Source organism: Accipiter gentilis, chromosome 20 (genome assembly GCF_929443795.1).
Source record: "Accipiter gentilis chromosome 20, bAccGen1.1, whole genome shotgun sequence".
NCBI lineage: Eukaryota > Metazoa > Chordata > Aves > Accipitriformes > Accipitridae > Astur > Astur gentilis.
The window spans coordinates 16,739,279-16,811,367 of record NC_064899.1 but is presented as its reverse complement, the minus strand read 5'-3'; the positions used below and the strand labels follow the sequence as shown (position 1 = coordinate 16,811,367).

General features: G+C 38.6%; 1 protein-coding gene across 2 annotated transcripts; it reads left to right on the top strand.

Moving 5' to 3' along the window:
• The first annotated feature begins 26,711 nt into the window (after positions 1-26,711).
• Positions 26,712-63,449, top strand: SLC35B3 (solute carrier family 35 member B3). 2 transcript variants are annotated; one of them, XR_007508975.1, is made up of 12 exons: positions 26,712-26,940; positions 31,503-31,781; positions 33,127-33,248; positions 35,171-35,325; positions 37,314-37,421; positions 42,137-42,234; positions 45,046-45,138; positions 45,546-45,657; positions 49,973-50,042; positions 53,004-53,129; positions 58,478-58,649; positions 61,528-63,449. XR_007508975.1 is itself a non-coding variant. In XM_049824097.1 (10 exons), the coding sequence occupies exons 2-10, from the start codon at positions 31,581-31,583 to the stop codon at positions 51,309-51,311; spliced, it is 1,110 nt and encodes a 369-aa protein (XP_049680054.1). In that variant the 5' UTR covers positions 26,716-26,940; positions 31,503-31,580; the 3' UTR covers positions 51,312-53,112. The 2 variants fall into 2 exon arrangements, 1 of the variants encoding a protein (XP_049680054.1); XM_049824097.1 differs by lacking the exons at positions 58,478-58,649; positions 61,528-63,449 and having other exon boundaries at positions 26,716-26,940; positions 51,161-53,112.
• The last annotated feature ends 8,640 nt before the right edge of the window (positions 63,450-72,089 follow it).

Here is a 72,089-nt window from a genome sequence, read left to right as displayed (position 1 = left end):
AAAACAGTAACAAAACCAAGAGTTAAATGCAAATAGAGCATACCATTTTGGCTCCTCAGGAGCCTGCAGAGAACTTGGAAGCAAGAACATGGATGGAGAAAAGGAAGATTTTGAATAAGGTGCAATCTTGTGTGCACGCAGCAGGAAAACATTAAGTTGCCAGTGAAATAATTCCATTAAAAACTGTAGTAAAAAAGAACAAGTCTTGCTTAGAATGAAGAGCTACATCTACAGTAGTAAATAGGTCATGGCCAAAGCACAGGATCGAGTACTATCCTAGAGTCATCTATAATATCTAGCTGCTGCATATTGTCCACTATGGCATCATGCCATGCCAAGTAGCACTCTCCCAAACAACACCCAGACTTGCTCTGAGGGCCAACACAGGACAGGGGTTCCTCTCAATACACAGTGTGGATAAGGGCAGCCTGTTCTGGGGGAAGGCAGGCAAGGAAGGGATAAGAATGAGTTTAGCTTTAAGAACACAAACGATTAATTTGCCTTTGTAACTCTGCCTTCTCTGCATTACTTTGCTCAGGCACATTTTACGTGCAACTGAAGTATAAAACACTTTTTTTATTGGCCAACACACAAAAAAGACAGCTAGGACAAATGAGCTATTACACTAAGCATTAATATGGTCACTGTCCTTAATAATGTACCTCAATAATGAGTATTTTCCAGCTAGGCAGGCATCAGCCAGATGGGGAAAGGTCAGTCTCTGTTGCTCCTTGGAATGGTTGCTCGTTGATGTTGTCAAGTTCCTATCTGCCAACTCCATTTTTTTCTATTTTTCCATGTTGGTGGTTTCCCTCTTGAATCCCTGACACCTTTTAACTAAATCCAGTTCAGCTATCTTGCTTCTCTCTGCAATTTTACCTTGCCTGTTTTGTGCAGCTCTAGTTTAGGCACTTTCTCACAACTCAATTTTTCTCTAGAGGCTGAGCCAAAGTTACACTGCCTTATCAATGCTGAACCTTGGAGGAAGGTAATCCCTAAGAAGAGGGTTACACTTTCAGGTCAAGAGAATGACCCTTCTTCCAATTTACTGACAAATGCAAACATAACCAATGAGCCCTGAGTACTGTTATTTGAAATATGGGACCACTCCACCTTGGTATAGAGTGGAGGCCACAGGCACCATCTCTTACAACATCATAGAGGGACAAGTCCAAATTAATCTGTATAAGAACAAACTTCCTTGCCTGGAATCTATTCCCTCCAGTCTGTCTACAAAATAAATAAAATAAAATTGGAAAAAAAAAAGTTTCCTACCACAGCAGGATATTGCTACTATCCGAGTATCTTGTTTTCAAAATAAGTTTTCAGGAAAAATAATTTCATGAAGCAGACTGATCTTAAAAGAGCTGAATTTTCTGACATAAAAGTGTTCAGTTGCAGTTTTTCTTAACCAGTTCTGCCACAAGCACTCACAGGGGTGCTGTGAATGCTAATTTATTAATGTTTATATCAGCAAATTATTTAAAAGATCCTTAGTTACAATTGTTTATGGAATATTAAATTACTGCCACTCTCAATAAGAACAGTAGCTTATATGTCACTATTTTTTTACCTTGGAAAAAAAATTAAGTCAAGAGAAAAAAGAAAAAAAAACACTCCACTTGGCTTTCCATAACAATTTTGTCCTGGAAGTTCAAGGCAATCAGTAATTTGATAAAAATAAAATCATTTTTCAATGAAAAAGTTATGAAATATTCAGAAACATTAGCAATAAAATATATTTTGCAGCTGAATGTTATGTTACAGGCCAAAATGGGACTTAAATGATACTTAGTTTTATGTTTCTCCTGCATTGAATTACAGTGAATTTTAATGTTAGAATGATCTAACGTTAAAAGGTTTTCCTTAAACACATGCTATTTATAGCGCATCAAGATTTTCTTATAATGGCAAGCTTTTCAAAATACACCTTTTTGGAATAAATCTGTAAATAAAATGCTACTTTTCTTTTTGCGTAAGCGTGACTTCAATACTTGTTATATAAAAGAATGACAGAGAAAGTTTTTTACAGAGCACAGAGAATCAGTGTTTTGAATACTAAAACAAGCTTCTGTAAATTTCCTTTCTCTTCGATTATTTGCTTACTGAATCTTCACTTCCCCCAACAATGCTCACATTAATAATGCTAACATTACTACATGGCATACAATCTTTCCCCACTCACAGAGTCCAGCTGAATAAAGAGGTATTAAGAGAATATTTCTGCCAACTTCAACAATGATAAGCAGTACGTGAAAGTAAGGCATTTACTTGATAAAAATAAAGGCAAGAAAGTGATAGTTAGCAAAAGCAAGTATGGGCAAACTGAACCTCAAATTTCTAAATTTCTAAATGTGTGAGGAACATTATATAAATTACTATCAGGTTGTTTATACCCTTCTGTACCTAGTTTCTAGGATTTTCTTGGCACAGGAAAAATAGTCAACCAGACTGCATTAATGTTGATAATGCCATTTCCCCAAATAAACACAGAATTTTATTACCATAACTGAAATAAGAACAGCAAATCCAAAAGATAAAATTTCACACTTGAACAACCTGAAATTTTCACATGCTACCCTCAAGCAATATTTCCAATATTTACTTTATTTTTTAAACTAGTAACAGTCAGGTTTTAGTGTGTGAGGATTTTAGCATTGTTTTAGGCAGGTCTTATGAGCAGAAGGCTCAAAACTTGAGTCACATGAGTAGAAATTTCTGGGAAAGATAAAAACACGGTATTTAGATCCACCTCCATAACCTAAAAAAGCAGCTTCTTAAGAAAAGATTTTATCAATCAATATTTACTCTGAAATATGTTACTAATAATTCTTTTAAACAGCCATGAGATTACTTGTCCCTTATATGTTACATACATCAGTTTCTCATAGTTTTCAGGAAAAAATTAAACCATACCTTCAAAAAAAAAAACCACCCCAAAAAAACAAAACCACCAAAACAGACCTATGGATAACATTCAGAGGTTTGCCCCTGACTTTTAAATGACAGAAGTTCACCTTTCTGTCATTTTCATGGATGTTATAGTTTGGTATAATTCAACTTCTAATTCCTGATGATATCAACGTAAACCTTAACTTGATTCCAGTGGTTTAATTTCTTTAGACACACATGTAAATTAAATATTACACATATTATCATGTTGCGTTTCAGTTTTGCTTTCTAAACTTAATGTAATACAAAGTATCTTAACTAGTAGCAGCCATGGAAAATATAACAAAAAGAAATAACTCGGAGTTGGGTAAGATACAGATGTCAACTACCACACAGCCTAGGTTTTTTTTCTTTTTCCAAAGGCAGTCTAATGTAACTCTACATAGCACCAACTTACAAGGTTGTATCTTGAACAAAGACCAGAAAAAGCGGTTCAGATGCATACACCAAAATTTACAAAAATTAAAAGAGATAAACCTCAGCAAGGTGAAGATCTGTTGAGATACCATCTATAGGCTCATAGATGATTCATTACAATTTGCCCAACTTTAATTCTACACCTTTAGAAGGTGGCTTAATAAAAGCCAACAGCAAATGACAGACTCACCTTAAGTGTCATTCAGTTTTGCGGTCAACCGGCATTCATGCCAGATGCACCATTACATGGAAGGAAGGTCCAATGTTTAAGCTCTGACAGTGTTGCATGGTGTTCCCTTAAACACAATACTCTGCGGTGACTGACAGACATATTTCTACAGACAGCTTCTCAGTCAGGCCTGCATTTACAAGGGATGATGCCAAGCACTTTTCTTTTGTATTTCTGAGGGTCTTTATGCTGAGAGGCGACTCTTGACATTTTGGCATATTGATGTGAAGAGCACAGCTATATTTTCCTGCAGTTTTGCATTAGGCATATGGGAACCATAACACACCTGTCACAAGTTGCCAACTGTAATATGTAGCTTGTAAGAAAACATAACCTCTGGGAATATCCAAATGATATTAATATAGTATGGCTAAACAGACAGAGCCCTTAGTCAGGCCTGGCATACAAGGGCACAACTACCATTGACATCGGATGGTGTAACACTTCCTTACACCATAATTGTACATGGTCCCAAATGACTATCAATTCAAAAAAACTTCATGTTTGAGTTAATCACAAGCATAACAGTAAAGATCTATATATAAATATATACACAGTAAAGATATATATATATAAAAATACACACACACACACACACACAATCTTCATTTCCTTCAGGGTTATTGTGAAAGCATATGAAGTAGAGTGAAACAGAAATCACCTTTAAGCCATTGAATGGCTTTTTCCTGAATATTTTCACTCAGAACTTATATGTTATTTCAGTGCCTAAATGATGGGTTCAATCGCCCACAACAGTTCTTACTACACTGTAATTTCTCTAAAAGTAAATAAAAATCAAAATGTCATATAGAGAGACATATCTGGAAATAGTAAATATTCTGCAGAAAAGTTGGTTAGAAAATGATTCTTCAGCCACAAGTTGAATAATAGACAGCAACTGCTAAAAATACTAGAAGTTACACAAACTTCTGAAGTTACAATGGATAGTATTTTTAATCCGAGTAGGGATGAAAATGAAAAAAGTTCCACATAAAACTGGAGAAATATTTCCAGAAGAACAACAATCTATGAAATTTAAATACTTGGTCTCCTCCTAGAAATCATCATGAAACAATAGTATATCAATCAGTACTTCCTCATGTTTTCCCCACAGGTATGTTGTTACACTTGCATTCTTACTCAACTTATGAGCATCTGCAACATACAGAGTTCAACTAAATTACTTTTCTAACATACCTGATAAAAGAGGCTTAAGTTTCCTTCAGACCATTAGTTTGTTCATAGCAACATTTTGCCTGCAATGTCCTAATAATGTTGAAAGAACTTACTTTTTAGTCATTCTAATAGCTATGATTCTGACCCAACAGCAAATCAAACACAAAGAGAGGGTAGAAGCATAAGTAACCCCTCCTTTACACTAACAACCTCAAAATCACCAAATCTAAAACCTGTATAAATTCCTTGACAATCCAAATAATCAATATGCTTATGGAAGACAATCTGCAGCTACACGATTCTCACACCTACCCCTACAACACTCCTGTGTTCTGATTCCTCTCCTTTAGTCAAATCCTAGCACATTTCTAACAGCCAACTTACATAACTTCTTGCACGGGCAATGCTTTGCTATAGTTTGTTTCCATTCACTTTGTTCATTGTATTGCGTTTGTGTGGCAAGGTTTTGGTAGCGGGGGGTTGCAGAAGTGGCTTCTGTGAGAAGCTTCTGGAAACTTCCCCTTTGTCCAACAGAGCCAATACCAGCCGGCTCTAAGATGGACCTGCTGTTGGCCAAGGCCAAGCCCATCAGCGATAGTGGTAGTGCCTCTGTGATAACATATTTAAGAAGGAAAAAAAGTTGCAGGGCATGCAGAAACAGCAGCCGGAGAGCGGAGTGAGAACATGTAAGAGAAACAACCCTGCAGACCCCCAGGTCAGTGCAGAAGGAGGAGGAGGAGGTGCTCCAGGCGCTGGAGCAGAGATTCCCCTGCAGCCTGTGGGGAAGACCATGGTGAGGCAGGCTGTCCCCCTGCAGCCCGGGGAGGACCTCACACTGGAGCAGGTGGGTGCCTGAAGGAGGCTGTGACCCTATGGGAAGCCCATGCTGGAGCAGGCTCTTGGCAGGACCTGCAGACCTGTGGAGAGAGAAGCCCATGGAGCAGGTTTTCTGGCAGGACTTGTGACCTCGTGGGGGACCCACGCTGGAACAGTACATAAAGAACTGCAGCCCGTGGGAAGGACCCACGTTGGAGAAGTTCATGGAGGACTGTCTCCTGTGGGAGGGACCCCATGCTGGAGCAGGGGAAGAGTGGGATGAGTCCTGCCCCTGAGGAGGATGAAGCAGCAGAAATAACATGTGATTAACTGACCATAAACCCCATTTCCCATCCCCCTGCGCCACTGGGGGGGGTAGATAGAGAATCCAGGAGTGAAGTTGTGCCCAGGAAAAAGGGAAGTGTGGAGGGAAGGCGTTTTGAGATTTGGTTTTATTTCTCATTACCCTGCTCTGGTTGATTGGCAATAAATTAAGTTAATTTTCCACAAGTTGAGTCTGTTTAGCCCGTGACAGTAATTGATTGAGTGATCTCTCCCTGTCCTTATCTCGATCCACAAGCCCTTTGTTATATTTTTTCTCCCCTGTCCAGCCAGGGGCGGGGGGGGAGTGATAGAGTGGCTTTGGTGGGCACCTGGCATCCAGCCAGGGTCAACCCACCACATTCATCATTTGCACTGAAACAGCAGTAAGGCAGTATGTTTTAATTCCTGTATAAACTTGCGGTAAAAACCAAGTTCATACCCAAAAAAAACCTTGCAAACCCCAGTCTCATAATTTAACATAATTACAAATATGTGATGTCAGACCTGATCTTGCATTCCAAAAATTGCTTCAATAAACTAAAATTCCCACTATATTTAGTGGAAGCAGCAACATGTCTCCCAGTCAGTACAGGCAAGTGATACACAACTTAATTTGTGACTGAAGAAGCAGTTACTGAGTAATGTGCATCTTGCAATGCTGCATGCTGCAATCATTTTTATATCAAACCCATGTAATCACTAGACAGCTCTGGGGAATGCTATTGACTAAAGAAACAACTGATAACTCAATATTCAAAATGAGAGGTCTCACTAGATAACCTAGGATCATGCTGGCATTTTTGTTATCACTAGAATCTCTGTCACTGAAATCCCTGTTTCTGAGAACAGTGATCTAATATAAAAAAAAAAAAAAAAAAGCATGGTATATTCATAACATTACACAATTGTGGGTTAATAGCCAGATCATAGAATCATTTAGGTTGGAAAAGACCTTCAAGATCATCAAGGCCAACCATCATCCATGCGCACTAAACCATGTCCCGAAGTGCCTTGTCCACGTGCTTTTTTTTTAATACCTCCAGGGATGGTGACTCAACCACTTCCCTGGGCAGCCTGTTCCAATTCCTGACAACCCTCTCAGTAAAGAAATTTTTCCTAATGTCCAATCTAAACCTCCCTTGCCACAACTTGAGGCCATTTCCTCTCATCCTATCACCAGCCACCTGACAGAAGAGACCAGCACCCACCTCACTACACCCTCATTTCAGGTAGTTGTAGGGAGCAGTAAGGTCTCTCCTTGGCCTCCTTTTCTCCAGGCTAAACAATCCCTGCTCCCTCAGCTGCTCCTCATAAAACTTGCTCTCTAGACCCTTCACCAGACTCGTTGCTTTTGTTTGGACACGCTCCAGCATCTCAACGTCTGTCTTGTAGTGAGGAGCCCAAAACTGAACACAGTACTCAAGGTGTGGCCTCACTAAGTGCCGAGTACAGGGGACAACCACCTCCCTGCTCCTGCTGGCCACACTATTTCTGATACATTCAGGATGCCATTGGCCTTCTTGACCACCTGGGCACACTGCTGGCTCATATTCAGCCGGCTGTCAACCAGTACCCCCAGGTCATTTTCTGCTGGGCAGCTTTCCAGCCGCTTTCCCCCAAGCCTGTAGCATTGCTTGGGGTTGTTGTGACCCAAGTGCAGGACCTGGCACTTGGCCTTGTTGAACCTCATACAATTGGCCTCAGCCCATCAATCCAGCCTGTGCAGATCCCTCTGTAGAGCCTTCCTGCCCTCCAGCAGATCAACCCTCCCTCCCAACTTGGCGTCATCCGCAAACTTGCTGAGGGTGCACTTGATCCCCTCATCCAGATCATTAATAAAGATATTAAACAGAACTGGCCCCAATATGGAGCCCTGGGGAACACCACTGGTGACCTGCCGCCAACTGGATTTAACTCCATTCACCACAACTCTCTGGGCTCATCCAGCCAGCCAGTTTTTTACCCAGAGAAGAGTACACTTGTCTAAGCCATGAGCCACCAGCTTCTCGAGGAGTATGCCATGAGAGACAGTGTCAAAGGCCTTACTGAAGTCCAGGCAGACAACATCCACAGCCTTCCCCTCATCCACTAGGTGGGTCACCTGGTCACAGAAGGAGATCAGGTTGGTCAAGCAGGACCTGCCTTTCATAAACCCATGCTGGCTGGGCCTGATCCCCTGGTTGTCCTGCACATGCCACACAAGTGCATTCAAGATGAACCATTCCATAATCTTCCCTGGTAATCATGCTACAAAGCAGCTTAATTCTGTGATCGTCCTATAACAGTTGACTTCAGATGACTCAAAACAATGTGGCATAAAAAAATAATCATATTGAGTAGTTTATATTTTCAACCCCTGTGTTTGATCTTAAGATACTTAATGTCATGAATTATGGAACAGTATATGCACTCCTGAAAACTGATATCTAATTCACAATAGGTGAAATTCGTTAAAGAAAAAAGTGCAACCAACAGGTTTAGAATTCCTTAGGATATTGTGCTATAGACAGAAATATAGAAAAGAATGGCACTGGTTTTGTTTAGTTTTAAAAGGTTGGCTTTCTGTAGGTTTTGAGTCTTTTTCAATTTCTGTACAAAGAAAACTAACAGAAAATTCATCATCCCCCTCCTTTTTTTTTTTTTTTTTTTTTTTGTGTGTGTGATCTATGGTACTGCCTAGATGATTATACTTCACCATCTGGTTAACCTTATCAGCAAGACACTAGAAAACAAATCCTGTGCAGTACAATTTTATCTATACTTCAGTTATTCTGATCACAAGCAGTTACCCAAAACTATGAAAAATTGTTATGAAGACTTGAAATGTGCTGCATAAACCACTTGTGACTGAATTCAACTAAGGGCTCCTGCACTTTTCAAGGAAAAAAATTATCCCCCAAAACTCCAGTCATTGTCATGGTTTTCATGAGTGAGAATATGCTACATTAGATACTAGACAGGTAGATAATACTGGTTGGTACCAAGGTGTTGGGAGAGCAGAGCTCAGAGCACCCAGAAGCAGGTTAAAGTTTTTCATAAGCAAAGAAACCCAAATATTCCAGTCTTGGTAACTTATTTGGGATCTAGGAAAAATAAGCAGCAATGAAATTTTGCATTTGAATCTTCAAGGCAAAATAGACATGGTTATCCTACAGAACAACAGTTACATTGAAAGACTCAAAGTGTTGTTATCCATATACATATGAGAGAGAAAAACCTTGTATTTACAGCATAAGGAATAAGCAACACTATCTCATACACACTACATGACAGAGTCATGATGATAATCGTAAGTAATCTCTTAATAAGAAACCAACTTTATTAGAGGGAGGTATTTCTGTGTAAATTCTATGAAAATGGATCCTTCTCAGTTTTTGAGACTCTAAAGTCTCCTAAACAGGCCACTGAAACTTTAAAACAAATATAGTCCATGCTAGAAAGTGAAGTGCAAGTCATCAGCCATACTGACTGGTTCTTCTAATTCCTTAGGGAAAAAGATTTGCCAGACCAGATTTTTTTTTCTTGTAGGCATTCTCAAAGAAAGGACAATGATCTGTTTTTCCTGGAAATTCTCTTATCTAATTACTGTTCCATTGTCTGCAAAGGCAGAAGCCTTTATGAAGTATGGGCAAAAATTCTAATTGGAGTTAGTAAAAGAATACCTCTCCAAGAGTGATCCAAAAAACTTGCTCAGCTTTTCTCTTGCATCTTTCTCTGGCAGAAATACCACAGTCTTACTGTCTATTGTAAGGCTGCTTCTAGCTCTTGTCATCAGAAAGAAATTAAGAAAATGAGAAGAGAAAGCATAAAGAGGTAAATTGTGACTACCTCACAAGGCTCATTCAATATTCAGCAGGTAATATTCCAAGTAGATTGTCCGTCCTTAACTTTTTGATGCAGTTTTTAAAAACAGAATTAAAACTGATCACAGCTCTAGTCCTATTTAGTCCCATGTACCATACAAGGTCATAAACAAAGAGATTTGCTCTGTAAATGAATGCAAACTGTTCTATTTGTACATGACTTTTCAATAGTCACGCAGAGCTGCTTTGGATTTCTGCCGTGGCATTTATCCACCACCAAAGTGATAAACAAGACAAATCAGTAAACCACAAGGAGGCAGGGAGAAATTACCACAGGAAGGCAGCATAGAGTCAACAAAAATTGCCTTATACTCCATGCCAGACCCTAGTACAGAGCATGGTTAGGTGGATCCCAGTGCTATAGAAAATACATGGTATACCGCATCCCACTGGCTAAAGGAAGGCTGCTATGAATTATAGCAGTCCCCAGAAATTCTCCGATTTATACCATAAACTGTTGTAATCCCTCTCTTGACAGAGCCTTTGGTATTTCACCTCTCAGGAGAGTTGCATCAAATAATCTGCCTCACTGGGTCATGTACATTATAGGAATACACATCTTTTACAGCAGGAGTTCAATATAGCAGGCAGCCCAACCTGTTATTTTTGGAAAGAACAAAGTCAGTATCTTCTGATAAACACTTCACTTGAAAATAATTGAAACATTTTTGTTTACAAAACAAAACAGTCTAATCCCATGTTGTTACCTAAATGAGAGGCCAATAACACAACATAGGCTTACCCTTAATATACAGATTTGAGAGAACACCGATAACCCTGTTACAGTTTATACTTCACCAATCTCAAAAATGACCTTAGAGGACCACCACGTCCTGCTAACACTGAACTTGGTGTTCTGCATTCCAAAGGAATTCCATCACTCTAAACCACCATTACAATCTCTCTCTTCCTCATACCTACAGAACGCCAAGAGCTTTGAAATGCATTACTATGCAAATATCTTGGGTGCCTTTACTACACATTTATATTGCAGAGTAATCAATAAATTATTATTTCAATATTTATTGGAATCTCAGAATAAGAAAGAAGACAGATTACACAAATCCATCTTAGTTGATTAATGGGTACTCCAGCAAAAGGCATACACTGATGGAGTGGGTCAGTATGCAGACTATATTACTGAATATTTCAGCTCGGTTGTAAATATAGTATCTGTTTCTCTTAGGGACTGTCACACTGAGTGCAGTATAAAAGGCAATAAATTTCAACAGATTAATTAACTCTTTGGTTACTGGGGCTGTGTGTCACCTATCCTGGCACCTAATAAAAAATCCTTTAATGCCAAGACATAAAGAAGGGCCTCTTTGGAAATGAGTTATTAACAGCATTTCGTGAATAGATGGAGAAATTGTAGCCCAGCCATTTAAGTGTCATAAAGTGCAGCAAAGGCTGCTGGAGGCCTCTGAGGGACGCCAGGCAATACCATAACAATCAAATCTGAGATGGAAGAGGGATTGAGCTGTCCACTCAGAATTTTTATATTGTCAAAGAGCAGCGAGGAAATAATGTGATCAAGAAGTGAATTAACCTTGTGTGTGAAAGAAAGGGGATGATCTGATGGAAAAGGCAGTAAAGTAAAAATCACTCTATAATGCCTACATTGCAGCCTGGTCATGAGGGGCCCCTAATGTCTGCAGGCTGTCAGGGAACAGATCCAGCCTTCTAAGTACCATAAACCCATTACCTGCATTAGTCTGTAATTGGAATACATTTATTCATACTTTTTAAGTTCTTAGGGTCCTGGTGCTGGCTAACTACACAGCATTAATTTCTATAAATGTTCTCTGTTTCCATCCTTGTGATAGAACATGGACAGTCTTCTGGGGCAATTAATACTCAAAAATGGATGGAAGACTTATATACCATGTTACATTTATACATATGTCTGTATCACACCATACTGTTTAATCTGGTTTCCTTGGTGTCAATTCCCTATGAAGCTATGCTGACATTTCTAGTAAATAACAAGCTGCAGAAATTTGCACTGTTGGAATTGACACAACCATATAGGAGGACTATACCAAGGAGGAAATAATCCATATCAAGTCTAACAAGGTTGCTTCGACCTAAATGTCTTTAGTTAACATGCTAGTCAAGCAAGAGGCAGTGAAAGTCATACAGTATACTTCTGTCACATAGGAGTATGCAATTTCTTTTTTTTTTCCCCCTCCTTACACAAGACGAAAATTTTCCTTGGACCACTCTTTATGGAAGTGATGGGTACAGCCTAGGAGCAGATGATGTCTACTGGGCACAGGCTTCTTACATATACATCACTCACAATCAGATGTGACACCATTGAGGCCTAGTATAAAAAAATCATACATGGACACACACACTTAAAGTGGCCCACAAAGACACAGTGTATTGAGTTTGCATGGCAAGGTTTGGGTACCAGGGAGCTACAGAGGTGGCTTCTGTGAGAAGCTGCTGGAAGCTTCCCCTATGTCCGACAGAACCAATTCCAGCCAGCTCCAAGATGGACCCGCTGCTGGCCAAGGCCAAGCCCATCAGTGATGGTGGTAGCATCTCCGGGAAAATGTATTTAAGAGGAAAAAGTTGCTGTGCCAGCGCAATGGCAGCCGAAGAACAGAGGAGTGAGAATATGTGAGAGAAACAATGCTGCAGGTCAGTGAAGAAGGAAGGGGAAGAGGTGCTCCAGGTGCTGGAGTAGAGATTCCCCTGCAGCCCGTGGGGAAGATCATGCTGAGGCAGGCTGTCCCCCTGCAGCCCAGGGAGGTTAACAGTGGTTTTATTTCTCATTATCCTACTCTGATTTGATTGGTAATAAATTAAACTAATTTCCCCAAGTTGAGTCTGTTTTGCCTGTGACTGTAATTGGTGAGTGATCTCTCCCTGACTTTATTTTGACTCACGAGCCTTTCGTTATATTTTCTCTCCTCTGTCCAGCTGAGGAGGGGAAGTGATAGAACGGCTTTGGTGCACGCCTGGCATCCAGCCAGGGTCAACCCACTACACGCAGATAAATTACATGCAGAGTGAGCTCACACTTCATGTTTTGTAAGTTTAAAAGTATTTTCTATTATTAAGGCTGCCTTCCTCAAAAATTTGTTCACTATTACCTCAAAGCAGAACATACAACAGTGCAATGAGAGCTGAAGACCATCTAAGCAATTGGTTGCAGCATCACTAAATGAACTGAGCACAAACAAAGCATCCTTTAAAGAAGGCCTAACAAATCCTAATCCTGACTGTTAGAAATAACTAGAATTACAAAACCTGTGTGCAGGTTTAACAAAGATTTTAAAGTGTACTATGGCTGTCCAAGAATTCTTACTTTAGTGAGGAAAATTTATTTATCATTCATTCCAGCATACTTTAGTCCATCTAGCAATCAAAATCAGGTTGAGAAATGCAAGTATGCAAGGACGCCTTGCTGCTGCCAACAGAATTTGCCAAGAAGAGTATGTTTCCTAGCCAGCCATTGCCCTGAGAGGAATGGCACAGGACTTCTGGTATAAGTCGTCTCTCTTAATAGCCATGTTCAGCCACCATCCTGCGGATACCACTTGCTCTTGGCTTACAAATCTCCCCAGTCCAGCTTCCGACTCTCAGAATCTAAACACAGTTTTAGTTTAACCAAGAAGCCTTATTAAGAGCTACCATTGTATTTAATTTTCAGAGGGCTTAGAGTAGGTACTATTGCAGCTCTCACAGTCCACCCTTTCCTTTAACAAACTGACACTAAGAAAAAAAATTGCAACTGACATTTCTGTAAATACCACTTCTTAGATAAGCTTTTGTGAAACAGTGTGTTTATATTTATGCAGAGGATTTACTAACAGTAGAAAGGGATATAAAATTAAACAATTAATTTCATAAACAGAATTTACTACTCATAGTGAACGTATTCTCTTCCTCAAATTCTATTCAGCACAATAGAAGGAGTTGAACGAGTTGGAAAGCTTTGGACATGCTTATATAACAAAGAGATTACATTATGAATATAACCATTGAGTTACCCTTCTCTGCTCCTTCAAGATTGTCCACACTCTTTTATATATTCATGACAAACACACAGCAAAATACCTTGTGTCTGTCAGTATTATATCCACTTTTAGTTACCACCAGAAAATATACAAAAGCTGCCTCTAGGAGCATCTCTCCAGGGCATGGAAAAATGCATCCCTAATCTTTCTGTCCCTTTTGTTCAACCAGCCAAATATCCAAAGCACCCAAGTGAACAAGCAATACTGGAGAATACATTCAAAGCTGAAATTAGGTTAGTCACTTCCCGACTCTGAAAAACAACAAATAATGTATCCAAATCTATTACCCAAGAAAACATGGAATCAAACTGTGCAGCACTGAGCAGATTTAAAAAGCACTTTCACAAAAAACCAAAAAAAAACAAAAAACAAAACCACAAAAAAAACCAAACAGTATTTGCAACAAAACAGCTGAATGAAAAAGTCTTTCTCCAGGTCTGCAGAGCAGCAGTAAGTGCCAAGCATGGCTCAAGTACAGCAAAATTAAATCTAGCAGAAGTCTAGGCACAGACTGCCAAGCATTGTGTGCAGCAAGGATAGAGAAACCATTCGTCCTGCTCCCAGACTTCCAGTTCAGTATCAGGCAAAAACACCTCATCATTTTTAGTAACCTCACGCTGATAATTCAATTGCTTGAAATGAAAAATAGTTTTGCCAAAGAATATTAAATTCAGGCAATATTTGCTGAGCCTAATGGCATTTGAGCACATAGCCACAAAAAGAGCAAGACCAAAGATCAATTTTTCAGACTCTCTTTCGGTTTGGTGGGAAACAGACACTTTACTCCTCAACAAACATTACAAAAATTGACACCTATGTGAAAAGCTTGTTTAGTAGTTCAGTTGCATTTTTGTTCCTTAAAACTTATGACTTAATCCACAGGCTACATCTTCCATTTATAAAACTGGTCCTTTGATCCACAAACTACTAGGAGGAAAATTTACTTAACCCAAAGTACTGTTCACGTTCGCATTCATGATCAGAGAAGCCTTCCTAAACCTGATTAACTCTTGAGTTTCATGCAACTAAAATGAGGTTGGATGAAACTTTTTCCATGACTATTCTACAAGCCTAAAGATTTCTAAAAAAAATTTTCACAGAACAGAAACATACATATATGAGTAGATAAAAAAAGTAACAAATGCACTGAGGCAGCAAAATTTTGAGAACAAAGACAAATCTGCCTGTCAAAAAAAAAAAAAAAGAAAAAAAAAGAATCAGATTGCAAAACAAAGTCAAACTCTCTTCAAAGCTGAAGCATTCTGGGACAATGATCACTGGGCTATGAAAAGAATTAATGAGCTCTAACAGTACAAGTACTACTGCCCACTGTGTTATAAATGCTTCACTCCTTCAGTTTTCTCACCTATAAACAGGAGCTAGAATAAAAACAGCATGGCGCTGAAAGACTACTTGTGAGAGCTTAGGTCATCTTCAGAAATTATCAAACACTGTACTAGTTCAAAGTATTACAGATAAATGGCTGGACTAAAAGACCACATTTCTATGCAGATGACTTTTCAGGAAACAAGCAAACAGAACAGTTTTCATTCTTTTGTAATGGAAAATGTTATAAATGGATGGTGTAAGCCATGAAACATCACTGTTCATTGCTTAAGGTCATGTCTACCACCACACTCAATCATTTTAAACTGAACTCCTACTCAGTTCAGTTTTGTAGTCATGGAATTTAAACATCCACATGGACACTCCAGAATGTAAAACACTGAACATCAAGAGACCAAAGAATCCCAGGGAAAATTACACAAAGGAACTTTGTTTCAATCTCAAAACAAACAAACAAAAAAAAAACAAAAAAATCCGTTGATTCTGGAAGAATCACTGAAATATGTCCAGATACCTCAGCCAAAAGCAATGATTCTGGTTAGTGAGCCCTGGAACAATTGTGCTGGTGAGTGAACAATCAAAGAGTTCCTAATAGGGAGGTTCAAAACTAGCAGAGTTCTAGTAGCTACTTCCCATAATGAATGGCTTTTAAGATAGCTGAAGCATAGTATCTTACAAGCAAAGGACCATGAAATGAATATTTTCATACAACCAGGTGCTATTCTAAAACAACTGTAGTATAGCATGTTTTCAGAATGGTCAATTGGTATTAATGCTCACGCAAACAAACAGAATACTAACCATGCTTACCAGTCAAGGCATTTGCCACAGCCAATACCATAAGAAGAACAGTTATTCATTTTAGTAAATCTATAAAACTTGTTTTTCCCCTTGATTTCTTTTTCTCTCCTGCAGTAAATATGAAAAAAATAATTGATTAATCTTCAAAATTAAATGCATTGGGTACACAGGAACTAAAGGCCACTAGTTTCTATCTAAACAAAAATTGTTCCACACTACCTTTAATCCTTTACAGTGAACCCTGTCGGTTCTTGCTCATGGAAGGATTTTCTGCCACCAGCTTTTGTGCCCCAAGTAATTTTCATCTTTCTCACACACCATTAATAATGCTACTGCTTCGGGTATCACTAAACAATTTAATTAATGGAGCCCAACTACACTGTAACCTAGCCATGTTGCAATGTGATTTGGGTCTATAAAGAACATGCTGAAGGCCTTGGCAGAATTGGCCAGATTACCCCAAATAATAATGTTGTGTAGGTTCAGGAAAAAAAAAAAAAAACAACCACAAAACAAAACCAAAAAACCCCCAAACAACCAACAAAACAAAAAAAACCCCAAACCAAAAAAAAACTTCAAAAACACAAAAATACACCACCTTCAACATAACCAAGCAATTGGAATACAACTATAATAAACTGAGAATAATGAGCATGTTTTAATGCTACTTAACTTGTTTGAAAATATCAGTTTAAAGTGCTTAGCAAAGGAAAAAAGCTTGCAAGATGGACCATGGGGAAAAAAAAAAAAAGACTTTAGATTATTGGCCTAAGTTCAGCAGCAGAGTTAGCAATTTATGGACTTGATTATACCTTCAAAATGAACAATAACCCAGTAACTACTGCAGTAGAAAGGTACTAAATTTTTATGATATGGGGTAATCAGGTTGGCTACCAAAGACATAGTAGACATGCTGCAAAGAAGAAACAATTCACATTAAAATGGCCAAGTAAAAAATTCCCTTCTTTAAAAGGATATTTTTCTTTATACGATGTCTTTAGCAGACTGTAGGCTGTTTCTTTAAATGAATGCATATGACACGCTTAATTTTCAGGCAGACTTGGTTACAGAAACAAGCACTGCACTGTACATCATGTTTAGAAATAAATAGAGCTGTCATACCTGGATTCATATTGACATTTACATCAGACTCTTAATCTGTATAGATTTGACATATAGGAAAAAGTCATTCACCCCACGTATAAATGATGCTTACATATTCATAATCAAAATGTTCTTGGTTGTATACTCAGTAAAGCAAAACTAGTTTCTTTATACATCTCTACTATGGCAGTAAATAGTCTGACATTTCAGCATATTTGGAGACAGTATGCTATTTTATTGCAATTACTATTTCCAGAAAAAAATTAAGGGGCAAAAATTGTGATTTTTCAAAAAAATAACGTATTCATTTCTGTAGAAGGTTGAAAAGAATGGTATGCTTTGCTTCATGGTGTAATGGGTACTCACAGACTGTGGAATTAGCAATTTCATGCAAAATCAGTAAATTTTTCCCTTCTATTTAGTGCATGAGTTGTTAATAAAAATGAAATAAAAAAATGAAGTACCTATGACGACTCAATAAGCACTCAAAGGAATGTAATGCTTTTTTAATTACTTAATGCCTACAGGAGTAACTCAGTTGCTATAAAAATGATGCAAATGAAATTATAAAACAGAACATTCAGAATTTAATATAAATAATATCCAAATGTTTTTATGACTCTACTATGGTTTTTCCAATTTCTTCCTATCTTCTAGAACTTAAAAGAGTTTTTATACTGTTCTCTCCTGAATGTTTATGTAATAAATTGAGCCCAAAGTTGGGCACCATCCCTGGGTAGTTAGATGTTGGATGCATCCATAGGGATTTCTAATGAAGGCAACGAAGTTGCATATGACTTGAGATAATTTTTAAGACATTGAAGATAACTTTCTAGATATCAATTTATCTTTGTCAGCTGCATTAATTATGCCACAAAATATTTTTCTGTTCAAGCATTTTAAATAGACACTGGATACATTGCATCTTACCCTATATCAAAAAGCCAATACACAATGTTTTGGAAGGAGAAAAGTTTACCAATATACTTAATTCTAGTAAAAAGAAATCAACATAAGACCAATAATGCTGATAAAGCTCAACCTTCAAAGAGACAACTGTGGTCTTTGCCTGAAGGCATACATACAAATTTTACCCTTCCAGTCATTTACCAAAACGTGTGGAAAGGTTGATTTCTGTTTGGCTGGTTTTCTAAATCTCATATTCACAAGCTAAGAGCTGTAATGTTTGTCAGTACACTGAAGGATCTAACCATGCTTCTTAACTGGCTATCTCTTGAAGCAATAAAATTGCCATCGTAATCCACAGCTCAGGGGCTCAGATATGTGTGAGTCAAGGCCAGGTTTTAAGCAGCACACTGTGTAATGTTTATTCAGGTTTACTACGATGTGAGATACTATGTAGGCTAAAGCCATGCAGGAAAGGAAAAGGGAAAACACAAACTAAAGTGAAACTGCTGAAATAGTAATAACAACTCAAGAGCCCAAGTGAAAAATACCAACATGACACGGTAAAAAAGCCTAACAAAAAAACCTGAAGAGTCAGAAGAGAAACTTGACAAACTAAGGATCATCCTGTTTCAAGGAACAATGGAGATCAACAATTCCATACCTTCTAGAAAGCTCATCAGATGTCTGCATTGAAAGTGGTGAGATATTAATGCTTCACCTCAGGGCATGTTAGCCCAAGCTATCCACCACACACATTAGCAGTTGATAATTGCTGTATACTGGAGAGTTATGTATGATATGCTTGCACTAACAATAGAAGATGCCCAAATAAAAAGTGACCCCACAGAAGGTACATCATACCAAATGGACTGTACATCATATGAACTAGTATTTATTTCTATTTCTCCCTAATTTATTCCACATTATAAACTCCCCTAGTCGAAGAGGTTTATCTACTGTAAGTTTATACAAACTTCAGCACAACTCAAGCCCTGTCTTGCTTGAAGAATCTAGACGCTAAAGTAGTAATAACAAAGAAGATTCAAGCATAATTAGGATACTTTCTTACTAATGGGAAAAAGAAGATACTTCTTATGCAGATATGCACAATTTTTTTTAAAAAATGTTGCTACAAAAGGACAATACTATGGAAATAAAATGCTTAGAGGTCTTTTCTGACACATGTTCTTCATACACTGGAATATCTACACAATAAACATTTTGTACTTCTATTGATGCTACAATTAAGCTTGCAAAATGGGGGGGTGTCTAGTGGGGGTGGTGATGGTTGGGTTTTTTTAAATCAAAACCTGTCTCTCCATTCACAACTTTCTTAAGGTAGCAATTTCCAATAGCATTGCTGATTATTTATTCCAACGCACAGGGTTTCACCTAGTCAGAAAACACAGGCAGCTGTTTGCTATTAGATGGGAAAGAGATGGTTCTTCAGGACTCTATAGTAGTCAGTAGCTGCACAATGATTACATGCATGTCTGAAAGCATGCAGTACCCTGTATCACCAGGAGTATTGCCAACTAGCTTGACCAGACCATTAGCACAAGAGATCAGAGGTCCTGTTCACTGTAGTGGAAAGTAGACCATGCCAGTAAACGTGCACTGAAAATATAACACTGAAAAGCGTCAACTAACTCTGCTTGCTCTCTGTACATCATAGTAACACTGAAATCACACAGACAAAACCAAAAGCTGATACAGCATTTGCGAGATTAAGTACAACTTTCTTGAGGGAAATAATGATACTTTTCTCAGGGCAGCAGTGGAGGGGTAAGGACAAAGACAAGTGTCTGCTCTGCAGTTGCCCCTACTCCTCTTCTGTACAGCTCTAAAACTTGACCAATTCATATTTCTAAAGGTGTTTTAGTAATTTTCATTGTCTCCATGTCATTTTAGTATAAAAGAGCAGGTAAGATCTAGAATACTAGGGTCTCAGTGTAAGACAAATACTTAGAAGCAAAGCAATGCTTTTGCAGGTGCAGCACCACTGGTCCAGACATCTGGACATACACAATAATCATCAGCCTACACAAGTTTTTCCTGTGGCCTGTCAACATATGGCAATCAACAGGGAGATTGTATAGAAGGAAGGACATGCTCAACACATCACTCTCACCTCCTCAGTTCCACACTGCAGGAAACCAGAGATGAGACGAGATCTGTAACAGAAAACAGTACTGATGACGCCAAATGCTACAAACTAAACCAGCATGCCACTTTATAGCAAAGAAGATGCCAGAGGGTGAAACTGGCAGTTACAGAAGTCTCTGGCTTTGACAGCTTTGATCACCTGCCTGTTGCAGAAATTGAATTACATTTCTCACGGACAGGACCAGACAAAGCTGAACCTCGCACTTGTCAGTTCAAAAGAGACTTCATCCAATGACAAGTATGGGATATCTTTGACTATGACTCTCTGGCTACTCTAGTATGTTCTCTGTAGTCTCCAAAATATATTTTCATACATGGAAGACATAACTTTTACGTTGACTTGGGGCAGGGAGAAATAGGCTCAATCATAAACATTTTCAGTGGATACTCTTTGCTGTAGTGTGCCATATGGATCCATTCTCAGACAAATGCAGGGTAGAGATTATGATAGCTTAAAAGAACTTTTCATAAAAAACAGTTTGGCACATGGATGACAAGTTCTTAACCCTTGTAAAACGCAAGGAAGAGTTAACACAAGAGGGAGACCTGCATCCCCTTCTAACCTCAGCCACTGAAGTCCATGTAAAACTGGATATATCATTGTGTCTTGTAGCATACCAGTTCTGATGCCCATAAAGCAGTAACAAAACCACTTCACAGGAGTGCTGTTTTATCAATTCACGTTTGAAAGATACTCATAAGATACTATAAAATATCATAAAAACACCCATGAGTACAAAACAAGTGATGTGAGAACTCATTTCAAAGCTTTCCCATGCGTAACATGTTGGTTTCTTCAGATTACATTATGTTATGGAGTTTTTCACAATCTTTCTTGCCTTCAGAAAATTTGAGAATACATATAAAATCCATTATTTATTGTACCAGGTCTTTAGTAATAAATACAGTATATTGCTTTTAACTGCAATTGTGGCTAATTCCCAGCTGATTTTATTTTTCTAGCACATCAGCAAAGTATACAGAGTTCTTTGACTCAAGTTATTAACTAATATTATTAACTAATTCAGCAGAAGAAACCACTGGAGTGTGAAAATTACTTCAAACTTCTTTTAAGAGGAATTAAGATGTAATGATGAATGAACTTCAGAAACTCAGGAGTTTTTATTCAGATTTATTTCAACACAATATAAAATATTTTGATGCTTATCTAAAAGTATCATTATCCATCCAAGCCTGTCCAAACCTATACTGTCCCTAAAGCCACCAACCAGAAGCATAAAATAAGACCTTGTACTCCCCTTTCTTTCTTCTGAGACATATCAATCCTTCCTTTCCAGTACCCACTTGACACAGAAAAACCCTGTTTTGTCTTCCAAGAACATGCCTTGCTTGTCAAACACCTACCTTCCAAGTTCTTGACCCTCAAAATACTATATAATGCCTCCACTTACCCATTCCATGACCTTTACGGTACTCCAGTTCTGGATATATCCAAGTTGAGAATCCATTAAAGATTCCTGCAGCAGCTCCTTAACTGAACATTACAGAGGCCATGAACTTAAATGGCTTCAAAGCAAGATAGACAAAGTGATGGAGGAGATGTCTACTAGTGACCATTAAACGATCTAGACACAACCTTCACACATGTTACTAGCACAAGCCAGGGGCCTGTGCTAGGAGGAGGATTGCTTAATCTATCCTCAGCTCCCTAGACTCCATCAGAGAGAACAGACCTTTGATCTGACCCAATATTCGTTCTTAGGTTAGCTCTCAAGCCCACATATCCCTCAACATTTCATCAAAGCACACACTGCATATCTCCAGGACGTATAAAAAGCCACATGCTTACTCATCAAACCTCCCAAATCTTACATTTCAAGAAAGAACATCCGCGACACCTTCACTCCACAGAAGCAGGGCCCAAATTCAAACTTTGCACAGCCATGACACACCCTATTATTCACGGTCTAGAAGGCCCTAAACTATTACAAAAATCATGCAATAGGACAGTGAGAAATTTTTATATAGAAAACATTCTATCAATCAACCTGCCTCACTAGTACTTACTCCGCCATTGTCTCCAGTGTAACAAAAGACCTGCAGGCACAAGTGAGACAGCTTTTACTCACGTGCTCTGGAGTGTCATCAGTGTAACGCTGTCAATTTCAGGTCATACGCCTGTTCAGAACTGCTCATGAATAAAAAGAATTTATTCTATAGAAGGCTGCTTGTGACCTAAACTGACTGGTAAAGTTACTTTAACCCCCCTCAGATCACAAAGTACAAAATAATCTGAATACATCCTGGCTCAAGCACAATTTTTCTGATTATCAACCAGTTATGACTGCAAAGTTCCCTACAATGTTATTCCAAACAAGTGGTAGAATATATATCTGCACACCCACTCTCTCTGAAAAAATTACTTACTGTTTGCATTTCCAAGTACTAGCATGCATATGCACCAGTGACAAGACAGAAATAATGAAGTTGTATCTAGACAGTTATCAACACTTGATAGATTATCTGCCTGGTCATATGTTCCATGTTTTAAGTGCAATTTAAAAATTTAAAAATCAGTATTACAGTACTTTGTAATGTCAGAGGCAGAACCTTAATTTAACTTTATAATTCTAGATACAATAGCTTTTCCTTGAATATGAAGTGATGTATCATGCATTTCAAACTGGGTATTCCATAATCATAGAGCTTTTTGTTACTGTTAAAACTGCAATTTAGTTTCTGAGGAAGTAAAACAGAGTAATACAAGGAATACGTTAGAAGAGGTTTTAAAAATTAGGCTAAGAAAAATCACTGAAGCTGGAATTTAAGTACAGAAAATTATAGGATAGGATTCAGAAAACATTTATTATAGAAGCCTAAATAACATACACGTTTTAAGGTAAAATACATGCTTTTTTAAATTGCATTGATAGCATGATACTTAACTAGCCATCCCTAGTCTGGATGGGCACTTATTCCTAATTTTGAAAATATTCCTAGCAAAAAGCCAATCAATTCTTTCTTCTACATGTGCCTTATTTATTTTGTTCTCATTCCACAGAATCTCAGAGTAACAGCAATAAAAACCTGTACAAAGCTGGCAGGAAAATCTTACTGTGAAACATGTGGTATTAAATTACCAGTAACATCATTATATTTCTCAACAGGAGAAGAGAACTGTTGCTCTTCCTCCCTCTTCCCCATGCTACAGAGGTAAACATCCTCTCTTCTTTCTGCCAATCAAGTTTCTAGGTTCACCTAACTCCCACAAATTCAGCAACAACAAGCCAAAATGCACTTTCATCTAACCAAATTACTTACCTTTGCATAATACTTAGTTGTCTTGAATGCAAACCCTAAAGCACAATTCATAGAAAACTAGGAGGCTTTGCATGTAATTCCACACCATTTTTGGTAAAGACAATAAAGCAGTAAATTACATTGGTTTTAGCTGTAAGAAGACTTACAAACTGCATCCTCATTTGCATATATCATGTTTTAGTCAACATAGCAGATTCCAAAATTATTTACACAAACCTAAAAACACACAGCTCTGAGAGGTGGGTTCAAGCTTTTGAAAGTGGTATTAATTTGCCTTCCATGCTGAAATATAACAAAACCCCCTCATTGTTTTGTTTCATTAACTTCATTTTATTTATCAGCCAGGTGACAACATGGATACTTGTGTCACTAATGGTATACCTATGTACCTGTTTCATGGGGAAACATACGTGTATTGGGTAATTTTTGCACACATATGAAATATTCTTTACTCCTTTAAATTCTTAATAGGAACCCACGCTATGCCACAAAGATATTACTGTCCATAATCTACTACCAAAAAGCAAGATGTGCACCTGCTAAAAATATTCCAGATTTGCGTTCCCTTCCACAAACAAGAAATGCATAACACCTTTGTTCTCGTTAATTACCAACCTACTATATAGAGTACAGGTGTACCATTTTACAGCTGAAAAATTAGAAATGCTCATATTCAAAGAGCTGGAAAACAATCTAGGCTAGACAACAAAGACAACAAAACCTAGTATGAAGCTAGCATTTCTAATTTAGATTGTAGCAAACAAAAGTTCTTGTCAATAAAACTACAGTCAACAGCACTATTGTGTATCTTCACTCACATATTCCAGAAGACAGACATAGAATTAAGCTTGCGCACAGAGTAAGCTTCCCTATTGGTACCTTGAGTTGGTCAAGAAGGAGAAGTACAGACAGGCAGCGTGAGAACTTTGATATCTTTAATAGTTCCACTGCCTCTGCTTGTGATGTACAATATCTATTTCCTGGATAAACAGAGAAGTTAAGTCCCCAGAGTCTGAATCCAGTACCTTTCATAAGCCCTAACTTCATTTTTAAAAACGATAAAAGAAAATGTAATTTGCTTTCCAGCTTTACCAGTAATCCATACGTGTTCATATTGCAGACTGCAAAAACATCTGTGAGATCAATAATAAACATCCTACTCATCGTTCATTCTTCTGCTTTATTTAAAGAGAACATTCCCCAGCATACACCCTGCTTTACACTTTCTCCACTTTTCTTTAAATGATGGAATATGGATAAAAGAAATAGAAAAATGCATTGCAAATGGAAAAATGCATTTTCTTTACCAATGGGCAGGAGACCTGCCGAGACTTGACCTTCCAAGTCAAGCAGCCTAATTTCTATATTTCTGAATAAATAAAAGTTACAATAAGACAGCAACAAGACTGCAAAGTCTCAGATATTAGGGAATACCAGAATCACATTTGCCAGCATGTCTCTCCTCAACGCTCTGCCTAGCGAAAAACCCCACGCCCCCAGGTTCCTCATTCCAGTTACAGGTTACGTAGTCGATCCCATTTAGTGGTACATTTTCATTTTTCCTTCTATCTGCCTGTTTCCACTGAGTTGTTCAGGCACACTTGACTCCAAATCTTGCCTCCTATGTGTTTTAACTTGCCTTCAAATGTCTCAAACATTGTGGACAGCTAATCAGTCCACTTATGTCTGTAATAGTAAAGATCATTAGAGACAACATATCTAGAGAATTTAACTATAGGAAACAAGAAAATCCCAGCTGACCACATGCAAGCTTGAATTTATTTAGTCTAGTTATTGGGATAGTTACTTCTGTCATGGAGACAGCAAAAAGCACCATCCCTAATGTTGCAAAAAAGCACAATTGTTTGCCAAATGTGAAATCCCTTGACCCAGATAGAGGAAACCCAAACCAAAGAGCACTGGAACCTCTCAAGATGGCTTCAGTATTTTCCTCAAAAGTCACTAATCCCTTTTTCAGAAACAGCTATGTTGCTGAAAGGTTGGGGGGGGGCGGGGGGGGGGGGAAGAGTGTCAATTTTTATTTTTTTTTTTAAGTCATCATCAAGCACACACTTTCTTTTTGGTGTTTCTCACTTAATAAATTTCCTTAAAAATATGGTTTTAAATGCTGGTGCACTTGTTACTATGATCCATAATCCACACTGATTTACTACAGTAGCATTAGAAAAGGTAGAAGAAAAAAACTGCAACCATAAGGGTTCAAATTTCCCAAACACTACAGGACAATAGCTATGCATGTAATGCATACTGTTAAATACTTCCACACGCTGTTACTAGAAACACAGCATTTCCATTTTATAGCCTGATATGATTAACAACTAGACTGTATTTTCAAGTTACATCTAATCCACGTATTTTCCCCAAAATGCCTTCAGCTACATTTCTTGTAGAGCTTTTTACTGGATTCTTTTGGCTGTTAGGCTCTCTACGCATTTCGCCACTATTGCTCTCATTTACCTTTTCACTTGTCATTATTAAATACTTTTATTATTTTCTTCCTGCAGTCTCAGGTGGAATGATCACAAGGCAGCCTCCCTGTAGAGTAAAATGCGTTTTATGCGATTTTTATGAAGGCAGCAGCTTCACGTGGGTGACTCGCTGTTCACACCGGAATAGCGGCGCACGAGCCAAACCTCGGAACCAAACTCCTGGCCATAAGATTCCCAACTATTTCGGTTTCACCGTGCTGCCAAACACAGTCGCGTTCTCCGGGGCTTATTCCAGAGCGTTCAGGCTCTCCCGCTGGCTGTGCGGACCTGAAGCAGCGCCTTGCCCACACCGCGCCTCACCGGCCCCTGCGGCTGACAGGCTGACGGGACACACCCACACACCTGCCCGCGAGCCGACGGGGCGGCCGTTGGCGGGCGGCCGTTGGCCCCGCCCCGCTGCGCCCGCGCCCTCACTGAGGCGCCCTCTCCCGCCAAACGGCCGCTACCAACCCCACGCCCACCCCGGGGGGAGCAGGCAGGCGAGGAACCCCTCAGCGGCGCACACCCAAGCCGGGGGAGCGGAGGGGATGACGACCCCGGCTCCTGCCGCCCGGGACAGCTTCTCCACACCGGGAGACGGGCCCTCCGGTTGTGTTTCGGCGGGGCGGAGCGCGCAGCGGAGTTATCCCCTACACCCCACCCGCCTTGGGGGACCCGCTGCGAAACACCTCGGCGGCCCCAGCTGGGAGCGGGCAGCCCCGCCCCGCCCAGGTGGGCGGTTCCTAATTAGGAGGCCCCGCCCCTAGCGGGGCTGAGGCGGGGGCCGGAGACCGTCGCTGCTCGTTTCAGGTCGAGTAGCGGAACGTCGAGCTGGGCGGTGCTTTCTCGATGCGCTCGATGCTCGCGCCGACCCCTGGCATCCCCGCCGCTACTTCCGGCGGCGAGCGAGGCTGGCGGGAGCGAGTGAGGGGAGCGGGACGGGCGCAGCGGCGGCGGCGGGCGGAGGAGGACGACGGTCGGCCGCTGCCGCCGTGCCCCTCCTCCCCCGCGCCCCCTCCTCCCCCGCCACACAGGTACGGGACGGGGACGGGCTGCTCCTCCTCCCCCTCGCACCGGGGGCGAGCGGGAGGAGGCGGGGTCGCTTCCTGGGGAGCGCCGCCCGGCGCCGGGGGGTGGGGGGGGGGAAGCCGGCCATGGGCGCGACGGTGAGGAGCGCGGGGGGCCGGGGGAGGCCGGTTTTGGGTGGCCCGAGGAGGCGCTGGGCCCGGCGGGCCCCGAAGCAACGACACTTTCCCTTCCCCGGTGGGAGCGGCGAGCGAACGGCGGCCTCTCTTGGCTCGACGGCCTCTGTCCCGGCCCTGCCCGGGGCAGCTGGCGGGTGCTCGGGTAAAGCCACGTCCGTCCGGGCCTCGGGGCGTGGCGTGGGCCGGCCCCCGGCTGCTCGGTTGGCGGAGGGCTGGGCGCAGGCCAGCGAGCAGGAAGGAGGCTTCGGGGATCGTGCGGGTCCCTGTCCCCCTTCCCTCCTTTGCCTGCGGGGCAGGAGGGGTCAGGACGAGGTACCACCAAGCGAAGGATCTGCTCGGGCTGCCGACAGGCGTACGTTTGCGTCCCGGTAGCCCGGAGGGTGCCTGTTAGGTACCAGCTGCCGTCCTGCCACCGAGCGTTGGCGGAATTGGCTCCGAAGGAAATGGGTCTTGGCCGGGGCCAGCGGGGAATTTGCCTTGCGTGGCTCATGCGAGCGATTTTTCTGAGAGTGCCGAGATGCTAGTTTCTGCCTTACTGATGTTTTTAATGGATGTTCTTCAGGCTTTAAAAAAAAAAAGCCTCAGCGCCTTCATAATGGGTTTTTTTCTATGCTTGGTGTACAAGTCGTTAACTTTCTGAAGGCCAAAGAAACGCTGTGTTTCTAGTTACTTGTTCAGTTGCTTTTTTCATGTAATAATCACTGTATTTTACTTGTGTGCTAGGTTAAAGTCTTGCTCTGCATGGGACTTTTTGTTCCTGCCCCTTTGAAAAAAAAGTCTTTGATTTAAAGAATGTGTTTATGTTTTTACACAGAGGAGGAAAAAAAGGAGGGGAATATGCTACTTTATACTCATCAGGACAGCTCTTAAGCCACTTGACTCTTCTTAAAACAGATTCTTGCTTGCATGTTTGCTCAAAAAGTGAACCAGTTGCTTGAAGGGATTTTGTGTGAACAGGATGAATAGCATTTTTGATACTTAGAAAATAACAGTTTGAGAAGTCACAGTGGACTTCAGAAGAGTTCTGTCACTGTTGGTAATGAAATTACTTGGTGGAGAGTGTTTCAAATGGATACATACATTTACAGTTTCTTCAGTTCTTAAATAATGTTCCTTGAAATGTTTCTTGAAAGTGGTAATTTTTTCGTTTCCTTTGGAACATAATAGGGAAAAAAACAATTACTATGCATCATCCTCTTTTGGATGGCCTTGGGCATGACTAGAGCTATCAGTGTTGTTTCTTACTATTTTAGTGGTAGACTCAGTAATTTGCAAGAAATTAAATGGACAGATTGTAAAAACTGATGGTGTTCCTGAGGAAATATTTTGAATATAAATAGTTGAAAATCAGAAAAATTGTGTTAATTGTGGTGTGGGTTAACACCATTAGGCAGCTGAACATTACACAGCTGCTTGCCCACTTTCCCCCCCACCCCCAGAGGGATAGGGGAAGAGGACAGGAAGAGTAAAAGCAAGAAAACTTATGGGTTGAGATAAAAATTGTTTAAGAAGTGGAGGAAAAGTAGAGAGAGACAGAAAACAAAACAGGTGACATAAAGGCAATCACTCCTCCCACTGGTAGAAGGCAGACTAGCCAGTTCCTGAGCAAAAGATGGCTAACCTCCCTCAACCCCCTCCTCTCGCTTTTTATTGCTGAGCATGATGCTTTATAGCATAGAATATCTCTGGTTATTTCAGGTCATCTGTCTGGTTGTGACCCCTCCCACCCTCTTGCACAAACCCCAGTCTATTCACTGCGGGGGGCAGAGGGAGAAACAGAAAAGGGCTTGATGCTGTGCAAGCTCTGCTCAGCAATAGCTGAAACATTAGTGTGTTATCAGCATTGTTGTGGTCACAAATCTAAAACGCAGCACCATACAGGCTGCTATGAAGAAAATAAACTCCATCCCAGCCAGACCCGATACGTAAATACACTTGTTATTGTTTCTTCTTCCCTCTACTTCTGATTGTAACACAGGAATTACACAAATAATACCTAAATTAGTGGCCAGAGTGGAAAATATAGGTACGAAACTGCATTATACAATTCACTCCATTTTGGACTCTTGAAGCACACATGACTGTACATGGCTGTGTCTTCTGCTGGGCATACATCGTTTTTTGTCTTTCAGCTTAGATGAAAAATGAGGCTCCCATTACTTCTGCATCTGTTGTTCCTGCTAAGAAAGTGTGACATTAACAAATGCTGTGTGCCTTTTAAGAGGAAGTGTACACTGGACAGGAAAGAGCTGAACAGGCCGCAGTGAAAATACAAGTTCAGCTAAGAAGTCAGCAATGGATAAATTGATTTCTAAATACATTCTTTCCTTCGTGGTGACTTGCTCCTTGGGCTTGAACTTGGAAGTCTTAACTTTGCATGCAGTTCTTCTGGGAAGAGTAGCAATTCATATCCTGGTTTAGTGACCAAGTAAGGATCACTGAGTGTCTTCTACAGGAACCTTTATTCTGCTTTCCATAGTGGTGGAACACTAAACACAGGACTAAAGGGGACTGCTCAGTCATCATACCCAATCTTAACAGCGCTGCATAACTGCTTTCATAAACTTCACCTTAAACAGAGTTCAGTTGTTCCTTCTTTTATTTTGAGGCTGCTCTAGAATACAGATAGTCTAGGGATGAAAAGGTAGTTTCTAGTAAAGTTTGTTCATGATCACTTCATGCCCATTTGCTCTTACTCTACTGTCCTTAAAATTAGAATGATTCTTCCTCCTTAGTGGTAACCCCTGTGATACTTTTATTGAAAGCAAGTCTATTTTCTTTTCATCAGGGTTTTGGTAGGCTAGACAAGTTACGCTTTCATCTTATTTTGGTTCATAAGATGGGCAATCTGTTCCTCGAGCCTGATTACCTCTTTTGCAGTTCTTGAATCTGTCTTTGAGGGTTATCAGAACTCTGTATGATATTGTACATGAAGGCTCACTAGTGCCTCATTGCATGACATCGGTACTTTTCTGTTTTTACTGAAAAGAGTGTACTTAAACTTTTTCCATTCTTTTTTTTTTATGGCTACCTCATTTTGGGATTAGCTAACAATCCGCAAGGGTAAGCTTTCTACCTCTCACTTTTGGTTTTCAACTGAAGAGCTCTGAATTTAAACACAAATAATTATTATAGTCCTTAAACTCCTGTTACAGTCCCCGAGGTATTATTTCAGAACTTTAATAGCAGTCTTGTTCCAACTTGATAGTAGGTTGTATCAAAAAAGGTAACATAACCACATTGCAAGTTTTATATTAATCCTTCATTTTTCAGCTAAACATGTAATTTCTTATATTGCATACTAAATTACCATTGTCCATGAAGATTACATTTACTACATTATTGCATGATCTAGCTTTTTTATACTAGCACATTTTCCATGTAAAAACAGTGGGAAAAGCATTTTTTATACACGTATGATGTGAAGAAATATTTTTGACCTGTGGAAAACAAACTGAGTAGTTGAGACAAACCAAATTTAATTACTGACTGCTCGCTGAACTAGGTGCTGACCTACACTTAAAAATCTTGGGACAACTGACTGACCAGTGTGTTTTATCTTGAGACTGAAAAGAAAAAAAAAAAGCCTCAAACATCATACTCTCTGCTGAGCTGGAGAAAAGAATTATTTGCTTCTCAATCTACTAAGCTGATAAAGTCCTTCTCCAGGCTTCAGTTATCAATTTTTTTCCCCCATTACATGTGGAAATGGCTGCCTGTGATTAATATTAAAAAGATTGCCATACCACAGACCTCATCAGATAACCAATCTAATTTCTGAGACTGGCTTCTTAATCTTGTTTCCATCTTCATGTTCTTTTCCTCAGAAGTGTTTGAGAAATAGTGAGTAAATGTGAGAATGAGGAGATAACTTCTTCCAGTTCAACACTTCTGACCAATCATAGGCTCAAACCTGTAGTTAGTTTTTAGTAAGACTTCCCATCTAGTGGACTAGTCTGGTATATTTCACTGTGAAATGAAGTAACATAGACAGAACTGCAGAGCTTCAATACCAGTTCTTTCATTGTGATTTGATCATGGGAATCACTTGTCTCCCAAGCAGTCAGTCCTGTAAGTACTGACATAAAAGGGCTAGTTTGAGCTATTATGAAACTGAAGCTGGTTTTCTACTGCTAATGTTTTGGGGTTTGTTTTGTAGACTGTAGGAATACCACCTCCCACATGAAGCAAAAGTGCTTTCACAAAGTGTTGGCCTCTGATATTAACTGATGTTAACTTTGGACATCAGAAAAGATAAATAAAATTTGTGAATTAAAAATAATCCAACAAAACTTAAAACTTTATATTTTCCATATCAATGTCACATTTGTTTACTGTTATTGTTGGAAGGCTGTATGTTATATCTTATCTGACTTCAGCATTTCTTTCAGCTTTCAGACAGAGGACACACAGAAAGAGAAGAGCAGAAAGAAGATAACAATAGCACCGAATGCAACGAACTAGGAATCATGGATCTGAAATTTACTTCATCAAGAAAATACATTTCCATCAGTGTACCTTCCAAATCTCAAACTATGTCTCCTCATATCAAATCAGTAGATGATGTTGTAGTTCTTGGCATGAATCTCAGCAGATTTAACAAACCTACTCAATTTTTCATCTGTGTTTCTGGAGTTTTTATGTTTTATCTAATCTATGGATATTTACAGGTAAACACTATGAACTTGTCTTGGGCCAATTCTTCCTACCCCTTTTCTTTTTCAATAGCATAATAATATTGTATGTATTTAATATGTATAGGCATTTAAAATAGAAACTGATTGCAAAGTCAAGCTTTTAGAAGTGAAGAGCAGTAAGTAATTGTATAATGTAAGATTCCATTATAGTTCATGTGCCTATAACGTTTGGTTCAGTTAGACTTTCATAACTTGATCTTTTACTTCTATGTGCAAGATATACCTTTCTGTATTGTTTTGAATGTGTATTTTTTAAATGTGATTTCATAGTCTTCTGAAAACAAACAAATTGTAGAACCATACAGACTGACATGTAAGTCTTCACTGGTGTTGAAACCTTTAGGATCTCCTTGAGTTCTGTGAGTGCCATACACTAATAGTAGCCTATTGTTCTGTCTGCTGTTCCCTTCAGGACAGAGCTGAAACATGTGCTATGGTTGGTTGTTAAGCAGAAGCATAATGTTTATGCAGTTTTAGTTAAACATTTCTCTTCCTGCTAACCTTTTCTCTTTTAGCTTGAGCAGCTACATTTCTGTTCCTTTTTAAAATTTTTTTTAGGTTCAATGAGTCTTCTCAATAAAGCAGTGATTTAAAAAGTTAATGATTAAAAATCACCATGTTTCCAATGCAATTCTCAGCTGTTTTTGAAAAGTTTGTTAAAGTTACTTCCAAAGAGTTATTGGTAATTGAAAGCAGAATCTCAAAAAGGAAAATATTAGGTAGCCTTTTGTTTCTATAACTGACACATCTACATAATTCTATATGCAGTGCATGTATTTTTCCACAAAAAATTGCTCTGGTTTTGGATGTTCTGCAGCGTGCAAATTTATGAAATCACAAATGATGTTTAATGTAGGCACTCAAAATATTAGGTGCCCATTCCTGAGAGATGAAAATTAGCAGTAAATATGTCTGTCAGAGAAAGTTTGCATTTAATTTGTTGTGAGCAATTTATACATTCTGCATAAAAACAGTCTACTGAAGTAAATGAACTGAAAACCAACTGAAAAGCAGTCAGGAAACCGTCTGTAATTTGAGATAAATATTAATGCATCAAGTATATTCCCTTGATGAATCTATCCATTAATTTCAGTGGATTTACACTAGCAGTAAATTTTCTCATTGCATTTTAGAGAACCTAAATTGTCTTTTTCAATACTTTGCAAGTTGTGTGTGTATGGCAGGTAAATTTTAGTTAATAACCAGCAGCTGCAAAGGCTGGATTTGGATGTACATGAAGAAAAAAAATCTGTTGATTTTGTTTTGAGTTAATATTTTGGTGTATGTATGTGACCTTGGTGGGTTTTTGTTTTTATAGGAATTGATATTTTCAGTGGAAGGTTTTAAACCTTTTGGTTGGTACCTCACTTTAGTGCAGTTTGGATTTTATTCCATTTTTGGACTAATAGAATTGCAGTTGATTCAGGACAAAAGGAGAAGGTATGTGTTTTTCCAAGCATTTTACCCACTGTCCATCAAACTAGAAGCATTTTATATTTATGGTAAATTTAACTTCTGTTGTTTGAATGTGAATACTGTGAGGCATTGGTAGCAGTTACATAGTTAAAATAATGTGAATTTATTGCACAATAATAGAAAATGTTTTATAAGCTCCTGCTTAGATTTCAGACGTGTAAGTAGTCTTGTTGACTCTACTGTCACTCTGTCGCGCTTACAGAGCATATTCTATCCATAAGGTAGCTGATACAGACTGACTCATCTATGTGTTACTTGGGATTGTCATGTCTAGAACAGGGTCAACTGCACTTCACAGCACTTGAAACCATCTGTCACTGAATACCTTTCCCTCTCAAACCTTGGCACCTCCTCAGCAAGAGGTTCCTCTAACGTGCTATGCATCACGGAGAGTGTCAGAGGTCTGCTCTCTGTTTGCCATATGGCTGTGTAGGTTTGCTTCAAAGGATGTGCTTGGGTTTTGCATTTTTCATTTAAGTTAGCACTCCTAACACCCTGCCATAAAATTATTCTCACTGCGGTTGACCAAGGAGATTGTTGCTGTCTTGAATCCCGTGGATAATGGGATAGTTTGCTCTGACTCAGTGTGGCCATTCTATGGCTTCCTGTATATTGAGGCCCTCTGGAAGCTTGGATAGAGGCTGTCATGGTGTACATGAATCTTAAAATTGCTTTGAAGCATTATGTCTTAGTTGACCATAACTAGTTTTCCTTACCTGTAGTCAACGTTGGCTGATTTTGCATATGCTGATTTTAGGTGATAGAATTCTTTTTTTAGCCAAATAATGTAAATTGGATAAATCATTCTTTTTTTATTGTGAGCACTGACAGCTTATATTTCAAGTTATCTAACATTTTGAGATGCATCAGATAATATTGCGTAGTTACCTTTTGGGTGTTCTGTAACTAGTATTTAGGTTTTGATTACCAAATAGTTGCTAATGCTTACAGAGCATGACCCTGTAAGTGAGTTATGTTGGAAATGTAGATCTTAAATATATTTTACATTTTATTTTCTATAACCTAAGCATCTTCTTGTAGACAAAAAAAAAAATAATCTATTTTCTGATTTTTGTGCAGAAATCTGTTTCTTAAATTTTAAATTTTTTTGCATGCCTCAGAGTATGCCTACATCACATAATGAGTTACAGATAAGACAGAGTTACAGCAAGATATCTCCTTATGTTGCTTAATGTGGCTCTGACTATGTGTAAAAAATAGCTGAACATATGCACAACAGTAATTGTAAAAAATCACTTCAGAAAGTGAGCATAGCGATTCCTAAAAATTACTGTTGGGTCATCTGCTGTCAGGTGATAAGTTCATGAAATTGCAAACAATACATCTGAAAATGTTCAACAAGCTCCTCCATTCATGATATCTGAATCACTTCTCTTAGTTCTGCTGACTTTTATAAAACAATGGTATTTTTTTCAACTTTCTTCATTCCAAAATATGTAAATGTTCATGTGAAAACTTCACCAAAAAAATTGACACAGTGACCATGACAGGTCTAAGATTCAGGATATCTTGGTATACCATTCTTTTGTGTTTCCTTTGACAAATAACCTGAAGCCTTTGTCTTGATTCTTCTGTAAATAATACACCTTCTCAGAAGGAGGTTAAAGAATTACTGCTTGAATACTTCATGAGCCATGAAGTCCTTATTGTCTTGTATTTGAGTACTGTTTATTAGCAGTAATTGAAAGAAATGAAATTTGAAATCAGTCATTTATGTGAGCTTTTAAATTTCTATTTCGGAATGAAATTCAGTGAGAAAGATGGCCAAGTTGTATTACAAACATATTCCTTTATCTAAACTTTCCAAGCTAAATCTCCTCTAGATGAGTCTGTAATACCAAGATGCATATGTTTATATTTTATAGAATTCCTGGCAAAACCTACATGATAATAGCGTTTTTAACAGTGGGAACTATGGGTTTGTCAAATACCTCTTTAGGATATCTGAATTACCCTACTCAAGTCATCTTCAAGTGCTGTAAGCTGATTCCAGTTATGATAGGCGGGGTTTTTATACAAGGTAAGTGTTAGTCTTGCTATTAGATAATTTCTTTTGTTGTTTCATTGGGAGGCAGTTGTGTATGGAATCCTGTACTTTGTTAAATTCTGCTGAGGCTCTTGGATAGACAGGGACAGGTAGCATTTTTCCTATAGGAGAAGGAATGGGAATTTCTGAAGCATCTTCTCAGAAAATGTACAAATACAATTAGATGAACAGAAAATGTGGGGAAAAGGAAGTTGTATAGGTCACTTGCAAATCTTCATTTCTGTGCAGGCTTTCTTAATTTTTAAGTAATATAACTTTTTTCCCTAAACCAAATCAGTTCATAAATGAAACCTTTTCAATAGTGGAATGGAAAACTTGAAATGGAAAACAAAAAAAATCCAGCCATGATTCCCAAAGAATACCCTACTCTTCTTGCTTGAAAAGCTTGCTTCCTAAATTCCTAATTAAAATTCCTAAATTTTGAATAAAAGTTTAATCAGATATACATCTGACTTTACATATCTTTGACTAGCCCTAAAGTCATAGTTCATATTCCAAGAACATAAAAAGGGGTCTGGAGAACTGTTGGAGCAGCAGAGGAATGCACATAAGTCGACCCAATATGAGTGATAGAAGTGATTCAACTTTATTTGCACGGATAGCTCATATTTATACAGTTTGCGATAATTATGCCTACTAGTCCTAATATGATTGGTACATTGCTAATGTTTATTCATTACTAAAACACACCCACATGTGGTTGGCAGCTACGCGTGTTCAGTAACTTTCTCATGAGAACTTCTTCAAAAGTTACTTGTGAAGTTATGCCAAGGTCACACCGTTCCTGTCTTTCTCCTGATAACAGCGAGACCAGCTGTTGTTTTTCTCCCAATATCAGTAAAGCCAGCTATTTTCAGCCAAGGCCCAGTCTTGTTGCTCAAACTGACATTCTTTCACACAGAACTCTGCTCGCACAACTTTTCCACAGGCCCATGTCCTTTTTCAGCAAGCCACTTCCCAACAGAGAACAACAGAAAGACTATAGTTAAGTGAAGAAACATACTTCAGTATTTCTGGATTTAGAAGACTTAAGTATATTATAGAAGTTCAATACACAAGGATTCATTAAGTCATTAAAGCTCTGCATGGGCAAGTGTTATGGAACAGAATCTAGAATGTTATATTTCTGGTTTTGTAGTTAATTCTGGTCTTCTAGTTGCAATAGAAAGCTGAACTTTCAGAGGAGGTTACAAGTTTACATATGTCAATGCACGCACAGTATTTACCTTTTATTAGTAGTTATTTTGTATCATTTTAATGCAGAGACTGGTATTCCTTTAAAGCTTTGTGAAACTTTATGTTGTGTTGTAGTAGTATTGTATTCTCAGAAGCTGTGATTTATTTTTATTATTATTATTAAAAATTCAGTTAAAATTCTCAATTTAAAAAAGTTCCCTTGGAAGCTTATATTGAAAGTACAGCTTCTGGGAAATGAGTATATTATTTCAAACAAGACATACTAACTCCTGCCTTTTCATTTCCCTAGTCTCTTCATTTTTTCTACCCCCCTCCACATCCTGTGTCTCCCAAACTAAAAGACAATGTAGGGTTCCAAAAGTACGCAAATAATCTGTTAGTGTTTGGGAATGACTTCTCTCTAATCAATAAAGGCAGCCAAAATGTCTTGCATGAGGGAAAAATCTTAAGAAAACATCTAGGCTGTCCTGAAGTTGCTGAGATGTATTTTGTCAGGGAGGATGTGCTTTATGTCATTAGGAGTAAAATGAAAACTGACCACAAGAATTAGATATTATCTGTTAAGATCTTCTTCCATGTTAGTAACTGCTGTTGTAGAAGAAATTAATTCCTGTCATGAAAGGCCAGAGCATCGAGTCTTCTGCTTAAGTAAAAGAATGACATTGGAACAGTTTTTCCTTTGCTTTCTAATCTGCTAAACAGGATAAATGTTAAATTCTGAGTGTGTTAACAGTCCATTCATGTTGTTTGTATTGCTTTTGTAGGAAAACGTTATAATATTGCAGATGTGTCTGCTGCCCTATGTATGAGTCTTGGATTAATATGGTTTACTTTAGCTGACAGCACAGTTGCACCAAACTTCAACTTGACAGGTAAAGATAAATTACATGTTATAGTTTAACAAAATGCTTGGGTTTTTCCTACAATAAGTGTTCTGTAGAAATTCTGAGAGTTCTTGGTGGAGTGCCTTCAGGTATCGTACGGAAAATGCAGGTTTCATTGTAGCTTTGCACTAGTAGAACTATATCTGTGGCAGAAGAGGCCTTTATTCTGTTAGTTTTCAGGTTCTTAAATTTTCTGGAAATTCCACCCTTTAGGTTGAAATGTCTTATGCTTGTTCTCAAGAAACACTTAACTTCCCAGTAGATATGTTAAAATAAATGTGATAAAATTTGGTTTGATTTTAAAACTTCAAAAGTTTAGTTGTCTTTTCTAAAAGATCTTATGTCTTTTTCCATTTCAGAACCATTTACTTTATATTAATTCACGGTCTCACTCAGATTTGCTGTAATTCTTAGTTGGAGTGCCCACATTCTAACTTTTCTATACTGTGTAAAATCAGAATCAAAGAAAAGATTTAACCTGCTTGGGTTTAAAAACTTCATTGAATTTCTTTCTCAAATGACAAGGGAGAATTCGTTATTCATAAAATCCATGCTATTTACTTGGCCAGTGTTTGGATTAATACCAAACCTTGAAAACCTTTTGAATATTCAACTTTTAATGTATTCTTCTTTTGAAATTCTGAGATTAGTTACAACAACTGTTATGACAGACGTTCAGTGTGAAAACTTTATTTCTTAATAGTGAAGGCACTGATTTAAAAGTTTTGTTCCTAAAAGTAATGATAAAGTCTCGATTTTACGGAAAAGACTTTTTGTCCCCACAAAGTATGATTTCATCTAGTGTTAGTACTGATCAATTCGTGATGTCTAAACTATATATATCTTGTGCTTTGATCATAAATTAATTCTCATGCCTTTTAATGTAATTTTAGTGCTACTGGCAGTGGAAGAAATCAGAAAAATATGTGAATTATGTAAACTGCTGTGCATTTAATGTGTTTGTGTGGTATCACTGGGTGGCTACATGAAAAAAAAACCCACCATTTTGAGTACAGTATGATGTTGGTAAGCATGTAATGATATGCTAGTGTTTCTGATGTATAGATTATGTTAACCATTACAGCTATTTTTTACTATAGGCTCTAAGTGCATTCACATGTTAATATATTCCTTTTGTAAAATTTGAATGGTTTTAAATATGTGCTATCACTTAATTCTGAAAAGATTGGGAAAGTTGATTCTTCAACTGTATGGGATAAGCTAAAGTGCAGCAAATGTAGTGAAGTCCTGACGCCCTCAAAGATCTGCAAAACACAAGATAAAAATATTTTAAATGTCTTCAGAGAATAAACAGGGCTGTGTTTCATTTATTTTTAACACTTCAAGTCTGTATATATTGAAGCTTCAAGCACTACCATTTGGAGGAAGTTGGTTCTGTGAAAACAGAATATAGAACTAGAATTCAAAAGTCTGTATCTCTCCTTAGGAAGGTGATTCAAAATTCTCCTGCTCACCTTCTAAGAAGGTTCTTTCTGTTTTTCTCTGTTCCCTCTTGCCTGTTTTGTTTCATTCCCATGTCACTTAATTTAACCAGAAGAAATTTTTCATGTGGGAAAGGTGGAGTGTTTCCATTTCTTGGATTAATTAGGAGACAGATGGACCCTTCCTTCAAGAAATGTACTGATTTTTGGTATTGCAGAAATATGTAGCTGCCAAAGTGTAAAACCAGTGATAAGAATTATTAAAAACTTTGCTTACTTTGCAAAATGGTATATTCTTCTGAATAATGACACTTTTCTTGATATAAATCACAGAATAAGAACTGAAAGCAGAGAGGCAGAATTTAATTTTGTATGTTCATAGAGGATCTTCAGAGAAATAAAGTATTTAAGGATATTAAAACTTTCAAAACCATAAGCAGCAAACTAAATGTTAAAAATCAGAATTACTGTTTTCTAAAGTTGCAGTGTTATGTTACTGCTTATGTACTGCCCCATAACTTCCTGAGTTCGTTCCAGTGATTTATGCACATTTTACGTAGAACTGTTTCCATGCAAACTAGTATGAGTCTAGCATGATTTCACAGAACTTCTGCTAACTTGATAAGAAGAAAGCCATTTACGTTTCACAGTTCCAAGAGCAAAACTGTGCTGTGAGGTTAAACAAAACACATAGTCTTTGTTTTCTGATGCAAATGCAAATACTAAAAATGGAGCATGAAGAGATGTAAAATACTATCTGGATGAACAATTTTGCAAGTCTGTTTTGGGGTTTTGGGGTTGGGTTTTTTCCTTTTTTCCTGCTATTGAAATCTAATCTCAGTATTGCTTGACCAAAATAGGAATCTACACAGATTTTGTTTACACATGAAAGAGGTCAGCCAACAAAACAGAAACAATCTTCTGCCAGAACAGGTACATATTTGTAGCTAAGGAAGAGATATACGAGATATACTTTTCAAGATGGGAGTTGGTGCCAAGAGCTCAAAGCATCTCCTAGCATTATCAAATTGGAGAGGTAGTGGTAGATATCCTAAACCACTGTGAATAATAGATACAGGACTTCCAAAAGAGAAACCAGAAGAGAAGCGTGTGCAGGAGGAGACAGTCATGAAATATTGGTGCTATGGGAACTTCTGCTGTTCTGGCATTACAGGTGCAAGTGGAAATTAACTATCTTCAGTGAAGACAGTAAAAATATCAATTGCATGCAAATTCTTCCACCCTAGACTGGTTGTACCAGTGCAGTTTAGTCTTTTGTAGACCGAGGTGTTTTGTCCTTAGCTTCACTGTTGTTAAGATGATATTACTTGGTTAGCTACCTGTGCCTTCTAATCTTATGTATGGCAGGCTTCTAAAATGTGGAGTATTAAAGAGGTCTTAATGGTCAGGTAAACTCCAAATGACTCACTCATCTAACATAACACGTTTTTGTGGTGGGGATTGCAAGTGTGAGAATGTATTGTTGAGGATACGTAAATATCCAATAGCTTATAAATGTATAAGCAGTGTTAATATTTAATGACTTCAAGCATCACATTAATAGTGTAAAATACAAAGTAATGTAGTGTTTCAGTCAAGTCTGTTGATGCAAGAACTCCAGGTTTAATTTCTTTTGGAACTAATTTAGGATCAGTACTTCCAATCATTTTTACTCATGCTTTGCATACTACATAATGTTACTGGTCTCATTCATGTGCAGCACTATCACAATGAGTGGAACAATTCTCTTCCTACTCCAAACTGTGTATGTACATACTATTAGCACTTGTCTTGTCCCTACATTTCTCCTTTCCTTGTGCACTTGCACTTCAGATTCCAGGCAACCTTTTCATTTCAGTCCAGTGTTGAACCCGTGCATTTGTCCAGTGATGTGCCTGGGCCATTAAGCACTGCTGCAAAAAGCATGGTAGGGAACACAGATGGAGACCTGCTCAGTCAACTTTACAGAAGTGATCTGTAGCAAGACTATTGCTGAGCTAGAGGTGGTGTTATACCTTTGGACCAGAGCTGAAGCCATGTAGTTAATATATCTATACTGTGGTCTTTAGCATAACTAATATTTTTCAGGTTATCATGTCATTTCCAATGCCTGATAACTTAGAATAATGAAGAGTCTTTTTCTGTTGCTTCAGTTGCATAAGTCTAGCCTGGGAAAGGAAATGGTTCCTAAACTAAAAATGCTGGTTTGGAAGCTCACTTATATCCAGAAGTTTGCCAAGGAGGTGCCACCTTAAACTTCATTGGTCTTAAAACAGTTAAATCTTTCAATTCTGAAAGCTCCTAGGTGCTGGGATTTTTTTTTTCCCCTGTGTCAGGAGCTTATACTCCATTTGGTCTATCAGAATGCCTTTTTTGAGGCCTCTAATTATTACATAAGAACATAATATTAAGAAGACATAACACTGTTTGTTTCTAGTCTTCCATTCCTCGTTCTTCCCTGACACGATATCTTAAGGAACCAAGACTAGAGCACACAGTAAACATGATTTTGATGACTAATACCTTCTGTAATGTATACTTAGAAAAAGTGGTAATTCGACCTGTGTGCATCACTAAATGCAACAGTTGCTACAGTTGTAAAAGAATTGAAGTTTGGAGGTTGGGAAATGAATTGAGTGGCATGGATAAAGAGTTATTAATTTTTGTTGTTGGAAAGCTTATTACATTATTGACTGTGTAGTGACTTTGTTGTGAACAAATATGGTAACCTAAAACCACGGGTTTTGTACCTGAACAGTAGTTTTTTAAAACTAGTATTTCAGTAATGAAAGATTTCCACTGTGAATCCTCTTGCATATGTTTTACCATTACATCTAACATTTCTATTTGCATTTGTCAGGAAAAAATAATTTAGGATTAACTACTCAAAAGAGTACGTTCTTTGGTTATTTATCTTCATTAAAAATACCTAAATAAATTCAATTTACATTCTTTCACTCTTGTTACTATGAAAACCACAGCTGGCTTCTTTATAGCAATGTCCAGATGTTCCTATCAAGCTTAGAGACACACAGTGCTCAGGGGTTAACTGGTGGAGGGAGTGGGGGTGGACGCTGCTTTATAATGGTATAATGAAATAGTTTTGCTGACATTTAGAATACGGGGCGGGGGGGGGGGGGGTATTATTTTTCTACTCCTGAGATTATTTATTTTTTTCAGGGGAAGTACAGAGTGGGTTTTTTGTCACTACTCTGCTGATAAATATTCTGAATAGGTTTTTGTTTGTTTTTCTTATATTAGGTGTGGTCCTAATATCCCTTGCCCTCTGCGCAGATGCAGTTATAGGAAATGTACAGGAAAAAGCTATGAAGTTGCACAATGGTTCTAATTCAGAAATGGTAAATACCAGATTTGCAATTTTAAAAGAACATGTTCTATCACAGACAAGGCATACAATGACAAAACATGAAACTTAATCAGCTTTTCTTTTGCATATGTAAAGAGCTCTTGGTGTGCTGTTCCTGGGGCGCTTTATTTGTTTGTTTGGGGACTTTTGCTGGTTTTTTTGTTTTTTAACCTTTCAAGGGTGCTGCTTTCTGTGTGCAACTTCAAATGTACATTGCAGCTACAGAAACACTCATTTCTAGTAACAATATCTTTGTCTACCCTGCAGGCCTGAAATCAATAGGGTGTTTTCTGTATGATCATGCACTTAAACCCTGAAAAATATATACTGTTCTTCTGGTATAGATGAACATGTGTTTACATGGAGCACAATGCTTTTCTTACTTGCTAGGCTTCTAATTCTAGAGTGTGCTAGCATTTGAGAGGGAGTTTTTTTTGAAGCTTTTGAAATCCGTAAAACTCTGACTTTCAGAATGGGTGAATATGTGTGCTCCTGATTCAGTGAAATACAAAATTTTGAAAAAGTCTTGCTTGCTATTTTTTATATACATATTTGGAACACAGATTCATGGTCTGACTTTTTTTTCTTTTTAGACAAAACTTATGTTTGAATTTGGCATCTTTTTCTCTAAAGTCAAGTAAATACAAGAAAATCTTTTCTTATAACAAACATTATTTGAATATGCCATAAGTAAAAAAATTGAAATTTAATTTGCATATTTGACATTTAACTAAAAAATCCAGTTTCTCATTTATGAGAATAGCTTCATAAATGGAGAATAAATTACTTAGAAGGAAGCTTCCTTTAAGGCTGAAAGTGATTTAGGTTGGCTCAAGAGTTTGAGCTGCAAGTTTCTAGAATGTGGAAGAATATACCTGAACACTGTCACTGTATTCTTGTTTTTATTTTTGTACTTTTTCTTGGTGTTCAGTGTTGACTGCTGCTGGAGGCAGAGATTTTGGCTACATGGACCTCACCTGACCCAGTGCAGCCTTCTGTAGCTGTAATCTCTGAAATCCAAAACAAAGTATAATCTGTAACTCTTGTCCACTTTGCGTCTTGCCAACAGTCATCTGCCAGTTGTTAACTGCCTTACTTATGAAGCTCCTATTATCTCCAGAACTTTGCTTTTTATTCTGTGTTAGCCTAACAAATGTAGGTCTTCGTATTGTATACTCATACTACTTGTAGAGAATCACTGTAGTGAATAAGGATATAAAGGTTTTGTTTGAGGCCTAGAGATTACACTTCAGGATTTTGTTCAGAGAATTCAGTGCAGAAATACAAGCGGAATTTCAGAAATCATTTTTCTAGGCTTGAGCCTGTGGGTAAAAATTTAAGACATCTTCTGAATCAGAGATCGTGCTTAATGGACAGTGATCTGGAAATAAAATTCAATAATAAAAGAACCTGTCATCCACAGGATCTCTGTTTTGTTGCCAAATTTGGAACTTGCCCTGGATTAAGCAATTATGAAAACAGAAAAAGATGTCTTGCAGCTGAAATAGTAAACACGGCTCTTGAAGGTTATACCTGATTTTGCTTTGTGTGTGATTCTAAGAAAGTGACTTAGATCACACTGCCTAACAAGGAACTAGCAATGTGGTGCTTGTTTCTGGTTGTGCAAAGTGAGGTCTTTGGGTAGTTTGGAAGAAAAGTTGGATGCAGAGGCAAATGAAGGACTAGAGATGAACTTTTGTGTATATAAACACTAAAATAAGAGCTCTGAAGATCAGGTGGTGGGTTTTTAAGAATTTGAAAGCAGTTCTGCTCTTGAAATATATATTCACTGTCCTTTATTGTAGAGCAGTGATGTGTTCTGTTGTCTCATTGTATTGTTACCAATTGTTAATAATTTAGCAAATAATTGGGATAGTATAACACAAACTATTCATGAAACCTGTGTCAAAAGAAGTAGACCTGTAATTGACACTGAGTTTTTAAAGTGTAGGAGATCAGAGTGTTCTAGCTAGTAATGTGTAGAATAGTTCAGCTCACTGTCTCCCTTTTTCACAAGAAAAGGCCACTAAGTGTTGGCCAAACAGCTGAATGCTTCCCACTGCATGGGAGGATGGATGGATGGGCAGTTCCAGCTTCTATGGTTGCCTCTACATGGGAAATAATAGGATGAAGATTTGTTTGTTGCTGGATGAAGAGTCTTTTGTTGCTGTATGAAGCTATGAATTAAATAAGAGTACAGGCAAAATTAAGAGCTTACCTGTTTGCTTGAGTATAGTCTGTTCTGAGTACTGAACTTAGGCCAGAACTGGTCATATTTGAAAATCTTGTATTTTACAACCGTAATGCAGGTGCGCCATGTACATGAACTGAAGTGACATAGATGAAACTTATGTGACACTTTTGGCAGCTCGTGATGATTACATGCTACCCTTTGCACATTTAATGTAATATGGCTCTTTATTGTGCAGGATAAGTAGCAGAAACCAAAATACATTTAACGTATTATTCAAACTATTAAATTACATAGTTGTGTGAAGTTTTAATTGGGCTCCAAAATCCTGAATTTAAAGGATTTACCACAGTCAGCATTGACCTTGGGATATTATTAACTGACTAGCTTACAAAACTACTTTTATGTAGTTGTGGGTAGGAAGAATGTCTCTAACAATTACTTTTCACTGTACATCAGCTATTATAGAAATCCTAGTAAAAATATCTTCAAACACTGCAAATTCAACTCTGAGAAGTTGAACATATTAATAGGACCAAGCATTTGAAAGCATTTAATTTTGTCCTCTTGTAAAGTATCATCTGGTAATTATTTTCTCTTAAACTATTCTAGGTTTTGTATTCCTATTCAATAGGTTTCGTGTATATTTTGTTTGGATTAACATGCACTAGTGGATTAAGCCCTGCAGTAACATTTTGCTCAAAGGTAGGTGTAAAGATTGCCTTTTTTCTATGGAGAACCTCATTGGAAAACATTGCTCTGTATGCTTTAGAAAATCTCACCACTTCTCTAAAGTTGTATTTTTGTCACGTAAACCATTTAACTTGTATAATTCATATATTAAGCAAGTTGCTACAGTCTTTGATGTATAAGATAGGGTAATATTTTAAAAACTAAAATAAAATCACAGGACCAGACTTATAATCTTATGATTTCATTATTATTTTTCCATTATTTAACTAAAATTAAATGAGGATCTTTCCATGAATGCATTGTTGAACAGCTTATTATTTCTCAAGCAGTTGATTAAAGTCTGTAGTTTTATGTCATTTTGCAATACCTCAGGGTTTGTTTTACATTTTCCTAACAGGCTTTTTTTGTTGTTGTTGCAGCATCCACTTCAGACTTACGGTTATGCATTCCTTTTCTCCCTGACTGGGTATTTTGGCATATCCTTTGTTCTAGCTTTGATTAAAATCTTTGGTGCCCTTCTGGCTGTAACAGGTATGAACAAATGATATCTTTACTGCTTTTGGTATAAAAACATAAAGTAGTCCTATCCTATTATATGCTATTATATTTGTTTCTGTTCTTTGTGCTGACTGATTGTGGCTTGTGTAGCATGGATCTTCACCAGTAGTGTGTGTCTGAGATCTTCCTGGTTCTTTCTGTGCCACAGTTTCAACCCTGAAGAGCCTGTTAAGTAATCTTGTGCATATAACCTGTGCTGTGTTTTAATGCAGAAACAATGCTGTTCTAAACAGAGGAATTGCAATGGAAATGTATAGCAAGGTGTAAGGAAAAGACAGGTATTATCTGAAATATAGAAGGAAAAGTAAGGATGTTCCAGTAAGGCATAGCAGGCAGTGTCGTAGTCTCTAAGCGCAGAATTTCTGGAGATTTCCAACAAATGGTATTGTAGAAAAAGCATGAAGAACTCCCCCCGAAGCTTCTGAATGTCCATACACTCTCATTGTTATAGCAGTGTTAAATACGCACTTCAATCTCAGTTCAGTAAGAACTTAAGTGGAACAAATGCTGACTTTTGTGATGGTCTTCTCAGTTCTTTTTATTAAACTGAAGGGAATAAAGGATGTGTGTTAGTTTTGGAAGCCAGGATTTGAACTAAATAAACTTCTGGTGGGCTGTGTAACAGCTGCTGAATTATCTTTAAATTGCAACCCATATATACACGGGACAGGTGCAAGCCTGTTGTTAATGACAGAAGCAGACTCTGTCTAGTCTTTCAGATCTTCTTCTAGACTTCCGATATAATTGTCCCACAAAAAATGGAAGCAGTCATGTTTTCTGTTAAATGCTTAGTACAGCTTATGACTGTATCAACCATGTCAGAAGAAACAAATGTAAAGAACTCTTGAGTAATACGTTGAGAAGATTTGGGCCACTCACTGGTGTATCTGCCAGTCACACGTGAATGTGGAACAATGTAAGTCCCTAAAGTATGTCAAAAGTTACAGGAATCCATTCCAGGCGAAGAAAGTCACCAAATACCATCTTGTCTGTTCCTGTGATAGTACATGCACAAATAAAAAGTTTCTGTCACATGGTGTTTTCACCTAATAATATAATAATTTCCTAGCAATAAATGCAAGTCAGACCTATCTGTGCTGACATGCTCCAGGTATATGTCCAGGTGGATGAGGAAAATGAGGACACGAAGCAAGAGGCAATTGCAACCATTAGGGATTTTCAACCTTTAGAGATAGTCAGGCTTGACTGTTATCCCCTATGCAACTGGACATATTCTTCGTGTTGAGTAATCAGTCATCTGGAAAAATCATATGGAGAGACTGAAATCTTACTAGCTGAGACTGGCGCTCTGAATAAGGGAGTCACTGAGAACAATGAGTCTCAGCACTGTACTGGGAGGTAATGTCATCTGGTTAGGCTTGGCCTTCAGTAATGCATTGGCTGATGTGTGCCTTAGAAACAATGAAAAGTATTAAAACTAAACAAATTATGTGTGGAAGGACAACTGTATGGCTTCAGAGAAGGAAGTGTGTTCAGAGCCTATTGATACTTTGTCTGCCTGAGATCCTTAATGGAAGAAGCATTATAGAATCTGATTAAATCAAAGGAATTACTAGTAAGACAGACGCAACAAGAAATTGTGGTTCAGAAATTATTTGTACTAGTTCATTGTGGCTTGCATCTGTATTTATGAGGCTGTGGCATATTTTAGTACATGGCATTACATGGGTGAGGCAAAGCTAGCTACAGCCAAATGACAACTGTATTACAAGTGAATGCTTTTAACCTGTATTATTATGAGTTTGTAAAAGTCAAGTGACTGAAGTGTTTACATATCAGAATATTCTCAACTGTTGGAATAAGGGGAAATGACTGCTGTTCATTTTAACAGCAGTTAATTGTAATGTTAACATTTTTTATGTATATAACAACGCTAAAGGAAAAGTCTGACACTTGATCATTTTTCATCATTTTCCTGTACACCTGTTTTCAGGCTGTCCCTAGAATTATTACTCTTTACTATATGCAACTGCTATAGAATGTAAAATTGTTTGTCTGTAGAAAATGGTTGCTTCCGAACTTAAAATGTAACTTGAGTGTATTTTTCAAAAGTCAACCATTGCCCATTTAGCTTCTTCTATCATTTCTATAGTAGTTACAGTAGTCTATCAAGAACAGTTACACCAGGCTCGTTCCTTCTTCAGGTTACCTTTTCTTAAACTGCAAACATGAGTCACAAGGGCCTTGGGGGGAAGTGTAGCAAGATGCCATGGAGCTACCTTCCTCTGTTCCCTCTACCCCTAAAAGCTGCTTTCCATCAGGTGATGCTCTACTTCATTCGCAGTAGTGGAGAAGAAAATATAGACAATTGTCTTCTGACCGGAGAACTGCATGTTCTGCTTTCCTGTTAATTATTTCTCTGCAGCACTTCTGTTTCATGTTTGTTTTTAACAAAGTTCAGTACATCTCCTGGCTGGAAATTGGCCTAGATGACTGCCTTGTTTCATGTATTAAAATAGATTTTTTTAAAAAAAAAAAGTCTTACTGTGCTAAAAAATGTTTTAAAATGCTGTGGAATAGCAAACCCTTCCCAGGTTTTCTTATGCCTGACCTTGACAATCCTAACACTTGAGCCCTTTCTGTCTTGCCTGTAGCAATGTGAAAATGTTTATTGTGCCTTGGAAGAATACCGCATTCATTACTGTCCCTCCCACCCCCCATCCACCCTCCCCCTTCTTGGAGGGGAGTGGGGTGAAAGAGTTTAATGAAAATTGTATTTCTATTAGCAGAATGAGAAATTATCAGACTTAATTGGGAAAAAGAAGAAAAGGCACTTAATTTAGAAGGAAATGGTTACATAAATATTTTAATTAATAACTGATTTGAAAGAACAGAAATAATCGTAATTAGAAAAACTGAAGTAATTTAACCATTTTTTAAATTATTCATCTGTAAACTGTTTTCTAATTAAAACTCAATTTTCTTTTTCATTCCCCTTTAATTTTTCATGTAATAGAAAATAATTTCATTTGATGCTCCTAGATTTCTTAAAATGTAAGGAAAATTGTTACTAAAAAGTTGAGATTGGAGCAGATGAAGCAATGGTGAAGGTTGTTTCCTCCACTACAAAACATGCTTTTAAGTAAATATTTGTTTGTGGGGGAGGGTTGGGGAGAATGAAGCTTGCTTTACTAGCCATAAACAGCATGAAAGTACATCAGAAGTCATTGGTCGCTTTTGTCAGTATGTTACAGTAAGACTAATGTGGATGTAGTTATACAAGTAAGGCTTTCCAGTATGGTGTAGTAAAAAGTACTTCATGGTAAGCAAAATATTTTCTGTTAATAAAAAACATAGTTTTCTTTAGGTGCAGACAATTGTACTAAGGTCTTTAAGTGAGAAGCCTGCACTGTCATACCAAATATCACCTTCTCAGGCCCTTAACCTCCATAGCTAAACTTGTGTGCCTGGCTGCGTTGTTACTTTTTTTCTTAAACATTTTCTGTAACTTTTACTCACTTACTGATTTTGTTTCAGTGATAAACCATGCAAGTTTCCCAGTACACAATTTGGTAGCAACACTGTATTCTTGTACATAGCAGATAGGATTGTAATTGTTCAAATAATTGTTGGCACTATAGTTCACTTGAGAGTAACCCAAACAGATAGTTTACTTCCATTTTGGTAACAGGATTGTGTTCTCAACTCTTCTTACTACCTTGATTCTTTCTAGTGATAAGATCACATGTAGAAGGTCTCTTAATGGTTTTGATGAAAACTTCCTAATGCAGTCGTTGAAGTCGGACATCCTTGGTCTCTTAGGTTTCTAACCAAAACTGCATTTCTCTGCACTGTTAGGTAACAAGATGATTATCCCATTCCACTTAAAAATAAAGCCCAAAACACCATTGAACTGTAATAACAAGAGGTGGAAATGGCAAGAGATTTGGTATATCCAAACAGTGATATCACTTTTTTCTGCTTTAACAGATTAGTTTATACCATCAGTTACTTGCAAGGATTGTTTGTTGCTTTAAGGTATTGTGAATTTATTAAATAGCAAGTCTTGTTCTGGAAGTTTCTCTGCTGCAGATACTATGGCTGGAGCTGATACTACCGACGCAGTGTACTTGTTTCAAACAGCGTATGGTTCTAGTGCTGTTTTGTACTGGACTGCTGCTTTTGCAGTCTGTGTTTGCACCAAGGATGATCATCATTTTAGCCAGATACCTAATTATGTAATGAGGTTATGTACTAATATTGAAACCTATATTATGTTCTTTTGCTGTAACTGAATTCTTAAGTAAATATTTGTTTTCCTCTGCAGTAACAACAGGAAGAAAAGCAATGACCATTGTGCTTTCTTTTTTGTTTTTTGCAAAGCCATTCACATTACAGTAAGTATTTATAGTTTTAAATGAGTTTTTATATATTTTATAAAAAATCATGGTCTTGATCATGGAAATATAACAACAGTAATTAATCATATTCAGGCTTTAATGCTTTTCATTTCGTATCTTCTACAAATGTTGGCAATCTGCTGTAAATATTGACTGGCTGCTTGATGCTAATCATGCTAGAGAAAATAGTTTCCATTTTTCTAAAGGTCTGGAAGACAAGCTATTCCATGTGTTGGCATTTTTTTGTTGGTTTTTTTAAGAAAATTCTTGCATAATATCTAGTGCTTATGGTATTTAATAAATTGATTGGGTACTTTCTCTGTGGAGGAAGATTTGGCTAAAGGAAGGTACTTTCTTCATTACAGTATTGTTTCCCCTTTTATGAGCAGGTTTGAGTTCTTAGCTAGCCCTTTTAAATGACTACAAGCTTCTATTATCTTGATGTATTAAATTGCAAGATTTTTTGAGCTTGAGTTTCTTCCCCCTTTTTTTTTTTCCTTTATTTCAAGTAAGAGCTTACATTGAAAAATGCAGCTAGGTTGCTATATTGATACTAATTGCTTCTGGTTTGAAACAAAATAGTATTCAATTTTATTGCTGTGTATAAATTTATTTGAGATCTAAGAACAAAGCTTACAGCCAAATGCCCAAATGGATTTTACTCTTGATGCTTAAAATAATGGAGAGCTGAAACAAAAAAGTGCTTACACTGGGATGTATGGATATAAGACACTGAGTGAGAACACATTTTGGACCAGTAATAGAGAGTATAGTGCTCATAACCGTAGGAAGCAAAAACATACTAAAACACCTCAGGACTACTTTATTCATGTGAGAAAGAACAGCTACTGTTTAGTTATTATTTAACTATAAATGCACCTTAATAAGCTCTCTAGCCAGGATGGGAAAAGGAAGGCTGGAAGTATAGTAATAATAAAGATTCAAGCAAATTCTTTCTCAGAGTACACTAATTTGTGGGGGTGTTTTTCCTTAAACTATTCTCTCCTTGATGTAGGGGCTTTATTTTTATTTAATCCACAAATATTGGTATGTAATCGCTACAGATAAAGTGCTAATGGTAACTTTCTTTCCTCCTCCTCTCCCTCCCTTTATAGGTACGTGTGGTCAGGCTTACTGGTTGTCCTTGGTATATTTCTTAATGTTTACAGTAAGAATATGGATAAAATCAAATTGCCTTCACTGCATGGTCTTTGGAAAAAAAGTGTGGAAGAAAGGAAAACAAGGACGTTGTCACAAACTGTATAGACAGTGGTTTATGCCTTGTCTACACTATGACTTATTATTTTATTGGAACAGTCTTCAACTGATTCACTTTCCAAAGGGAACATTATTAAAACCAAAGGAGCTGAAGGCATATTGTCTGCTTGCAGATTGCTATAAATGCACATTTTTGTGAGCCCTTTCTTCAGAGCACTTGAATTCATCATAAAAGGTGTTGTAGGCCACTGTCCGATGGCATTTTCAGGCAATGAAGGACAGCAGCTCCTGGCAAACTGCTGAGAAGCTGCACTCCAAGTGGGGCACAGTAGAAGACCAGTTTGGGCATTTTAGTAGTATTGGCCATGTGGCTGATCTGAGATGAGTTGTTCTTTGTTAATTGTCTAGGCGGGGTAATTTAAATGTAATACTGTATTAATGTTTAATGGAACCTAATCAGCAACTGGTTGACCAAATTGCAGGTTTAAAGGTGGAAGGTTTAGAATATGGTATGTTGTCACTCTTTTTCATTTTAAATAAAAATGTTGGGGGTTTTTAAGTTATTGATTAAATCATCGCAGAACTTGGTATTTATTGTAATAATTGAAATTTCTATGGAAATTTTACAGTGTTACTCTTTTTGATTATTGCTTGCAAGTAACAAAAAAGAGATTGAGTTTGTGCAGTCAACACCCATGCATTTACAAGGGGGGAATGTGCTTTTAGGCCTGAACAGGTTGAGAACATAGAATGAAAAAGTCATGATTGAAACAATGATGTAAGAAGCTGTTGCTTGCTTATTCTGTTGTGAAATACAGAATTTTTAGTGGTCTGTGGCCCTCCATATCATTGTGGTGTAAAGAGACATGGAAGTCCTCTAAATTAGTGTCATCAAATCAAAACTCTTCATTTTCAATATTGGAGTAAAGAATAACAGCATCTGTTAATGTATTTGGAATATGTATTATGTCAGCCTGTGTGTGGTCCTGCGATGAACTTAAGAGGATTAGGGTACAGATTACAATTTTTTTTTCTCTAATGACAGGAGAAGGCAATGTACTTACTACCAGTCTGTCTTTTCATTGTGAATTTAGGAAGGCTAAGTCCATTTATCTCTCCATGTGTTCATATTCAACTCACTTTTGAATCGCTTGCATCTCTTTTATATATTTAACAATAGCACTTTAAAAATACTAATCACCTTACTGTTCATTGTTTTCATGTGGTCATGATTTTTTTGTTGTTGTTGTGTCCCTTATATGCATCTTGGTATGTGTCCTTTCAACTTAGACAAAAGTAAATTGGGTAATAGAATTGTATGGTCAGGAATAATATATAAAGAATTTAAATATCTCAAAGGATTGCCTTCTGCCAAAAATATTAGTCTATGAAAGTGTTCAAAATGTGCAAAAAATTTTTCAGACATTTAGGAAGAATTGCTGTTCCAAGGAGCTTGTAATCAAAGCACAGACACAAAATGTGCCTTAAACTTTGCTTATTGAGTTGGTAGCTAGCATATGCCATATTACGTATGTTATTAAATAGAACACGGAATAACATAGCCATCTTGGCACAACAGGACAAATAAGTGGAGTGGAGAGCTACGCTAATGTAACTGCACTGTTTCCAGCAGTCAAGCTATTGTGGTGTGTCAGCAAAGCCTTTCAACCCATATACACCCAGTGTTGCCAAGTTAGGAGAATTTATTGCGTGTGACAATTTTGTTTTTTAAATTCCCAGCTGCTGCATGATTGATTGTGTCCTGGATAAGGTAGAGAGGTGTGAATTTGACGAACGTGTACACCTTGAAAGAGAAGGATGGCCTGCCATGGCTCTCCATTTTCATGTTGCAGCCAGAGTTTTATGGTAAGATATGAAAAAGGGTTACAGTTTCAAATTTGACGCAAGAGTCCATTTGACCAAGTCAAGGGGATTGATACACATTTCTTTCCCTATAATATTTATCAACTCTTACATTTCCTTGCATTCTTTTCACTAAATGAAGTTTCTCTTCCAGTGAGGTTAACTTACCTGTCAAGCTTAAAATAGGGATAGTTTTTGAACCATTGAAAAGCAAGTAATTATGGAACACTTACTCCTCTGTTCACTAGCTTGGTGGAACTTGCTAATTAGCATTTGAGCATCATTTTGACAATTTTTCAGTCTCAGTTTTGCTATCTGTAAACTGTCTGTTGCTAAACTTTATTGAACTTCTGGAAACCGAATTATGTGAAAGCTACCATACATGCAGAAAGTCATAGTAAATATAGTTTGTTTGGCATCTGTTTTATACAAATAGATGAGAAGTCACTCCCAAAGTTTCTGACTAGAATTCAAATGTAGTATGTAGGTTGCCAAACTCTATATAATCCATTTTGTCTCTATTTTCTCTCTCTGGAGAGTGTAGTGCTCACAGTTTACCATTTAATTTATTCTGTATTGTATACAAGACTGAGTTAATGGAGCACACGTTAGGGGAAGTTTTGATTTATTTTTTATGAATTTTCTTTTTCTTAACTATAGAAATGTATGTTTTGTTTTACAGGTGTACTTTAAAAAATTATTTTTATACACAAATGAATATTGTGGGTTTAGTGTTAATAGCATAAATTTAAAAGTCAGATTTTTATTTTCATAGATGTGAGTTTAGTACTTGCTAATCAACGCTATGTAAGTGTGTTAAAGAAAATGCACACACAAGTGAGAGTACTTCATAATTTGCCGCCTGTCATGGTCTGCACCGTTTCCTGCTTTCATTGAGACATTAAGAAAACCGTTGTTTCAGTGAATTGCTGTTTGTGGGGGTTTTTTTAGGTTTTTTAAATAGCTTTATAGTGCATGCAAGTAAAAGAACCTTAAAAACCTCCAAGTGTTCTTTTACAAAATTTTGGTTTAGGATCTTCTGTACTGTATATGTATGTTAGGTTTGTGTTTTCTATGAAATATGAATAAGGGCTTGGCCACAAAGTAACTGTAAATTCTTCATTTTTCGTGTAAGAGCGCTTACACTGATTGGGGTGTTGGTTAACCCTTCCCAAAGTTGCTATGTAGGCTGATCATAATAACTTTTGCATTTTATACTCATTGGCTCCTGGCTTCTTTACGGTAGGCATTATGAAACTACAGAAAAAAAATTCATTCTGTTACTATAAAATATGTTATCGAAATGTGATGTGAATTAGTTGCTTCTTATGCTACACAACTTTCTCCTCTCTACAGAAAAACTGTGGTGTAAGAATTAGTTATAATGGGATTGAAGTTCACACTAAAATGAAGGCTGCCCAAGGTCTCCATTGGTGTCAGCAGTCTACCTCTGTGACCCTCTCTGCCTCCTGTGGAGGATGGAGGGAGCTCCACTTTCCTAAATTAGTATGCGTTTACAGTTGCTTTCACATTACATTTTTGCATTTATTTGCCGAAGTAATTGACTGTGCAGTGGATTTCTTCAGTATTTCAGTACGTCAGTATCATCAAACTGCTAATTATTCAGATACCTATATGTGAATACAAGTGTGGAAGAACTAATGCTCTGAACCTGCCCTGAAACCTACAGTGTTTCCTGGTACTGCATTAAACTTTTTCTTAATAGTGTTTTACCACTCATGTGCTTTGAACTTACCAAACATTTTAAGCTAAAACTTAGGCACATGTCATTCCTACTTGTCTGCCTGACTTCCTTACTTGTCTTTCTTACTTTTGGATGCGAACTCCCTTTGTAAGATGCTCTGTTGATACACTATGGATTGTTTCAGGTTTCTATTCCTGCATTTAAGGGCCCACATCATGCTCTTACAAATTGGTCACATTCCATATTTTCTGCTTCATATCAGTTATGACTGTCTGGATAATTTTTAAAACCTTTTTTCTCCATGAAAAAAATCTTTCATTTTATACTTTCCATTATATTTTTTGAAAGGTCTTGATGAGTACATGTATGAGTTAACTCCTTGACCTCATTCCATCTTTCAGGAAAACCTCTCTTCTCGCTTACTTGCCTTTGAGAACCAAAGGAAGAAGAAATAAATTACTGCAAGTGCTCTTTTTTCTTTAATAAGTGCCTTCCTTACTAACCTGGTTTTTCTTAATTGTTTCTTTTATTTCTGCCTCCCATGCTCCCAGGCACAAACAAGCTCTTCTCTCATGTTTGACCACTGCTTGTTCAGTCATGAAAACTTTTTGAATTCTTTACTGTTCTGAAGAGGTATAGAATTGCATGTATACTCTGGAGGGCAGGAAATAATAAGTAAACTTCACAAGTTAGGAAAGTAATTAAATGGATTCATATTTTTTTCTGGAGGGATTTTATATATGGTTTAGGTAATAGCTCAGAATTTGTTAGTGGAAGGGGTTTTTTTCTTGTACATTTTACCTGTTTAAAAATCTTTATATTAATTTTAATATTTAATATAAAACTCCTGACTATTCAGGCAGTTTATAGAGATTAATTTTAGTCTTGCCTATGAGGCAGAAAAATCCTATCTCCATTTCACTGATGAAACAGAGATGGTAACTTGCCCAAAGTTGCCTTAAGTCTGTCATGAGCAAGGAATAGATGTTAATACCCTCAGTTATTCTATGCCTCAAGTCCAGTAGAGCCCTTCTGTACCTGAAATGAAACAGTACCAATGTAAGCTCAGTTGTCTTTTACCCCGGTGTTAGAGTTTTTAAACTGTTTCTGTTCTGTGTTCTATGATAGTATAATTTAAGCGAAATTAAGACAGCCATAAAATAGGCTTCCTGCATTTTGTTTGAAGCTTCTTTGCATTGTGTACATGATCTTGTTGATTTGTTCTGTTTTCTGTGAACACTGTTATGGAAACAAGCCAGAGAGAGTAGCAGTTGTAGAGAAGCATAATATCCTTCACTTTCAGGTGACTGGTCCGAATTTAGTTCACCTTGCTACTGGTCAAAAGCTGCTGCTATTGGAAAACAGTGAGGAATTGTCATAATGTGAGGAATTGAGAAAAATGATGTCATGCTGGATCTGTATCTTTTTGCCATTCACTTGTAGAGAAGCAAAGACAGTAATACAATAAAGAACATTCATGCACAATACTCAGCTTAGAACATAATGCTGACTTAATGCTTCTTTTCTATTCCTGGATCAGTTTCTGCTTTTTTGCTGTTTTTTCTTGAGGTGTGATAGTAATGTAATGCTTTTCTACACTTTTGGATATTTAATTTTTTTCTTTGTTCAATTTCTCAGTTTTATGATTCCTATTCTTAGGTTTTCTATTTCAAGTGTAAAGTTTTACCTTGTAATTTGCATTACACCTGTAGTACTGTGTCCAGTTCTGGGCTCCCCAGGACAAGAGAGATACTGGGCTACAGGAGAGAAACACCTGGGAGCATTCAGCCTAGAGAAGAGAAGGCTCGGGGGAATCTCATAAATGTGTACAAAATACCTGATGAAGGGAGGGAACAAAGAGGATGGAGCCAGGGCCCCTTCAGTGGTGCCCGGTGTCTAGACCAGAGCCAGTGGGCACAAACTGACACCCAGGAGGTTCCCTCTGAACATCAGGAAACACTTTCTTACTGTGAGGGTGACCGAGCCCTGGCACAGGTTGCCCAGGGAGGCTCTGGAGTCTCCATCCTTGGAGATACCCAAAAGCCATCTGGATGCAGTCCTGGGCAACCAGCTCTAGGTGGCCCTGCTTGAGCGGGGGAGGTTGGACCAGATGACCTGCAGTGGCCCCTTCCAACCTCAATCATTCTGTTGTTGTAAATCTTACGAGCTTTGTCTGTCTAGATTCTAATACTTCCACTTTTTCCAAAGTGTTAATAAACGTACTTAAAACAAGTCTCTCTGGGTTGGCTACAGTAACTCGGCTGAAGCTGAAGAAGCCAAGCTGACAACACCCAAGAGTGTGATGCTAGCTGAACAGCGAGTAGCTTCAGAGCACACTCCCCTTGAGAGAGAGAGGCTTTCATTTGGTAACTGCTGCTTAGTGCACAATGAGAGTATCTGAATCTCTTAGAGCAAATGCAAGGAACTGGTAGATTAAATTGATGCTGTCAACGCAGAACTATTTGAATGTATTCATGAAGGAGTTCAAAGTTGCTTTTGTTTTTCTGCATTTAGCTCTTGCAATGCTATTGGGTTTTTTTAGCACAGCATCTGATCTGCAGGCAGCTGTTAGAAGCGGTACTACACCACTTGCTGCCTGTTATTTGTCAGTGTTTTGTATGAACATGAACAGCTGTGGTAGATGCCTTCATACTTGTTCAAAACCCAGGTATAAATTCCGCTTAAATACAGTTCTGTAGTATCAGGCATTTACTCAAGCGTATATATGCAAAAATCTATCATATAGCAGTCCTAGTTCCATATAAAACTGAAGCAAAATTGTTATGTCAGGTTGAACACTTGACTCCAACAGCACTGGAACATGTGCACACACAATAAATGCTGCTGTTAACCATTACACAATAAATGCTGCTGTTTACCATTGTACAGTCTGTCACATGGTAATCTGCTGTTTACCTGTAACTGCAGCAGTAAAGGGAAAATTGATTGAATAAATATCCCCTGGGCTCCTGTTAGTATGGTACATCTGAATACAGTGTGTTGCAAGTTTGGCTTCCGCTGCAAAGCGTCTCGTGGAATAGATGTGGTGATAACGTGTTCTGGGTGAAATACCCAGTCAGACAGGGGAGGGGGCTGCAAGACAGCAGGCTTTGGGTATGTGTGAAGTCTGGTTGATTCTGTGCTGCCAGCGTGCCTGCTTTGCTCTCTTGTTAAGGCAGCGAGTGTATCTGTGCTCAGCTTACTGAATTTTCTAGGTAGCACTGGCATTCAACCGGATTTACCAAGGCACGTCTTACACGTGGTTTAAGAAGAGTGTGTGTGTTTGCTTCCTGTGAAGTGTACATCTTGAGGAAATGCAGACATCCCAGAAGTCTCTAGCATTCATAAGAAAATGGAAGGGTTTTTTTTTTAGATTGAGGTGAAGTAAGGGGCTCTCCCTGTTCTCCCTAGGAAGGACAAACAGTGCTGTTATATGAGAAAGGTTATAGCTTCAGTTACAGCCTGTGAAGCAACTGGTGAGTTGTTCAGTAGGCCTATAAAATCATCTTTGGCCATTCAGACACATTTATAGGATCCATTTACTCGTACCATTTGCAGAAGAATGAACCTTTCTTGACAGGCTACTCTTCCTATTTTTTCACTGTTGCCTCATTTTAGGTTCCTGAACTCCTTTATGTTTCCACAGCACTGCAGTAACTTGGCACTCAGTGCTAACATAAATATGGATATAATCAAACCTCTGAAGACAAAAGTCTTTTTCACACTATTGTCCATGACTGTGGAAAAGGAATGATGCAGCAGTGGCATCTTGGTAATGAAGCACTGTGAAAGCTCCGCAGCCCAGTCTCGTGGATAAGGTGAGATTGTTGGCTGTACACTACAGACGTGCTTCCCCATTGCATGCTTCTCTGTGACTTCAAAAACTGCCCGCTCTCCTGGTACTTCCATTACATGAGGACTATCGCCCTGTTTGCAGGACAACGCATTATAGGTAGAGAGCCCTCAACGCAAAAAATTAAGAGCACTACAGGCTATGCTAGTGGAAGGTGTCCCTGCTTGTTGCAGGGGCATTGGGCTAGGTGGCCTTTAAAGGTCCCTTCCAACCCAAACTATTCTATGATTTTGTGATTCAATGTTCACAAAGAGGATTTGAGACCCCTGAAAGACTTTGATGCACAAAGCAGAGTTCATACAGGCTTCAGGCAGTGACTAAGCAGAATTTAAGCTCTTCAGGCTTTAACATGCCTTTAATCTTTTGTTGTTCTAGCCTAAAGTTAGGATTATTTATTTTGTGTACCATCCAAATTTTGGTACTGGAAAAATCTTAAAATATGCTAAAAATTGCCCTTAATAAGCAGTTCAAGTTAACAGTTGGTAGTATTCTATCCCTGGTTTACACCACCCTGTGCAGTCCAGCTAAAAGTAAAATCTGAATGTGAGTGCTTGGCTTCTTCAAATGAAGACTGTATTCTTGCTGTTAGGTAATATCACCATCCTTGAATTTAACGAAAGAAAACAAATTCTACATAACTACATAGGTAAGAACTGATTTAAAAGTAGCTAATCCTTACTATGTATCATACCTGATTTCCCTGGACGTCTTATCCTTAATAAATGGCTCATGCCTGGCTGCACAAGCTTGGTTTGCAAACTCCATCTTTCCTGGTATTAAAGCAGCCTGAGATTAAGCAATCTTGCTTGCATGCTTGCCAGGGCTGAGACCAGTTATTGCCTAAAGCTTTTGGATCTCCAGGCACGTAAGTAAGAGTTTGTGTCCACAAATCTCTGTGACATGAGACTCGGGAAACTGCCACACAGTAAATTCAGTAGAAACCGTCCGTGTGCACACACTTCTCACTGAAAAAAAATAAATTATCTCATATGTATTGAGCACATAGATTGTTACTGTGGAGTACCTGACAGTATGAGATCACATTCTTCTCTATCTTGCGGTAACTTTCACGTGTCTGTGATCGGAACTCCATTACATTTTTCAAGAAGCTAGAGTAAATCTGGGACTGAGCAGAGAGATGCAGCTGTACTTCCTTGAATACATGTGTAGCCTCATAACCTCAGAACTCTCTTTACAAGAAAAGGTGGAGAAAAATCATAGCAGGGTCCCATTGCTTGTAGAGTCTATTAAAGTCCAACTGTCAAAACGCCAGTACCAGTAGCCTGCGAGTTGCACACTGCTATAGGGGCAAACATACCCTCTCTCTGCTAAACCAGTTAATGTTCAGCATGAATTTATACTTGTTATATTACCCTGCTGATAAATAAAAGCAACACATTTTTCTAACAGGTGTAATTTCATCTCAGTTAATGTGTAAGCTACATCCTGACTCTCTCAACTCTTCATGAATGTGTGTAGTCAACTGATGATTTGTTTTGACTGTGTGGAATAACTGACACTTATGACTCTAACTTAATTTAGTCTCTTTGCCTCTGGAATGCTGGTATCCATATCCAAAAGCAAGCGAAGTGATTTACTTGGATTTGTTACTCAGAAGTCTGTGGCTGACACTACTGCAGATTATTTTTTAAACAATGGATTAATAAAGTTCTGTTCAGTTACAACGCCCTGTTTCTCCACAGTTGTCTATAAAAATCTATATTGTTAGTTTGCAAGAAGTGCAATAACTACAAATTCGTACAAACTCTATTGGATGTAGTGCATTGCACAATGTGCCATAAAACCTGCTGACGCATATGACCAGCATGGACTGCAGATCTATTGTTATTTCACTGCAAGAAGACTGTAACTGCTACTTACATTTCAGAGGAGAACAGAAGCCTCAGAATAACAGAATCTCACATGTTTGGGATTTCTTGTTGAAACAGAGGAGCTAGTGCTTCTGTTCTGCCAAAAAAAGAACATCTTTCCTGAAGAAAAAAGCAAGTACTGGAGACCTTTCCTTGTAAATGAAGGACAGTGTACTACTATGAGCTCATATGTTTAATATGCATGAAATTAGGGTTTTATGCAGAATAACTAAAAATAATTAGTCATTTTTAAAGAAACTGTGAATACAAATAGAGATTTGTAGAAATTCCTGAAAAGCAAAAATGTACAGATTACTACAAAAGAAGATCAACCAGCTCCTCCCTGGGGCTGAGTTTCAGCAATTTAAATTCATTCAAACTCAACAGCCAAGCTGAAGCAATTTGTGTGTATAGTATTTGGCTTGGGCTGAGGGCAGTTTAACCCTTAGGGAAAGCGTAGGGAACATTTTGGTGGTAGGAGAGGCAGAGGTTTCTCCAGGAAAACAAAACCCAAGGAAGAACAATTTGCTCTTAATGGAAAATACTCTTTGATCTAAAATGGGGTGTTACATTTTTAGTTAATGGCATCATTAAAAAGCCAAAAGAAACAAAAGAGCTAGACTGACAGAAATGCTGGAACAGGAGACTTCTATCCAGTGGTCTAGTTACCAGACCACTTGTCTTGGCTGCTTTTCTTGAGAAGGCTGTAATGTTGCCAGAGATGATACTAATTTATAGAGTAGGTTCAAATATGAGGGTGCAAAAATGGAAGGACACTATCCCACCACATTGCACAACATAATCTACTTGGGCATTTTTGTAGCTAGTAGAGAAGTGAAATAAATAATAGAATTAGGACTTAAACAGGTTTTCTGTAAAAGGTGTGTTATATCTTACCAGTTTTACAGGATGAAATTGAATCGGCACATTCACAAATTATTCTGTTCAATTTTATTCTTTATATTTCCCTAGCATTGGAGCTGGAGCATCAATACCTGAGAATCTGTTCCTTACACTTCTGTGAGTCCTCCAAAGTAAGGCTGAGATGGGAATTTATCAGGACGTCAAGAGTGCCTACTTGATGTGGAGAAATACTGGGTCCTGTTTAACCCATCCTTTAGAGATCTGGCCACTCTGAAAGTCCTCTAAAACAGCAAGTAAAGGGGAAAAAAAATTGTCACAATACTAACTTGTTTTCTTTGCTCTTGCTCTAGACTTTTTTTGGAGTAGGGGAATGCGTGAGTGTGGGGGTTTTTATTTTTTAATGGTGTCTTCATTAGGAGTATTGAGTGCTAGTACTTTATTTGAGTTTCTTAATTGGCATTCATGTAACAGATTTTTAATAGTTTATCCTAAGGAAAGTCTTGAGCTAAATTAAAATTAAGTTCAGAACATAAATTTTATGAGGAAGTTGTAACTATCCCCAGCCAGAACAGTACGGTTTGCCACTTTACCCTCCCCCCGATCCCCCACACCTTTTCTCTGCCTCGCATCCAGGCACGCAGAGGATAAAACACTGGAGGAAAATGTGCAGCATTGCTTTAAAAGTGCTTAACTTGAGCAGTTCGATTCGACCTCTCTGTCATTGAATAGTTATAGCTTTGTGTCTCTACAGGGCTGAGGTGAGGCTGAGAGCTTTAGTTACGTTCTTTACTTTGTTGTCTTGTAAGTGTAACCGTAATTGGATTTTCTGGATTTACAGTAGCTGGTTTAGAGAAAGTATTTGAACCGCCTAGCTATTGTTGTCTGTGTTGGGGTGGCACATACCCAGCTCTGCCTCGCTGGTTCCAAACAAACAGCCCTGCAGTACGAAGTTGTCCTCGTCGTGGGAAGCGCACAGGAGCGACGGGCCGTCAGCTGCACGTGAAAAATGACAAAACATTTCTCCCCATTTCACAGAAAAAGAAGAGGGGGCGGCTGACACAGGAATGCCGTGCAGGGTGGTCTGCTGGGTCCCAGCCTGGTGCCTTTATATACCGTAACTGCTGTACTTCTCTTCCTTAGTTTTATAGGTTGCACTTTTGGTCGGTGGCTTTATGCTGCTCTTTTAGGAAACGGTATTGCACGGCTTTATTCCCATCAGCTGACAGAGATGTAAGAATTTCATTAGCTTGATAACTGCTCTCATTCTGGCTGATATAACGTGAAAAATGTAGTTTGAAAATACCTTCCAGGGCTGCTGTGGTGGCCCAGTTAGGGCTGTGTCAGAGACCTCAATTCATTTCATAGCCTTTCAGTCCTCTGGATGCCACGTTCACTAAGTGGACTCCCATAGGTTTCTCCACAGCAGGCAGAAGGGCAGCCGAGCAAAGAGCTTAGTCAGTACTTCAGCAAATGTTTGGATACTTGCTGGAGATTCTTCAGGAAATGCTTCTGCTGGAGTAGCTTCCTAAGGCCGCCTTAATTAGCACGCAGGCTTGCAGCTTTCTCTATGCCAGGATGCTCTCTCCCAGCAGCGAGATGGAAGTAGGTCCCTTTCCCACCTAGATACAAAGGGAGCCGTGAGTCTCTCTCGGGCAACGTGACCCCAAAGCAGAGAACTCTCATCCTCGTCTGTGAGTTACGGATTAAAATGTTCACGTGCTCAATTTCGTTTAGGGGAAATAATGTTCACGTCCGGAAAGCCTGAGAGTTCGCAAAGTAAAATTGATCTGTACATCCCACTTTCCAGACAGAGAACGCAATTACGCCGTGTGACTTCTGCATGCACTCAAAATGCCTTGACTAGCTACCGTCGAGCACCCAGCTCCTCCTGGATAAACAAGAGGCTACAAATTCATCACAAAAATTGGCAAATAATGTTGAATTATAAATATATTTGAGACAATTGTACTGCATTGACTGACAATTCATTAAAAAAGAGGAGCTGAAATTGATCAAATGAATTGTTTGTTACTAATTATTTGCCTAGTGCTAGCTGTGATGTGAGACCTTGAGGGTGGGAATAAATTATCTTAATGAGGGATTAGGTTAAGGCATGTTATAAATTCTCATTTCAAGAGCTAACCCCACCATTAATATATTTGCCTATAACTGTGAATCTTCTTTAATAGCTGCCTGTCTTCTTTGCACTGCATCAAATGTTCGTCCTTTTTAGGTCTGTGTTCTGAAAAGGAAGTATGTGGCCTCCCAGGTTTTATCTTCTTTAGAAACACCAAAGAAATACCTATGAGGAAATAACAGTAATGTAGACTGTAAATTATGCTTCAGTGTGGAGAAAGAAATGTTCAAATCCCAAGGACAGATGAAGTACCAGATACCTTTTACTGTGAGCTGAACACATCCCTGCTTTTGAAAACCTCATTTGTATAGTGCGTGTGGCCTTAGAGGTGCGGTTTTCCAAGTGAAATGAGGGTGGAGAAATGGGGATAAGCTGCCTTATACAACTTGGAAGGGAAAAAAGGAACGAGGACACACACATATGTTGTTTTGCTTGTGGTAGAATCAAGAGTTGCCTTTTATGATCCGAACACTGTACAAGCTCACGGTGGTAACGTTTGTCTCAGACTATCCAAGTAACAAGGATTTTAAATCTGATCTTCCTTCATTAAGTTTCTGTAGCCACATTATTGTCACACTTAATTATTATAACTGCTATTAATAATTCATAGAAAAATCTGAGACAGGTAAATCATAGGCTGATTGAGATAGGGACCATTTCTCTTTCTGTATTTGTGCAATGTCTCGTTAACTTGAGACACTACGGCAATATAACGACCACGTAATAATAAAACATTACGGTTTTCTCTCCCTGTCTCTTTGCCGTTTTCATTAGTTGTCCTCAAAAGTGCTTTTAAGAGAAAGGGCTTATTATTGTCTGTATTTCTACAGGCAGCTCAGCACCCACAGTCACTCAGGGGGCCAACGTGGCAATCGGCGCGCAGACACCCGACTGCCCGTGCCGTCCCTCACGTGCGTCAGTCCTACGCGTGCTCTTTCCCTTAGGCATCGCTTCCTCCAAAGATCAGCAATGCTGGCTGGTTTGTAAGACGAGGGTGGAGAAGTAGGAGGCCATATTAGGTGGCCTTGCCTTTCAGTGAACTCGTTTTGATTCAGAATTTATTTGATTGAATTTCCTGTGTATTTTTAAGGCATGATATAATGCCTCAATTTGCCGAGAGCTTTAGAGCACTTTTTAAAACGATGCTTTACTTGCCGCCTTTTTGATTTGTCAGATATCCACTGCTGTTTTTTCCTAGTTACCTGCCTCCCCCTTTCTGCAGCGCTTGCTGTACAATCGCTTAAGCCCTGGGAGCACACGGGAGATGATACGCTGTCCATCCAAATTGTCAGAGCTCTTCGGAGATGCTGTTCACCTCGCTGGAAACAGAGTTGGGCCCTCTCTGCTTCCAGAGAGGCTTGTTTCCGAGCTCTATCAAGCCCCTTGTTATTGAAATTCAGAACAGTTACAAACTTCCCGGCATTCATTATCCTCTTCAGTATCAATTCAGAGGCAGCACTTGTGTGTGTATGTGTTTGTGCAGGAAAGATTCATCACATTTTTGGGTCAGCTACCTTGTCAGCTCCACAAACACATACACGCGCACACAGAGAGGGAAGAAAAAATGAGCTTCGTATGCTTCATTCATGTCAGAACTCAACAACTTTAAGAGCGCAAATATTCTGCAGTCACTCATGAAAAGAAATTTTTAATAATAAATATCTAACAATTAATGGGCTGGTAGCTGCAGTTGTCTTCAGGGCATAATATCTAATTTCCTTGCAACGTTTCATATCCTTACTTTTCACGCTGCAACAGTCTATCATTAAAACCGAATGCAGGTTTCTATCACTTTTATTTATTTTTCAAATCAACTTATAAATCAGTGCCAGGCCTTGTTACAGATGAGTTCCAATAAATTATCGGCTGTGGACAAATTCTGAATGTTAAACATTCTCTGTTTCTCCCCCTTTTTTTTCCCCACTTACTGTGCTCCTGTGTCACCCTCCGCGCCTGGAGCACATGGCGGACAGGGGGTTTTGGAGGGTTTTTCCCCTTTTAAACAAGACGAGAACGTGGCTACTTAATTATGTGCTATTTAAACAATGTTAAAATGTATTTGTTTTTCAGGAAAAAACAATACCTAGGGAAACAGCTTCACACGACCTGCAACAAAATTTGCATCTCTGGACTTCAGTAAGATAGACATCAGCTCTTTTACTTCTAGCTGACAGGTAATTCCCAGAGCGATTTGTAACCCTAATCTAACTTATATTAATTCTTTTACTAAAATGCTCTGTCGTTGCCCTTTGGAAGCAGGTCATAAGTGCTTTTGTGAGCTACTGCTAACTTCTCCTTAGCTGATCTGTCACTTCTCAATTGGGTTATTGAAATTAGCAGCGTATTGCTGATTTTGATGTGACTCTATCAGTTAAGTAAATTTTCTTTCTAGTTTTACTACTAGGCTGAGATACACCAAACGGCCTAAAGTGCCATAGCCTTGCTGGAAACTCTGACTGTTGTAATTAGTAGAATGACCTCTAAAAACATTCTGGGTCGCAATTGTCTACAGCTGGGGTGCAACCGTAAGTGAATTAGCCGTGGTCCTTAGCCTGGATGAACTGTCTATCACATGAACATATATGGAGGTAAAGATGCCCCAAAAAACATGCATCTATACAAAGCCCTCTCCAAAATGTTTTGTTATCTCCCAGTTTTCCTTTTTTGGGTCTCCTCCATTCTGCTTTTTATTTTTTAACTTTTATGCCTCTTTTCTCTTTCACATCTCTTGGGCTTTTGACGCTTTCCCTCTATTGCTAGACACCATGGTTTCCAATCCACACAGAGTCTGATTTGGTTAATTTTTCCTCCTTGAATTCAAGTAAACTCCAAGCCATTCCTTGAACCATAAAGGGAAGCAAGTGGAAATTGCCCAGTGTTCCTTCTATTCTTCTCCTTTTTTATTTTTTTTTTAGCATAAACCCCCCTGCTAGTAGTCTCACTGATAATTTATCAAGTGATATTTCTGGGCATTGTCTGATATTTACCTTGCTGGATAAATTATGTCATTCGTTATACTGTTGAGTGGCAGACAACTTTAATCCTTAGCATAAAATAGGAAATCATTGCAGAAAAACAGGAAGAATTTCTACACAGCATGGCTGAACCATGGCTTGGATGTGAGCCAGAGTATGCAGCAGTTTTGGACACACATTTTCTTTCCATAGGAGTTTAAAAAAACCCACCTTGTAACTATATAGTGCCAACTTGTGGCTTCATCTGAATGCAGTGAGAAAATCCTTGGTGTGTGTTCGAGGTCTCTTCTGATTCCTGCCTAATGAATCATTTTTTAGTCTTTTTATGCATCTCTTCCCAGGTACCTGCCATTATTTCAGTAAAGCAATTATTTTTCTCCCCTAAATTCTTCATTTAAATATGTGTCCTTGTAATTGGCCAGATGAAGCTGTTTTATTCCTATGGCAAAGTAATTATATATATGATTTGTTGTTTCTCCTTGCCCCCCAGATTAAATGCTCTTCAGAGCAAAGATACTGTTGGTTTCATGGTCTGCTCTACATCCACTGTGAGCACAACAGCAAATGCACGAATAAACACAGGTACAGAGTTGAGCCACATACTCTCCCTCTGATTAAAGATGTAACTGTTTCTACTATACACATGCACCTACTTTGCTCTATCTACCAGTTCACATGAATGACTGACAAGGGGAATTAAAGATACCTTGATCTGCAAAACCTACAAATCTGTGGACAGAGCAAAACTACAAGTTGAACTTCGCTATCCTGCCCTGCCCTACTAAACGTTATTCAGCCCATTTACACTATTTGTGTGACACAAAAAGCTGCCTAGAACAAGTACTGAGCTGGGAAAGTGCAAGTCACAGCTTTCCTGGGGAGGCATATTTTAAACCTGGACCCAGTGAGAAAAATCAATTGATTTTTGCATCCTTCCCCTAATTCTACCTAGATGACAAGGAAATCAGGGTAAAAGGCAGACACAACCTTTTCCATTCTCTCCAGTGAGCCTTTTGAATTTATTTCAGAAGTATTTAATAGAGCTGATAGGAGACCACTTACAGATCCATTTAAAAAATCCTGTAGAGGTTAAGTTAGATGGGAGAGGTGTTCCTACCACCCACTGCAGGGACGAGCCTGTGCTTACAGAAGGATTTGCGTTCCTGGGTCCATGCAAGGAAAACTTCCCAGCGCTTCCACGAACCTTTGTCACTCCTGCGCTCAGGTGACGCCTCTCAAGCTGCACGGGATTAGGAGCTCCTCTCATCAGTCTGTCTCTCTGTCAGCAGTCTATCTTTGCAAAGTAACATGGTCCCGTGAGATGAGTCTATGATTCTAACATAGATATATGTTACACCTTAAGCATAACACAAACATCTCACAAACAGATCAACTGTACACCAAGTAACAGCCAGGTACACGGTTTCTGTTACCTGTGATGCTGAATTGCCAACAGTTTGAAACGCAGGTGCTTTCAGCCATATATCTAAATTCATACTGAGATGCCTAGATTAAAGCCGAGATTTAGCTGTGTATGCTCGGTGTCACTGAAAAGCAGGGCAGAGGGTGATTTCAGGAACCCAGACTGAAAAATAATAACTGATACTGATATTTTATTGCTGAGAAATTTCTTTCTTGATCTTCTAAACCCACTGTGCTTCTTTGCACCGTATAGAGCAATGTTGCCTTATAGTCAGGCTGCAGGGGAGTATGAATCAGGATGCCAGCTTCTATCCACAGCTCTCCCATTGACTTCAGATGAAGTCTGGGGCAAATCTCGCTCTTTCCCTATCTACACCCTCTCAGTTCCTACGACAGATCGGTAGGGGATACTACTTCCCAGAATTGCTGTGAGGCCTAATTAATTTGCAGGGTGCTTGGAGTTGTTTGAATGAAAGGCGCTATAGAAGTGGAAAGGTATTATTATTATCATTATCATCATCATCATCATCATCATCATCATCATTAGTATTGTTATTTCACAGGAGCCCTTTGCATTGTTCTCAGGAGCAGCCTGTGCCTGGTGGAAGACTCACTTCCAATCTTTCTAGACACGAGCTCTATTAACATACAAACGAACAGGTCACACTATTCTTGGAGCAGAACTCTTTAGCATGTTAATGACAAATTCACACTAGTGGCCCCTGAGTGCTCTGGAGAAATACAGGTTTTGCTTAGTGCTTAATAAAAAAAGGCCATCATAAAATGTGTCACTTGGGGCCGATTAATACTGTCGCAAGAGATAAAATGGAAGAGGAAAATAAAATAACTTTATCTTTTCATGGGTGCCAAGTGTGGCTTCCACATGTACTGCAATCTCACTATTAACGTAGCATTCTTTCGCAGCTACTTGGCAGAGGCATCTGCGGGGCCAAATTGTGAAGCGAAGGCTCACAAAAAGGGCTCAGCTTCTGCTTCTGGGCACCTGAAATGACCACCTTTTGCTATGGCTTAGAAAAGAGCCCAAAGTCAATATGGTCTAATGTGGCGATGGCCGCTGGAAGCCTCGGGACGGCCCCACGGCTGCCATAGCCTGCCCTGCTGCCACCAGAGGACTGCAGCAACTGATGTCCTCTGAGGACTCAGCTCATGGCTCTGGCTACTTCGTTTGGTCCTTCTGTGCAAGATGAGCATTTCTGAAAATCTGGCCATGCACACAAACGGATGAGCTTGTTTTGCACTTACGCAACATGCAGTATTTCACAGCTTCAGGTATATTTTAGATGTGAAAAGGCATAGGAGAAACTCATGCTCCTTATTTCTTACAAAGCACAGTCTGAGGAATGTTTTTTTAATCAGGGATTCTACAGGCCACTTACCTGAGTTACAGATCAGAGAAGAAAATTTTGCTCAAAGGACTTTATCCATAGCCCAAAGAAGTCAGCAGAAACCATTCTCCTTGATTCTCTTGAGCCTTGGCCCAAGCCCTCAGTTAGGGAATGACATTTTATTCTTGAAGAACATTGTTTGGTGGCAGGATTTTTATGCATGCCCTTAAAAACAGTTGTCTTTTTATACATACTTCATTAATTTTCCTCTGTCATTTTTAGTTTAGAAGCCAACAGCTGCAACAGGGCACAGGAGTGTACAGCGGCATTACCCATATTCAGTGCTGGGTGCTTGTTGCATTGTCCATAATAGTAAAGGTGAGTTGTTCCGTAAGGGGAAAACACTTTAGGGCTTACAGCAGCCAAGCACAGCGATCAAGCAGAGCTCTGCACCAGCCAGAGGCTGTCCACCTGCTTCTCCAGCCAGAAATGCTCTGCACACACTCTGAAAATCGTGGCAGGGATTTGAAGATGGCATGCTGACACTGATGGTGCCATTTTTTTTAAATGCAATCAATTAATGTTATGAAGAGGCAAACCCATTACTAGGGTAGATATACTGCTGTTGCCCTCATGGAGCTAAACATTATATCAAGTGCCGGTACTAAGTGGTTTTCTGAGTCCTGTAAAGGTTAGATTGTATCTTTGAGGATTTCATGCATTTCTTTTTTTTTTTTTTTTTCTGATTAGTTATTTTTTTTCTTCTGATTAGTTCTTTTTTTTCCTGTTTAGTTCTTTTTTTAATTAGGTATAGTGAGGGACTCTACAGAGGAGTGAATGACAAAATGAAACTGAAAAGCAGTATCATTGGTATTTTAATGGCACACATACCAACTTCAAAATTCCAATAGCAAACCAAAGTTACAATATTTGCAAGGAAAGGAGCAACAGAGATATTTCTTCACAGGCTTTTAATTGGAATCCTAATGAAATCACCTTGTGAAGGTGTGGGATGCCTGAAGCATGCACATGATGGCAAAGAAGGTGACTTTGTGCATTAGCATTCAGAAGGAGTACAGCCTGTGGCATGGCTTAGGCAGCGCCAACTCAAAGCTTCCCAGCTGCAGGGAAAGCGAAATTTGCCACTCCAAGAGTGGAAGGTGAGCTTTCCAATATATCTTTCCAGACTCCAGCTGCAGTCGATGGGGAGAGAGGGATTCCTCCAAGGGGCAGCAGTGGCTACATGTAAGGACCTCTGTGAGATGTGATAGGATTCTTTGGCCTTCCTTCACGTGTTTCCCCCTTAGGAAAACCAGAGCACCAAGAAGAGGTGCACAGCTGATGTTCACCCAAAATGAAGGTAAGAGCTGGCATGGAGGATGGCCTGTACCCAGCTCAGGATGCAGGGGAGCTTTCTGGGGCTCCGCAGCAAAGACCTAGACCCAGATCAAGCTTCTCCTCCAAACCACCTTCCTGTCACTCTCCATCAATCGAAGAGGAAGAAGGATCTCGACAGATAACATTTAATCAGTGTGGCTTGGGCACTCCTGAAGGTGTATTAGAAGGATAGTAGCCACCACGTTACGTTTCCTAAGGATAGACAAGTTTAGGGTATGTCCATATTCTTAGTCCACTCTAACTTTGGAAATGGCAGAAAAAAGATAGGCTTATTTTTTTTCTCACTTTCACTGGTTTTGTGCAGGAGGAATTACATTGACTTCTATGAAATTACTCTTTATTTCCATAACTGTGAATGTACTAGTAAAGGTACTAGTGTACTTACAGTAGTAAAACAGCATCAGCCTAAGATATTAATATTTGAAAAGCTTGGCCTGGCATAAGAAATTTGTGTCACATGAGAGTCTGCCTCTGAGGGAACAGTGGTATTTTGGTCAGCATGCTCAGATTTTTTGCACCAATAGAAAGGATCTGGTTTTCAGTGGTGCTGCCTGCCTAGCGGGTTTCATAAGACTAAGCAGAACTGCTTTGATGAACATTTTGGAAAACTAGAGACCTGTTCAAAAGCATTAAATAAGGCTCCACCTGAAAGCTCCCTTTTTATCTGTTTTTAGCTATCTTATAGCGTACTGCTTCATCACAGCAATTTTCCATTCCTGTTACACAGAGAGCAAAGAAGGAGGAAGAAACCAACTTATCAACCAGGCTGAAGATGGACACAACCTCACTCATTCATCAAATAGAATCAAAGTCAATACAACAGTGTCAGTAAATCCCATTTAACGATCTCTCCCCAAAGAACTTTTACATGTAGAGAGATCCATTATTAATTTACCTCTTTGAAATATAACTCACTACACACCAAATGCTCAATAAGCCACAGGGGCAGGAATCATTTGTAAGACAACTTTATGTTTTACCACTAAATGTTAGAACCACTAAAACAGTCCAGGGCTGCTAAGGCCAATTATCGTAGCTAGCCCAAGGATCGCTTTATCTTCTGCTGTCTAGTGAAAGCCTCTGTTAAGCATTACGGTGGCAGGGGAAGCCCAGATGTGGCACTATCCAGACATATCCTACATTGCTAGACTAGCAAAATGAAGTCTTAAGCAGGGCAAGGCTTTTGTTTCATAGGGAGGGGTAAATTCAGTCTTTCGGAAGAAAATGCCAGTTACCATGTGAACATCTGAAGTCCTGATCCTCATCCCACACGTCATCTTCTTTCCTTTGCAAAATTCTGGTGACTTGCGTTTTTTAAAATGCAGCTTTTTCAACCAAAGACACAGGTAGGTTTTAGCTGCGTCACAAACAAGCCAGCACACACGGCAGTTG

What these genes read in the sequence shown, in the direction of transcription:
- SLC35B3 (XM_049824097.1), top strand. Translation starts at nt 31,581, where the DNA reads ATGGATCTGAAATTTACTTCATCAAGAAAATACATTTCCATCAGTGTA. An exon ending in AGGCGGGGTTTTTATACAAG is followed by an intron (nt 35,326 to 37,313) that starts GTAAGTGTTAGT and finishes TTGCTTTTGTAG; the next exon opens with GAAAACGTTATAATATTGCA. An exon ending in GCAAAGCCATTCACATTACA is followed by an intron (nt 50,043 to 51,160) that starts GTAAGTATTTAT and finishes CTCCCTTTATAG; the next exon opens with GTACGTGTGGTCAGGCTTAC.